Source organism: Tachypleus tridentatus, chromosome 2 (assembly GCF_004210375.1).
Source record: "Tachypleus tridentatus isolate NWPU-2018 chromosome 2, ASM421037v1, whole genome shotgun sequence".
Taxonomy (NCBI): Eukaryota; Metazoa; Arthropoda; class Merostomata; order Xiphosura; family Limulidae; genus Tachypleus; species Tachypleus tridentatus.
The window spans coordinates 84,750,547-84,822,635 of NC_134826.1; positions in this window are offsets into that span (position 1 = coordinate 84,750,547).

A 72,089-nucleotide genomic window follows, 5' to 3' on the forward strand; every position below is an offset into this window, starting at 1 on the left:
TTTATGAAAACTAATGAAAAAAGGTCTACACAGATTTTAACGAAATAATAAACGATTTTGAACTTCATTGGATTTACTTTACTTTATTGCTAATCTTGTATCACTAATTGATTTACACTACTATCTCATTGTAACTTTTCAAATAAATTAAACCCCAAAGTAAGATAAAAATATATAATAAGGTGATATCTATCAAATTACCACTGGAAGAGCGAGGGTTAATAATTTATAAATAGATTTAAAAAATAATTCTCAATATTTTATTTCAGTTAATTTGCCATTATTTGTAGTTCGCTATGGAAACGCATCGTTAAAGAACTGCATCACGTTACTAAGAAAAGCGATTGTAAGAGAGTTCTGTGGGTTTTCTGGCGTTTTTTGTGTTCAAATACTGAATTGTGAAATGTGCCAGCTCTAGCCTGTTTAGTAACATTATCTTCTATTCTATTGTTTCACTAAGAAGAATATTTTTAATCACCAGTGAATTTGCGTTTAGATTTACAAAAACAAAACAAAAACGACACCATTTACTTTCAATGTTTTATACCAAACTTAGCTTAACCTGTACCATTCTTTGCCATATTTTATTTTCGAAAATAAAACTACTGGATGTAAAACTTGTCTTATTTGAGAACAGTTGAAAATTAGAGAACTTATCAAATGAGTTCTAATGTTTACCAAATCATGAGAAGACGTGCGTCGAACTTTTCACCACTGTATACGGTATAGAGTAAAAACAGAAAATGAAACAAATATTTACAGCGAATATGCTTTTAGGTTGTAGCAAATATTGATTTTGGCTTTAAAGATAAAACACATTGATCGTTGGTGCTTTACAAGTAAACATAGTTAAATCGAAAACACTCAACAAACGTTTCCCAAACCCGACAAGATAGATCGATGGATCATTTGATACATAGATTGACAATTAGTGTTACGAGATGTTTTTATTGTGTAGCTAAATATGCTGTTTTAAGATATATTGACACCTTAAAAATACAGTATGAAGTTGTGCACTATGATTGATAAATTTGTATTTCTAAATGTTGGTTATTGATTTTTATAAACACGATTGCCGCTAGGCGGTTCCCACATAATCGTGTTGATCTAAGAAGAAAAATATGCAAAAGACATTATTTGTATACCCCTGTGGGAGGCTTTCACTAGTGTCCTCGTTAGGAGTCGTTTTGAACATCAATGTAAAATAACCGTCGGCTATTCGTATTTTTCCCCCGCCTTTAGCATAAATATTTCGTTATTCCAACAATAATGAAAGACAGTATATTTTATATTAGGCATAGGTAGTAACATGGATAAGTGTACAAATATTTAAGTTATGTATGGATATTCAGAATCATTCTGTCTTAGGGTTTACTTTACACCGAATATAAATGGTCATTTGTCTGTATTAGGTTTTATAGTAATCAAAACGTTTACCATGTCCCTCCTGGTAAAGCGATAAGTCTGTGTATTTACAATGTTAAAATCAGGGGGGTTCTATTCCCCTCGGTGGACTTAGCAGATAGCCTGCTGTGGTTTTGCTATAGTAAAACAAACAAACGTTTACGAAAGCAATTGTAATGAAATGTATAATACACGCACCTGTATATATTAGCTATGTTGGTAAGATCGGGTGGGCAGCGACCTCTAACCTATATAACATTTTAGAAAAAAAACAAGATCTATTAGAAATACGATAAGCTGAATATATGGTCACGTTTAAAATATATTAAACATCCAATGTTACACAGAAGTAATATACATTACATTTAAATGTGTTACGTAAAAGTGATATACATTACATTTAAATTTATTGGCCCGGCATGGCCAGGCGGTTAAGGCGCTCAACTTATAATCCGAGAATCGTGATTAAAATCCTCGTCACACCAAACATGCTCGCCGTTAGGGCGTTGTAATGTGACAGTCAATTCTACTATTCGTTGGTAAAAGAGCAGCCCAAGAGTTGGCGGTGGGAGGTGACGACTAGTTGCTTTCCCTCTAGTCTTACACTACTAATTCAGGGATAGATAGCCCTCGCGTAGCTTTGCGCAAAATTCAAAAACAAAATGTGTTACATATAAGTTAATATACATTACATTTGAATCTCTTTCGTGATTAACAATCTTCACAGTTGGAAAATAATTTGATATTTTTTTAAATCTATATTTTGTCTGTTACTTAATCTAAATATCAAACTGTTACAAAAACGAATTAATTACAGTATAAGAATGCTTGACGTGTTTGTTTGTCGTCCCTAATTTAGCAGTGTAAGACTAGAGGCAAGGCAGCTAGTCGTCACCACCCATCGCCAACTCTTGGGCTACTCTTTTACCAACGAATAGTGGGATTGACCGTCAAATTATAACGTCCCCACGGCTGGGAGGGCGAGTATGTTTGGCGCGACGGGGATGCAAACATGCGACCCTCAGATTACGAGTCGAACGCCTTAACACGCTTGGTCATGCCGGGCTGCTTAACGTGCAATATAAAATGGAAAATATTTGTGTCACGTTTTCGGAAACTTGTAAATGTTTCAATTTATAATACTGAGGAAGGTAGATATTTAAAAGAAACGCCCTCTTTAAATTTCTTCTTGATTTTGTTGTTAAATTAAGAAAAATAAATTAAATCTGTGGTTTTATGAAGAAAGTACCGAAGTTATTAAATCGTTTTCCCTCAAATTTACCATCTGCTGTAGTCCTACGGTTCGATACGATACGTCAAAAGTTGGTTATTTAGTTGTTTTTTCTTTTTTCTTTCACTGCGATATTGGCTCCGTTTTCTGTCTCAGATGTTGAAAGTAGAAAAACTCTGTCCTGTCTTGAACTGAATGACAAGAGACACAAGCAAAGAACATCACAGCAGCGTGGACGAGGTGTTGCTCCAGTGCACAAAAGAAAAGACGTCAAACAAAGACGTTTGAACGAAACGACAGTGTTTTGACGTCAAAAAGTATTTCTGTAGCTTATGTCAGCTAGTGCATTATAGAAATGTAGACTCCTTCTGTGATATACTTTCCATATAGATACATACATTCATATATATCTAGCTAGGCCAGTCTCGAGTTTCAAAAAGTAAAAAGAAAAAATAGCAACTTGAAATTTATAATACTAACCAATAGATGGCACTATTATTTTCTCACACAAGGCTGTCAGCAATTTACGCAATTATCAAAACCATATTTTTATGTGTGATTAGCATGTGGGGTTACAAAATGAATTGACCTAATGTTTATTTAATAGTGTTTATCAACGTGAAATTACTTTCAGCTTACAAATATCACTAGATTTACTTCCGCAGGTTCTACGAAAGTGTTCTGTACTGGTTCGAATCCTCGTTACACCAAACATACTCGTTCTTTCAGCCGTTGGGTGGTTATAAAGCAACAGTCAATCCCACTATTCGTTGGCAAAAGAGTAGCCCAAGGATTGGCGGTGGGTAGTGATGACTAGCTAGCTACTTTCCCTCTAGTCTTACATTGGTAATTTAAAGACAGCTAGCGTAGATAACCCTCGTGTAACTGAGAGCGAAATTCAAAATAAACCAAACCAATTTGGTTCAAAAGTAAATGAAACGAAAATTAAGAATAAGGAATATTTTTATTATATATTTCTAAATTTATATGTCTTGCTGTCTTGTAACCTAATGGCATGTGCACGTTTTACTGACGTCACGACAGTACAAACTGTAACGTTCAGCGTCCTTTAGGTGGCGTCACTTTAGTGTCTACTAACAGGCAGACGACACACTATTGTATATTGGTGCAATTGTTTAAAATAGAATTCTAACAAAATGCATATCAGGGACAAGTAAAAATTTATATAACTTATACGAATTCTACATGATTTATTTTAAGTTTAAAAATTCATTGAAATCATGTGAAATCAGGTACAATGACTAAGTTTAAACTTGGGCATATATAAAAAATTACATAATATTAGTTAATGTCAATGTATGAGAAAGAGACGTATAGATATGTAAATATCACTGTTTTGCCAATATTTTGCTGAACAATTCACTAATGCTAAGATGTTTATCTGTGGTTCATCACTTCTCGTGAATCTTTTAGTAATAGTTGTTGGGTTTTTGATAATCATATGTTAATCGTATTACTTTATACTATTCATGAAACCCGAAACATTTGTATTCCTTCACACGTGTCTTCTATCCTCATAACTAATTTATAATTACCTGATTTTTCGTAGTGTATCCGTTTGGCGAAAACACCACTTAAATTTGTTACTGCTATTTAAATCAGAAAAATACTGAGTACATATACATATATGTATATATATACAGTCATGTGAAAAAGTTAGGACGCCCTATGAAAACCTGTGTATTTTTGTAACATTTTTGGGTATATAGATATTTAATCTCAATTTTAACAATACTGAGAGATTATAGGAATATAACTAAACAATTAAAACTGAAGAAAAGACTTTTCAAGATCTTCTGTAAATGTAATTCTACAAAAATGCATATTCTAACTGAGGAAAAAGTTAGAACACTCCCACATTTATTTCCACTTAAAATGGGTCAACTCACACACAAGTGTATCACACCAGATACACATGATTAAAAGATCGTTACTCAGCATTTGGAATGAGACTTGCCCTATTTAAACTTCAGACATTTAGTTTGGTGTGCTCCTGACTGTTGAAGTGAGAGTGAGCCATGGTGAGAGCAAAAGAGCTGTCTGAGGCCTTCAAAAAAAAAAAAATTGTAGCAGCTTATGAGTCTGGTAAGGGATTTAAAAAGACCTCAAAAGTTTGTGAAATCAGCCATTCCACTGTCCGGAAAATAATCAACAAGTGGAGGGCTTTCAAAGCAACTGCCAACATGCCCAGGTTTGGTCGTCCAAACAAGTTCACCCCGAGAGCAGACCGCAAGATGCTAAAAGAGATCTCAGAACACCCTAACATGTCATCACGGGACCTACAGCAGGCTCTGGCTACTTTTGATGTGAAAGTGCATACCTCTACAATCAGAAAGAGACTGCACTAGTTTAACTTGCATGGGAGGTGTGCAAGGACAGATGGGTCCAAAATTGAATTATTTGGACATCAGAACAGAGGACATGTTTGGCGTAAATCAAATACAGCATTCCAGGAAAAGATCCTCATACCAACTGTGAAGCATGGAGGTGGAAGTGTCACGGTTTGGGGCTACTTTGCTGCAGCAGGACCTGGACAGCTCACAATCATAGAATCCACCATGAATTTTTCTGTGTATCAGAGAGTGCTTGAGGATCATGTGAGACCATCTGTACAAAAATTAAAGCTGAAGCAGAACTGAACTCTGCAACACGACAATGACCCAAAACATACCAGTTAATCCACTAAGAACTGGCTGAAAACTAAGAAATGGAGAGTCCTGGAATGATCAAGTCAAAGCCCAGATCTTAATCCCATTGAGATGCTGTGGGGTGACTTGAAACGGGCTGTACATGCAAGAAACCCCTCAAACATCTCACAGCTGAAAGAATTCTGCATTGAGGAGTGGGGCAAACTTTCTTCAGACCGATGTAAGAGACTGGTAGATGGCTACAAGAAGAGTCTCATTGCAGTTATATCAGCCAAAGGGGGTAATACTAGTTATTAGAGGGTAGGGTGTCCTAACTTTTTCCTTAGTTAGAATATGCATTTTTGTAGAATTACATTTACAGAAGATCTTGAAAAGTCTTTTCTTCAGTTATAATTGTTTATTTATATTCCTATAATCTCTCAGTATTGTTGAAATTGAGGTTAAATATCAATATATCCAAAAATGTTACACAAATACACAGGCTTTAATAGGGTGTCCTAAATTTTTCATATGATTGTATACTTGTGTGTGTGTGCGTCTTTTAGAAGCAGTGATTGTACTGTAAAGAGTATATCAAATTCGATGTCTAGGTAAGAGTTGTAAACAAATATTATGCTGTGCCATTTTTTAGTATTTTAAAATTCAAACCAAAACAACAATTTGCTGGTTTTTACGTTTGATGATATTTAAGTGAACACATGTCTTTAAACAGCTACACTCTACCTAATAAAATCTTTAATGTAATGAACTTGTATGTTTTTAGACACATCATCTTGCCTATGAAATTCTGGAGTGTGCAAATTCAAGTGCGTGTTAAACTGACGTTTAAGATCCTGTAATCAGGAACATAAACACCGTTTCAGTTCTTGCAACGTGTACTTGTGGAACACTATTCAACATTTGTGCATCTACTCTGTGGTCAATACATAAAATATTTTCTAATAACATCTCAACTTTGATGAACCTCTGTTGTTTTTTATGGTAGGAAATCTAGGTCAGTACCACGATGGCAACAGTTGACATTGTTGTTACGGATCTATGCCCACCTACTAACCATTCTGAATCAGTCTTATCTCAGTTGCCACAAGCTGGACGTTCTATTCTTCAACACTGAAATAGTTTTTAACCATATATTTCCACTCAATAATCACTTTGCAATACACTGCCATTGTTAAAATCACTTACTACATCTAGAACTTTAATTAGCTTTGTTACCGAATACAATAATCTCCACTTTATGTACCCCTTCTGAAGACATTTAGACAGTAACTTCGTTTCCTAGTGTTTTTTTTCCAGCTTGTTTGATGTCTTCAATCATTCGAAACAAAGCAAACCAACAACCATCTAGTAATATGCGTGTTACACTGTTTTTTGCCCAGAAAATACCAAGTTTTAGATGTGTTTCAATGCAAAGATCATTTGGCTTTGTTATCACTTACAGAAGTCTATAAGAAATAATTAAAACCTGCGATGAACTTGTGACATATCCGCTTTGTGTTTGCCACTTATACCAATGTCAAACTTTGAATAAAGCAACTCTGTCGAATATCGTAGGCATTTGTTAAATTTACTTACCTACAGCACCAATCCTCAATCATTAAATGAGATGATATTTAAGTCAGTATGTTACAAAACAGATGACACGAGTGCTGTTGTGAGTCTCAACTAGTAACTGTTTTAAAATGTATTGTTTAAATCTTATAAATATTGACAAAAAAGAGTAACAAAACTCTCATTCAGCTAATATAAAATATTTCAACGTTTTTGTTCTGTAACTTCATGACAAAATGTCAGATATTGTTGCTTATTCGTGCTTGTTCATTTGCAGTTAAGCACGGAGCTACAAAATGAGCTGTCTGTACTCTGCTCACCATTGATATCAAAACCTGGTTTCTACCATTGCAAATCCTCAGACATACTGCTGTGCCACTAGGGGGCGTTGGTTCTTTTAAACACAGTATCAAAACTAGAATACATATATATATTAAGCTTACTTCTTTCACGTGTATAAGATATTTTATACAAAAATCTCGACATAATAATGTGAGGGAAACCTGATCTCTACTCTATCCGTTCGTTTTCTATCAAATGTTCCTCTTTCTTTCGTCAGTCTATCTGGAAATAGAAAAAAAAACATTATTTTTCTTGTTTTGTGTCGTCTCCAGTGTTTTCAAACAGTGGACAACGTAGCTAACGTGTAGGTCAGTATTGTTAAAATCCATGTTAAGGCTAACAAGGACCTTCTTCTTGTAGGACGTTTGTCTGCTGTTTTTTGGGTTTTTTTTCTTCCCTTAGTTATCTGGCCTTATTTTGTTATTCTTAAGATTATTTTATTGTACACTTGGTGGAGACACATGAATGTACTTCTTCAGACTCCATGGAAAGTGTCCGCCCAAAACGTCACTATTGATTTGTTTTGCCTCTTTTGGCCGTGGATTTCTTTGTGTAAACATTTTAATAACGACTGTCATAAAAGGATATAATAACACTCGCCTTCTTCAATAAAAATTTCTTTTATTGGTTGTTATTTAGAATTAAGCACGAACCTACACAATAGGTTGTACATGTTCTGTCCATCAAGGGTATCAATACCTAGGCCCCCCCAGTGGCTCAGCGGTATGTCTGCGGACTTACAACGCTATAAACTGGGTTTCGATACCCGTGGTGGGCAGAGCACAGATAGCCCATTGTGTAGCTTTGTGCTTAATTCAAAACAACATCAATACCTAGATTTTAGCGTTGTTAGTCCACAGACATACCACTGTGTCACTGGAAAGGTTTTTTATTGGATAGTTTTCAAAATGAGAATGTTTGAAATCTTTGAGTATTAAGTTTGTTTTGGTTAAATTTTACTTTCAGAAATATTTCTTCAGAATAGGAGGTTTAAAATTTAACTTTTATAACTGTATAAAAATAACCATATTTATGTATACGATACACTGAAAATAAATAAAAACACTCACATAGAAATTATCCTTGTAAGACGAGTCTGTAGTCCTTTTTTGTCTCACAAATATTTATGCTGTCTTTGGTTTTCCATGTAATATTCTTTCTTCCATATTGAAATCTATTTTCCCTGAAATATATGGCTAAATGTTTACTGTTGAGGAAATACGATATCATAGTTGTAAATTTAACATATTTTGGTTTTTCGTTCGTTTCTTTCGAATTTCGCGCAAAGCTACACTATGGCTATCTGCGCTAGCCGTCCCTAATTTAACAGTGCAGGAAAGCAACTAGTCATCTCCACCCACCACCAACTCTTGGGCTACTCTTTTACCAACGAATAGTAGGATTGACCATACAATTTAACTTCCCTACGATTGAAAGTCGTATCTCAGATAAAGATATTTCGTCAAAAGCAGGTTGTAGAAGGATTGTTTGTTTTTATTAAGTTCAAAGCTAAAAAAAGGGCCATCTGTGCTCTGCTCGCCACGGCTATCGAAACCCGGTTTCCAGTGATATAACTTCACAGACATACACTTGTGCCAGTGGGAGGTTGCTGACCAACATGATAATGTGACAGTTGGAGTTTTTCGGACACGTTATGTTTGGTCGTAAGTGGAAAGACTAACTTACGAAGAGACAGTGGAAGATAGATATTGATTCATGTCAAGAGTCTATTTAAATGTATGAATGTATTTATATTGAAAATTATTTGTGCCTCAAGAAGAAGAGGTCAGTGGAGGACTGTGGTCACCAAAATCCAGTTTGGATGTGGTTCATAGAAAGAAGGAGATTCTTCCAAACAACAGTTATAGCACAAGAATTCCACTGTTATAATTAAAAGTTTAATATTTGTGTTTTTACTGATAATAAATTTATCGATCTGATGTCGATCTCTAACAAAGACCAACATCCATAAACTCTATAGATGATTTAATGTCGTCACTCTGCTTCATCCAAGGCTAGCGTGTTCCAAAAGTTTCCATCCATAGCTATCCAAACGGTTATTTGTACATAACGATCAATAATTTTCAAATTTATAAACAACTGTTCAACAGAGTCCACCGCCAACTTTTAAACCACTCTTATTTTACCTAATACCAAGCTTTACCTGCCTTTTTCGGTAACGGGTCACGAACCATGGATTCTCAGCCCAGCTTTTTATTGTACTTCTCGTAGAAAAGAGTGTAGAGAAATGTAATTAGGATTGTGAAACTAATCTTTTATGCCCTAAAACAGTGCTTTCAAAATCTTTCCATCTCGCGGCACACTTTTAATGTACCAAATGTTTTGCGGTAAATGTAAAAGTAGTTTGTTTTTTCCTTGTTTTTGGATTTTGCGCAAAGCTACACGAGGGCTATCTGCACTAGTCATCCCTAATTTAGCAGTGTAAGACTAGAGAGAAGGCAGTTAGCCATCACCACTCACAGTCAAATCTTGGATTACTCTTTTACCAACAAATAGTGGGATTAATCGTCCATTATAACGCCCTTATGGTAGAAAGGATGAGCATGTTTTGGTGTGGTGGGAATTCGAACCCATGACCCTTGGATTATGAGTTTAGCGCCTTAATCACCTGGCCTAGCATTTGTATTAAAAGTATAAGAATTTACGAAAAAAAAAACATAAAGACGCTTTGACTGAGAGAATATGCATATCGATATTCTGTGCCTTGTAATCGATTAGACTGAAATATATTTCACCTCAAGGATACTCTAAGGTCAGAAATAAGTCATTAACTGGATAGTCGTAGGTAACAATCATCGATACCTTTCAGTTTAACGTATCTTACTCTGTACGGTTATACATATACCTGAAACCATTTGCCAAGGTAAAACGAATCGTTTAGAGCAGTGGTTCCCAACTAGGGGTGCTCGCACCCCTTGGGGGTGCGAGATAGCGTTCCAGGGGTTGCGAGATAACATTTGTTTTGGCCACCTTCACCTTTATTCTTAAATATATAATTGCTGTGAGGGGTGCGAGAACATATTAAAATTTTTTAGGGGTGCGGAGCATAAAAAAGGTTGAGAACCACTGGTTTAGAGCCTCTATTGAAAAAAAAGAAAATGCCAGAAATAAGGTAATGTTTCGAATATAGTACGAATATCTTTTTTTCACCAAAATTATGTACCAGATAGGGCGCATATAACATGTAGCAACAAATGTAATGTAAAGTCGTCACTAAAACGTTTCGTTTCGATGGTATATCTTGTTAATTTTCATTATTTCTAAGGTACTAATGATAATTGTCCCTCGTTTTCATTCATTTTCAGTATCTCTAAATATGGTTTTTCAATTAATAATTATCAATTAACAAGTACTTGTAACGATTTATTTACATCCACATCTAATAATGTTTGCGTATACAAGACTAATTATCGCTACATTACATTTGATATTCAAAACCACATGTACATTTCAGTGAAACCTCCAAATTCTGACTCTAAGACACCGTCCTCGAATAGGTGCCGCAACTTTTCTACATAACAAGCTTTAAAGCGAACTCGTGTAGAGCGATTTCACGAATACTCTAATTTCTTCGCAATGTTTACCTGCCGGCTACGAGTTCATAGACAAAAATCACTACGGCGAATTCGCGATTAGCGGCTATAAAGACGTTCTAACTTCATTGTTTTAATAGAGTTACTTTGATCGCGGAACTGCAAATACCTGGGTGTGTAGTATCAAAACAAACAAACAAACAAACAATTCATACAACGTTTGATAGTATATGATATTCTCTCATTTGGGGCTTAATGTTTGTGTAAAGAATGTAATATTGATACTTCCTTTTACTTTACGGGCTTACAACGCTCGAAACCGGCTTTTGATACCCTTGGTGGGCAGAATACAGAGAGCCCATTGTGTAGCTTTGCGTAATATTTAAACAATCTTCCTTTTATAATGGAACACAAATCATTGTTATAACCGAAGGTTCTGATAAACACGATGTTCATTGTATTTGACAGAGAGTTTTTATTCTTTCGATTTTTTTAATTTTTCAAATATTGACGCACAGATACTCATGGACTATCTGCGATAGCCGTCACTAATTTTAAACTAACAGATTTAACGATGTTGTTGTTTTTTTAGAGCAAAGCTATATTGGACTATCTGCGGTATCTTTTGCAAAGTACTGAACCCGGGATTTTAACGTTGTAAGTTCCCAGACTTACCGTTGTCCCATGTGGGAGCAAATAAATCAAATGGAAGCAAGCCGATAAAAAATAAACCATACCAAGAACTCTTGGGGTATTCTTTCTGATTGAATAGCGAGACTTGACTGTCATTCCTATAGCGCTTCACGACCCCAAAGTGCGGCGCGCAATTCACTCTTTCTGTCATTAGTTTGTTTGGTTTTTGTTGTTACTTGAAGATGAGCAGGCAGGTCCATAGTTTAACCACTGGGACGCATGCAAACGAAAATGTTTCGTATTGTGATTTGTTATAAAACAGGCGTCTTTATGCATTGAAGTATCTTATTCTATAACATAGCATCAAATAACTCGTGGTCTGTTGTTATCCATGTAACTCGAGGAAATGTAGACGCACTTTTATCATTATATATCAACTAGTTTAGTGTTTCTTTTAAAATATTGTGATGGTTCAACTTTCTGAGAAGGATCTTCGCCATCTTTTGACCACACTTCTGTTGGAAATAGTAAAAAAAAATGCCATATTTCATACATCTTGCATTTTTGTAGTATAATAAAGGATTTTAGACACAAACCTGCTATTTCGCTATGTTGAAAGTTCTTAGAGTTAGGGTTAAGGGTTGGGAAGCGAAATCTACTTTTAAAACCTAAAAAAAAATAGAATAAAATATTGACTGCACTAAATTACAACTCTTTAAAGTACCTAATTTTCGCATAGCTCGTGATATATTACGAGACAATAAGTTTATTAGAGTAGACACTTTTATTCTGAGTTTTCAACAAAATGATTTACCTTCGGATTTACTTACCGATTAATTATCATTTTATTAAAAGTCACCGCTTTTACAGTAAGTAAAAAACAGATAGGACGTTTGGATCGCACCAGTGTTTGAAACGACGTACCTTTCTGAAAAAAAAAAAAATTCTTCCTTATCGCCAAAAACTGTAACTTGTAATAAAATAGTTTTTTATAAATCATTTCAGTAATGCTATGCTTAATTTTCGATTCTGTAACACACAGTGTTATTTTGTAATACATTATAAGTTACAATTATCATAACCCAGGACAACGAGAGCGAGTTAAATACAATAAAATGTTGTCTGTGTAAACATTCTGTTGTTATTTTTCTTATGTACACTCAATGTGTTTTTGTTGTTTTTTTTTAATTTCTCGCAAAGCTACACGAGGGCCATCTACGCTAGCCATCCCTAATTTAGCAGTGTAAGACTAGAGGAAAGGCAGCTAGTCATCACCACCCACCGCCAACTCTTGGGCTACTCTTTTATCAACAAATAGTGGGATTGACCATCACATTATAATAACGCTCCCACAGCTGAGAGGGCGAGCATGTTTGGGGCGACGGCGATTCGAACCCACGACCATTAGATTACGAGTCGAACGCCCTAACCCACCTGGCCATGCAGGGCCTTACTTAATGTGTAAATTGCTCTTATTATTGTGAGCAAATAGGTGAGAAGACATGTTTGCTTTTTATGAATTTCGTCCAAAGTTACGCAAGGATTATCTGCGTTAGTTGTCTCTAAATTTAGCAGTGTAAAACTAGAGGAAAGGCAGCTAATCGTCACCACCCACCGCCAACTCTTAGGGTATCCTTTTGTAACCAATGAATAATGAGGTTAACCGTCACTTTATAACGCCTCCACGATTGCAAAGGCGAGCATATTTTGGTGTGACAGGGATTCGAACTCGCGACTCTCAAATTGCGAGTTGAAGCGTCATAATCACGTGGACAAGAAGAAAAAAGTGAATCTTTGTTCGTTGCTTAGAATTTTGTCGGCCAAGGTAAATCGCTGCTTTCGTTTGTATTACTTTTCTCTTTAGTTATTGTGTGTGACATCACTGAATACCCTAATTTCACCAGTACTAAAGCCACACGCTGTCGTACATTTTATAGAATGTGTAGTTGTTTCCATTTACTCATTCATGAGTAAAAAAACCCAACAAAATCTATGATTCGTCGGTTTAATTACTGAAACATTCTTTCGAGACTTTACAAAAGTCACCATTGGTATGTTATGAAAGCATATCAATGATACGATTATAATGTCACAATTGGTATGTTATGAAAGCATATCTATGATACGATTATAATGTCACCATTGGTATGTTATGAAAGCATATCTATGATACAATTATAATGTCACCATTGGTACGTTATGAAAGCATATCTATGATACAACTATAAGTACCATTGGTATGTTATGAAAGCATATCTATGATACGATTATAATGTCACCATTGGTATGTTATGAAAGCATATCTATGATACAAGTATAAGTACCATTGGTATGTTATGAAAGCATATCTATGATACGATTATAATGTCACCATTGGTACGTTATGAAAGCATATCTATGATACGAGTATAAGTCACTATTGGTATGTTATGAAAGCATATCTATGATAAGATTATAATGTCACCATTGGTATGTTATGAAAGCATATCTATGATACAAGTATAAGTACCATTGGTATGTTATGAAAGCATATCTATGATACGATTATAATGTCACCATTGGTACGTTATGAAAGCATATCTATGATACGAGTATAAGTCACTATTGGTATGTTATGAAAGCATATCAATTATACGATTATAAAGTCACTATTGGTATGTTATGAAAGCATATCAAGTATAAGGGTTGCTGAACTGAAGATGTTAATATATCTCAAGTTATTATTATTATTATTGCGACTAAAGATATAAAAACAACTTGAACCAATTCGCTCAATAAATGTTGGTGTTTTATGTTTTATACAAAAACACTTCGTCTTCATTGTTTTCACATCTCAACTTTTGTCGAGTTTAAATATTTCATTTTATAGAATAGAATAAATTTATATAATCAGTCTGTTATGTCAAGTACTGGTCATAAATCTGGTTATGAAACTGAGGTTAAAAAAGCAATCGTGAGGTGATTTGAAATGAAACCAAAATTGTTTCTTGCGGTGTTCAAATTTATGCGGAGGTTATTTGTGTTAGTCGTCCTTAATTTAACAGGTATGGACAGACAAGAGAGAAGACCCGGCATGGCCAGATGGTTAAGGCACTTGACTCGTAATCCGAGTCACACCAAAAAATCTCGCCCTTTCAGCCATAGAGGCGTTATAGTGTGACGATCAATCCCACTATTCGTTGGTAAATGAGTAGCCGGAGAGTTGGAAGTGGGTGGTGATGATTATCTCCATTTCCTCTTGTTTTACACTACTAAATTAGGAACGGCTAGTGCAGATAGCCGTCGTGTAGCTATGCTCGAAATTCAAAACAAATCAAAGAAACCAGAGAGAAGATAGTCTTGGGCTACTCTTTAACCAACGAATAGTGGAATTGATTGTCACATTATAACGTTCCCTACGGTTGAAAGGACAACTTTATTCAATAACAGGGATTCGAAGCCGCAATCCTCAGATTGCAAATTGAGCGCCATACCAAGTTAAGCCGAAAGATATATCATGGATCAACATTTGGATTACACTGTGTACGAAAAAGAAAGCAGCAGATGTATACACACGCACGTATATGTTGATACAAAGTCAAAAGAGTTAACTTAGGAGCAGCACTAAATGAAAACTAAAAACTATCGCTCTGCTGTACTCAGTATTCCAAAAACAGAAAAATCTGCTATTTATTGAACTAATTAGACTATATGTTGGTGTGAATGTGTTCTCATAACGCACCTTTTAATTCTAGTTGTTCCTTATTCAATTAGCGCGTAGCTACACAAAGGGTTTTGTGTGCTCTGTCCACCAAGGGGAATTTAAACATTGTTTCCAATGTTATAAGTCCGCAGATATACTATTGTACCAGAAAGGATCGTGCTTTAATTTATATAAGACACTGGTTGCCTGTGATTAAACTCCGGTGAGTGACTCGGATTCGAATACGTGCAGGCACAAAATGTCCTTCGCTTTTTAAAATGTGAGCCGGTTCTAAGGGTATCGTGAACGGTGGGTGAGGTGCTGTTTACTGACTGCTTCTATCTTCTCCTATTATTTGATCAGACTTAGAGTTAACGACAAACAGCTTCAGTGGCTTTGCCATAAATACAAAACTATTATCATGCCTCTAAATTTAACTTTACTTAAAGAAAACTCAGTAAATCGTTATTACAAACTTGCAATAATAAAAAAATAACAACAGTTGGAACTCTTGCATAAGGGCTGCATTATTGTGATTTAGTGTTTAATAATCATCAATTTTTTTGTAGTTTGAAGATTTTGTTTTGAACGAACAGTTATGTTCTCTGTGAATCATAGAATGAAAAGAACATCACACAAGGCCCTATTTAAGGCTCTATTTATTCTTTGTTCCTCATTAGCAGAGGTATCTGTTTGTTAGGCCTAGCATAGCCAGGTGATTAAGCACTCGACTCGCAACCTGAGGTCGCGGGTTCGAAACTTCGTTATACCAAACATTTTCGCCCTTTCAGCCGAGAGGGCGTTATAATGTGACAGTCAGTCCCATTATTCGTTAGTAAAAGAGTAGCCTAAGAGTTGGCGGTGGGTGATGATAACTAGCTGCCTTCCCTCTAGTGTTACACTGCTAAATTAGGGACGACTAAAGTAGATAGCCCTCATGTAGCTCTGCGCGAAATTTAAAACCAAGCAAAGAAGCAATGTGTTTGATTTTAGTTTATCGTATCTGTTATTCCAAGTTTTTTGAAATTTAGTAACCTGTATTAAAAGACAGCTTTTTTTTTTTTTTTCCTGGTGGTTCAGCGATAAGTCTGAGGGCTTATAACGCTAAAAATCGGATTCCGATATTTACGTTGGGCACCTCTAAAGTAAGCTATTGTATACCTTGGTACTTAGCGACAAAAAAAGTCAATTTCTTGAAAATTCGAAACACCTAATCGTTCGAAGAAACAACATTTTTTTAAACATAAATTCTTATATCGTTATCTAAATAACTTATTTGTTTTCCCAACTCATCAAAACAACTTTCCTTCGTTGGTGGTTTTCTTTTTTTTCTTTTTTCATTTATTTTGTATTTAAAGAAGGAATGTGGTTATTCTAACTTATTAGTTTTCGGTTGAAATGTATTATAACTTTGCAAAATGAAAATAGGTGTATATAATATAATAAAGTAAAAATAAATATTATTTCGAATAGTAATTTAAATCATTCTCTCTGTACGCCAACGAAAATTATTTACAATATCCGAAGACTGAAAACACAAAAAGATATATTTAAATACAAATCGCCAGTTTCTGGCTAGAGAATAGTGTTGTAATAATACACTTGACCACACTGTATTTTTACTTAACTGTACAGAATGTTGAAACTCAAAGCTGTCTTTAATATTACGTTTGTTAGTCTCAAGAAAATGTAAGAGGAAAAACGTAATAATGTTTTATTGTAAGTTCCGATATTTCAAACTATCGTCCTTACCCTGACAGTTAATGACTTTTAAGGCAAATCATCCATTGTACCAATGTTAGAATTAACTGGTCCAATACGTTTGTATATACACTCAGATGTAATTAAATCTCTCTATAAATCTGGCATGTATCACAATAGTTTTCTTTGTCTTTTAAGGTCTGGATACTTGAATTGTTCTACAAGTTTTCTACTGCCATATAACACGTGTTGTTAACCTCGCTAAACTATCCACTGTATTTAAAATCACTGTTTCTTTTTTCTTTATCTGATTTTGTTATGATAACCACATGATATTTGTTTCATGAGTATATTATAACTTTATTTTAGGATTATGATTATAAAACAAAAAAAATCTGTTAAATATTTCTTATTATTTATTATCAGTGTTAATTAGAAAAGATTAACGCTTGAAAAAGCTACAAAACAAGATTAACATCCATGTGTTTTTAGAAAAATTCCAGAGTGCTAGAAATCAGTGTGCTAATGATAATATTTAGGAAAAATCTGAAGATTAGTCCATGTACTAATGCCAGTATTTAGGAAACAATCCAAATGATAATTCATATAGTAATGATAATATTTAGAAAATAATTCAAAGAATATTCCACATACTAATGTTAATATTTCAGGCCGTTGGTTATATAAGGAGACAAATCAGAAATAACTTTATCTTGTTTGTTTGAAAACAACTTATGATCCTATATCGAACGAAGACCGTTTGATTTGTATAGATTATCAGTCGTACCTTTTGATACTATATTATGAAATTTCTTATTTATTTGGTTGTTAGTATTTCAGTGGCAGGTTAAAAGTTTGATATTTTAGCTTTCAAAAAATAAATTTGAATTTTTATTAGACACTAAATTACGAATTCTATTTGAAGAGACTATGATATTAAAAACAACATGAAATGACGTATGAATTTAAAATTGACATTTTAGTCGTACTACCTTTAACAACCACGTTAGTAATACAATAAACTAAAAACTAAAAATTCACCTTCCCAATTTATAGATTGTGTTTCCTTAAATCAATTGTACTTTTAAAAAAGTTGTACGTTTAGGACTGAATCTAAAGCAGTCTATTTATGCTATCCAAGTACGTTTTGTTTTTGCATATTTTGTTTCGATAACTGTCTTAATATTTAATAATAAAACAATTAACTAATTATTATGACTTAAGCATTTTCCGAGACATTTACAACGGTCTTAATGAAGACTTTGGTATCTAACGTTGTAATTCCACTTTAGAATCCACCAAACGTTAGCTAACATTCCCTGACATTTTCAGTGACATTCAAGAGGTAATTACATGGAAACTAGTTATACAACTAAATGATATCGTAATATTACAACAGAACCTAAACGTTTACCTTTCAATGTTTTTTCTTCATCAGTTACTATTTTTGTCTAATTATGCAAAAGATAAGAACCCTTAACTTGACCTAGGAAAATATTGAAGAATTCCTCTTTAGCCATGGAAATAGAAAACGATATTATTGTGACTTTAACTAACTTTCCAGACTTTTATGTATCTAATTGTCACTTATACTAATTTACAGAGATGTTTGTATTTCTAACAGATGATGTAACTCTCAGTTATGATAATTTAAAGAGTTCCTTGTAACCTGACAGACTGATATAACTATCAGTTTTGATAGTTTAAAGAGGTGTTTGTATTTCTAACAGACATATATTACTGTCACTTATACTAATCTGAAGAGTTGATTTTACTTCTAACGCACTGTTGTAACTGTAAGTTGCACTAATTTAAATAGTTGCTTGTAAGTCTAACAGACTGATGTACCAATCAAGTATACTAATCTAAACAGTTGCTTGTAGTTACAACAGTGTGTTAGAACTTTTTAAATTAGCACAACTGACAGTTACATCAGACTATTAGAAATAAAAACTTCTTTTTAAATTAGTTTAACTCACAACTACATCAGTCTGTTAGAACTTCAAGCAACTTTTGATCATCATAACCGACAGTTACATTAGTCCATAAGAAATACAATTATCTCTTTAAATTAGTACAACTGACAGTCACATCAGTCTGTTAGAACTAGAAACAACTCTATAAATTACTATAACTGACAGTTGTATCAGTCTGTTAGAAATGCAAGCATCTTTTTAAATTGGTACAGTAATTGTCAGTTCTACTAATTTAAAGAATTGCTCGTACGCCTAATAGACTGATGTACCTATCAGGTATACTAATTTAAAGAGTTGCTTGTAGTTCTAACAGACTGATATAACTGCCAGTTATTGTAATTTAAAGAGTTGCTTATACATCTAAAGGACAGATGTAGCTGTCAGTTATAACAACTAGAAGAGTTGCTTATAGTTCCAACACACTGATGTAATTGTCAGTTGTATTAATTTAAACAGATTTTTGTACTTCTAACAGACTGATGTAGCTGTCAGTTTTACTAATTTGAAGATATGCCTATATTTCTAACGGTCTTAGTAATTGTCGGTTCTACTAATTTAAAGAATTGCTTGTAGTTCTAACAGACTGATGTAACTGTCATTTGTAGCAATTTAAATAGTTGCTTGTATTTCTAACAGACTGTAAGTTTTACTAATTTAAAGAGATGCTTGAATTTCTAGGACTAAAGTAATTGTCAGTTATGATAACTTAAAAGTATCTTGTAGTTCTAACAGATAATTGTCAGTTATATTAATTTAAACAGCTATTAATTTTCCAAATACAAAGATATTTGTTTTAAAACCAAACAATAAATACACTACTTGTTTACTAATTGAAAAAAACAAACACACATAAAAAGCTGAGATACTTATCAGTGTACTCTTGCAGAACATATTGCTTTTATTCAAGGTACAAATAACTTGAGATGAGAAATTATGTTACTTAAGCATTACCAGAGAAATCTTTCCAAAAGTCCAGTTTCGGTGCCTGCAAAGTGTTAAGGTTTCAAGAACTTTTGGCATCTCTGCTGTTACGAACTTTAACTTTAATTTCCTTTATGTTTTTCGTGATTATATAGGTTTCTGTTTATACTTGTAGCGTATTAAACTTTTAAAGGTTTGTAAACATACACATGTATATTTAAGTTATGGACAATAAGAGACCTGTTGGTCAATTTAAGCTATACCATTTATTATAATAAACCACGCATGACCAGGTGGTTAAGGCACTCTACTCCTAATCCAAGGATCGCGGGTTCAAATCTCTGTCACACCAAACATGTTTGTCCTTTCAGCTGTGGGGGTGTCATAATGTGACGCTCAATCCAACTATTCGTTAGTAAAACAGTATCCCAAGAGTTGGTGGTGAGTGGTGCTGACTAGCTACCTTCCTCCAGTCTTACACTGCTAAATTAGCCCTCGTGTAGGTTTGAGCGAAGTTCAAAATAAACAAACAATTAGCTCCTATTATTCAAATATTTATAAGGATTTTTCTTTACTCACTTAAACGTATTGCCTTCAGAAATCCAAAAGCATTTCATTTCAAAATTAAACCACCCTGTTAGAAAAATAAAATCTTCTTAGGTAAATATGATCACTTTCCCTTCCAGGTATCATCTTAGTAGCCTTTCACTGAACATTTTCTAACAATTCATTATCATTTCTAAAATAAAAACGTCAAGACTGGAAAGAATATTTGAAATGTGGACTGACTAACTGTCCATACAGTTTAAAAACCAGTAAGGTAATTCCCATCAAGTAATCATAATTGAAATTGCGAGATTCCAAATCTAGCATCTAGCATATATTAAAATAATAAAAAAAAAAGTCTACCATTTATTCGCCTCACTCACCACTAAACCAAATAAATCCTTTTGTAAAGCAACATCACCATTCTCACAATCTGTGTTGTGTTGTAGAAAACCCACATCGGGCTATCTGCTAAAACTACAGGGGAAATTGAACCCTTGATTTTAACTTTGTAAATCCGTAGACTTATCGCTGTACCAGCAAGGACCACCATCCTCACAACCAGAAGTACTAAATATCTTAACATCAGTCTCTGTCATTGAAACAGATCAAGAATGAGCCCTGAGGTGCCGCATTAGGTAGACCACTAGTGACATTTTTCCAATTTGATTAAACGTTATTTATAATAACTCTTTGTTTTTTACCCATCTAGCCACTCTTTTATCCAATAAGCTAACGTAAACACTACATCCATACAAGGTTTTTATGTAGCACTCGTCAAATGTTTTCTAAAAATCCGGATACGGCAGATCCACACTCTTATCTTAGCACTAAACTTCTTCGACGCATGTCAGAAGATTGTTAAGGCAAGATTTCTGTCCCCTAGTTGACTATCCAACAAAAGTTACACTTCGTTCAAGGCTTGCAAAGCACTTTTATCACATTTAAAATTTGTACTACCATTTAGGTAAGACTGGAAGTTATATTACGTCTTTGGTACCTTTCCAGTGTTTAAAGTCTTAGAAAAAATTGTAGTAAGTGACTCACATATGTAATCCTTTAACTCCTTCAATTCCTTTAAGGAAATATTACGTTTATGATTTTTTAACCTTTTCCGTTTTTTCTTGACATATTCGTAGTAATATCACCTTTTCCAATATTCTCATCACCTAGCAACTACTCGTGATAAGAAATAATGCTTAAATATTATTAGCAAACATTAAAAAGAATATTACGAGGATTTACTAATCCATTCATCCCATAATCATGAGATATTAGTATATCAATATATTGTCCATCAAAATCTCTACTCTCGTCCTAACATTTTACTTATCCTCAAAGTATTTAGAAAATTCGTGACCATTAATTTTCACATTTTCAGGCAATATGTTTTATAGTTTTTTTTATTTCCCAATTTCTTTTTTCTCAAACTCTTTTCAGTTTCTATAATCTTTCAAATCTCAGACATTGCAGTCAATTTAGTTTCATTACCTTTTATTCTAAATGAAAACTGCATTCACAATTAATTCATTTGCCCATCTCACAGTAGATAGTTTTTATTTCATCACTTCAAAATTTTCTCTTTTAAATTCTGGAACCAAAAATCTGATTATTTCTTATTTCCACACACAGCAAAAGTTAAACGTAATTTAGCATTGATTGTTTGTTTCTTTGTTTTTGAATTTGACGCAAGGCTACACGAGGGATATCTGCACTAACCGTCCCTGATTTTGCAGTGTAGGACTAGATGGAGGGCAGCTAGTCATCACCACCCACCGCCAAATCTTAGGCTACCCATGGCTAAAAGGGTGAGCATGTTTGGTGTGACGGAGATTAGCAATGATCACTGGGATCCAGATGTTTCCCAACTTTTATCCTATAAACTATTTTCTTTATATCAGAGTTAATAACAACCGAAAACCGCAGTAGGTTTCCTTACCGATTGATGAAGAAAAACATCCTAAATAGTTTGTAAAAGAAAACAAAAAATAAAACCTGCTCCCTCGGGATATGAATTTAAAATTCCCCAATTTTTATGCCTAAAATTAAAATATCCCATAATTATAAACTCATTAGCAGTTGAATAATTAATATTAATATAGAGTTCCTCACTTATTTCATCAACGTTATGGCCCAGCATGATCAGGTGGTTATGGCACTCGACTCGTAATCCGAGGGTCATGGGTTCGAATCCCTGTCACACCAAACGTGCTCGCCCTTTCAGCCGTCACCGTTATAATATGACGGTCAATTCCCCTATTCGTTGGAAGAATAGCCCAAGAGTTGGCTGTGGGTAATGATGACTAGCTGCCTTTTATCTAGTCTCACACTGCTAAATTAGGGACAGTTAGCGCAGATAGCCCTCGTGTAGCTTTGCGCGAAATTCAAAACAAACCAAATCAAACACATCACGTCCAAGTTCTCTGTCCAAATCAGTGCTCCAAAGTCGTTTATTAGTTTGTTGTATTTGTACAATCTAAATAATAACAGTTTATTTAGCTCGCCATTAAAATTACTTCTAGTGTGTTTCTACACTGTACTTTTGTTTACATCTAATGTTTTTTCATTATTCTGACCCTTATCGTTGCCTAGTCCTAGTTTAAAACTACCCTAACAGTTGAGTTAATAATACATTATTATCTGAACTGTAGAAAATATATCAGTTATTTGTGCCACACCTTCTAAGAGTCACAAAATTTAACATAATCGAAGAATGCATGTGTTAAAAACTAGAGAAGAAGGTTTAAATATTATATATTTAATTTACTTGTAATTTATTATATTGATATATTATTTATACATAAACTAAAATGCTACTCTTTGTACGTTCCCCGTCAAGAAAAATATATTATAAATTAATCATTTCCTAAACGCCTGAAATTGTCTAACGATACCCAAGTTCAATCACTTAATATGGAATGTTCGACTGTATGTGCACATTGAATCTGGTTTTTAGATAGAGCTTTCTCTGCAGGCAGTCTTATTAGTAGCCAATAAAATTGGGCGATTTTGCTACGTAAATATGAATGACGAAAAACAGATCGGATTAACGTCAACAAAGGATTAATCTTTGACACTGCTTAATTATTGAACTTCTTTTCAGGTAACAAATTTCTTATAATGACTTCCTGCTTGGAGTTCGTTCGTTTTAAAGGGTGAGTCGATATCACAGTAATGAGTTTTTGATAAAAGGTTTTTGTTTCAGATTCAGCGTCCCTTCAACAAGGGGTGGATAGGTTACTTAATTTTATCATTTGGGTGAAAAATTGTGTAGAAATTTCATTTCTTCTTAGATTTGCATGGATTTCGTGTGTTATTGTTAATTTTTAATGTATAAAAACAAAGACATGAAAAAAAATTCTTTTTTATCGAAATAAAAATTGGTTATTTTGTAGAACTAAACCTTATTATAGCGAATTAATAACTTGTGTGTGTTTTTCATATAGCAAAGCCACATCTCGCTATCTGCTGAGTCTTGTAAATTCGTAGGCTTACCGCTGCACCAGCAGGTGACTTAAATAATTTGAAAATAATAAGTATTTAATAATACATAATAAATATTGTATCGCTTGAAAGGCGAAAATAAAAGATTATGTAATTAATTGACAAATAAATGAATAAAGTTTCTTATTTGAGTAATCAATGTATCGTTATTTTATTAAAGAGTAACCAACTGTATATAACCTATAAAATATTAGAAAGTTACCCAACTGGGACCTTCTGGGAATGTCAGCCTGTTAGAGATTTCATCATAAACATAACTGTCATTCATATCCTTGTAACTGTTATATTAACATCATACTAACAAAAGTTATGAGCTGCTTTTCCAATGTTCATAACACGCAACACAGATTAGAAACATCACATTTCGGAATTACTTAGGGACTTTCTTTTTCTCTCGAAAATACCGCACACAGACTGATTAAAGTCACATAGCTTCTTAGATAATCTTAGCGAATAGCTTCTTCCTTATGCCCTAGGGAAGTTGCAGGTTTTTCCTATAACAGAAAATTAAAAGTTCCGCGTGGTACAAGAAGGGGGGGGGAAAGAGAAATGAATGAAAATCTCTAACTATGATATTACGCACTGTTAATGCCTGTGTTCTCTTACAGTTAATCACAACGTTCTGTTTCTTTCGTAAAGTTCTCTGCTTAATCCATTCTATATGATATAGACACACGTACGAAGGAAGCAAACATGGAGAATTTCTCGTGACAAGAATGCAACACAAGCGGAAACCTTTTCCATCGTTTTACTATTTATTCTGGTCGGTATTAGAAGAAAGACAAAACCCAATAATTACGAGTTTTTGGTTTTTTTGTTCGCTAACTAGTTTCGTTGCCTGTGGTTGTCAAGGCGTCAAGTTGGGCACTAAACACTTAGAAGAGCCAAACTACAATTTATACCCGCTGGTAAAATGAATATATAATTTATATCGTGGTATGTGTTTGTCTTCTGCGTGTCTATTCAACCAGAAGATTTATCATGGTAAAAAAAGAATACCAATATGAGATTTTAAAATATTCTTTTCATTTCCATTGAGATAAGCCTTAAAACTATTGTTTGTTGTCTGTTGTTTACAGTTAATAGAATAATATATTAAGTGAACAAGTTACGTTTCTTATCCAGTCTATGAGAATGTAGTTATTGTTTTAATTCTTAGAAAAATGTCTTATCGGCAGAGTCGATATTGTCTCTGTTGATTCGAAATGTGTAGTTTTCACAAAATTATGAAATAAAATATGAGGAATTCCAAGTGAAGATCTCTGATACAATGTCCCATAATTTAATTTTCGTCGCATGACTGGAAATATAACATTCTGAAAGTAAAAAACGAGATCTAAATTTCTATATTAGTCGAAGTATTAATCTGGAAACGTGAAAGTTCTTGTTTGGTTTGTCTGAACAGAACCGTTGTTTTTTGTTTGTTTTTTGAGTTTCGCGCAAAGCTACTCGAGGGCTATCTGCGCTAGGCGTCCCTAATTTAGCAGTATAAGACTAGAGGGAAGACAGCTAGTCATTACGACCCACCGCCAACTTTTGGGTTACTCTTTTATTAACGAATAGTGGGATTGACCGTCACATTATAATGCCCCCACGGCTGAAAGGGCGAGCACGTTTGGTGCGACGGGGATTCGAACCCGCGACCCTCGGATTACGAGTGGAACGCCTTAACCCACTTGGCCTGAACAGAACTACAAAAGCGTTACCTGTGCTCTGCCCATTAAAGGTGCCGAAATCCGGTTTCCTCAGACATGACGATGTGGTTCTAGGAGGCATTTACTTCGATACTGTGTCAGAAAAATGTGTGTGTGTTTTATTATAGTAAAGTTACGTCGACGGGAATCGAGCCCCTGATTTTGGCGTTGTGAATCTGAAGATTTTCCACTGTCCTAGCCGGGAGGGCCTGGAATGGCCAGGTGCTTAAGGCACTCGACTCGTAATCCGAGGGTCACGGGTTCGAATTTCTGTCACACCAAACATGATCGCCCTTTCAGCCGTGGGGACGTTATAATGTGACAGTCAATCCCACTATTCGTTGTTAAAAGAGTAACCCAAGAGTTGGCGGTGGGTGATGATGACTAGCTGCCTTCCCTCTGGTGTTACATTGCTAAATTGGGGTAGGACGTTTAACGCAGATAGCCCTCGTAAGCTATGGGCAAAATTCAAAACAAACTAAATATATAGTTGTTAGTGCCAAAAGTGAACACGATGCTTCATAACGATCAGTTGCTATAAGTTAAACAATAAGTCATTTGCTTAACAACATTTGGGAAAAATTTACATTGTAGAAGAGACAGGAAGCCAATAAGACGCTGATGCTTTGAAACATTGGGCGTTTTACGGTGTTTGTAACATCTAAAGGCTATTATTTAGGAAAACTTATTAGTTAGAAACGACCAATAATCTTTTAACTAGGCAATTATTCCATCTGTATGTAGTTGTAAAACTAAATGAAAGAGTGGCTGGTATGGTGTGACACGTGAATCTTTTTTTCTGAGCATGATCAGTGCAGTCGGGTCAACTGTTGAGACACCTAGACGTGTTTTGAGATATAATTTATCATTGCCACAATGTTGCAAGGAAAGAAACCATCAGTCGTTCAGTACATATGAAGTATTTTCTGCAACATATTATTTCAAACAAAAAAGTGTTGCGGTGTTAATCAGAAACAGTAAATATATTCCATATATCTCAGGCCCCGTGTTTTGGGTATTACTTCTTTAAAACCAAATGTTAGATGTGCTTTTAACGTTGTATTAATATATATTAAGAGCTCATAAATACCACGAAATCTAATACACGGACATTGCAAACACGTGAAATGGCATTTGTGATATCTTTTGAAATATGGAATTATAATTGAAAGAAAGCCGAAGGCGGTCTTGAGGGACGCTTGTTTGAACCTCTCTCATCGATATACAATAGTATGTTGTCTGTCGATCAGTCAGTAGATACTGAAATAACGTTACATAAGGGAAGTTTAACGTTGCAATTTGTACTATCGTAACGTCAAGTAAACATGCGCATGTCATGAATCACATGAATAATTATGCACTCTGTAGGCTACAACACAGCGTGTTACATGAGCGTCAAATAAATAAATAAAAATATATATTACTCTTAATTTTGGTTTTATTTGCACTCGAAACAAAACATTTGCGGGGACCCTTTGGAAATACATTTTGCAATAGTATAGAATCAAAACAACTTCGTATAACAACCGTTTACAACGCTATTACACATATGTCACGCAACGGTTGAACTGTTTGCTTGTTTGAAGTTATGCCCCACCTCAAGTATCGAAAATCGGTTTTCGCGAATAAGCCCACAAACGTACCTCTGTGCCACTGCAGGGTCAGCTCAAACTGACATATAGTTTATTATACATATGATACATTAGTGCTAGTGACATCTTTCGCTTAATCACTTTGTCGAAAGTTAGGCAATAAAATAGTCTAATATTTAAACCTAATTAAATAGATAGTATTTTACTACCAACGTTTATTACTCTTTTAGTTAATATGTGCCCAGGAAAAATGTAATGTCTTTAACCTTAAAATACGATCCTGTGTTGATTCTGTGGTTATGAGTCACAAAACTCGAGGTCTTCTGAACAGAAAATAAACTGTCAAGCAATTCTTTTGCAGGAAAAGAAACATTCATTAAAGTTCGTTAAGTTAGTTATTACCTTTTAATGGCTTACAAATAATAGAATAATTAAATAAAACAGAACTGTCATTCTAAGCCTCAACTCTTTACTTGGCTTCTTGATACACGTTAATTACAATGTTTAAGGAAGATCAATAGTTAATATATTGCGAGAAAGAAAATAATCCAAGGTCTCATATATGTTTGATGTTTTATCGTCTTCAGAAAAAAAGATATATATATATACATAAAAAAAAGGAAACTTGCGAATATTACAATATTTTTAAATTGTTTGACATCATCGACTTCTAAAATTCACTCTTTTCAAACTATGTGAGATAAAAAATAATACTCCAGTGAGTCCAATAGCTATAAATTTATAAATTGAATTTGTTCACGGACAAGTTGTTTATGCGCATGACAGAAATTTAATACTTTCCACAATTTGAAAAACAATTCCAACAAGACCCCAGCAATCGATAGTTAGGCCCAGCAGTTTCATGCTGTTGTGTTTTGTTTTTAATTACTTCATCTTAGCGTTTCTGTTATAATTTTATTCTGAGGGGAATTTTGCGGGGGTACATCTTAAATATGTTTTGCAAAATTTTATGTCGTCATTTTTTACCCTTGTAATGGCCGGAACGCCCCGGGAGGAAAACGTTACAGATGTAAAGACGTGCGTAAATTTGTTAATTCGATCGATATATACTTGTGTGATATAGCATATTTATATACATTCACGTTGACACTGATGCATGGGTAGATGAAGCGAAACTCAGGGGATTATTGATTCAATCACTTAAAAAAAACAACCTGGGATCGTCTTTCCTACCGCAGATTGATAATCTTGCTTCTCAGATCTTTGATTGCGTGTCTTATTTTATATACCTAGCAGTATAACGACGAATAAGTAAACAGGGAAATATATCTCCAGCCTATAAACTGGCTTATAACAATATATTACGTATTTCATTACAACAAAGCAGACGTCAACAAAGGAAGTAAGCTGCATTAGTGTTAACCGCATCTTGAAAATATATTAACACAAACTTGCGGTTTGGAAATATGGGTATGTCGTGGCACGTGAAATAGTGCAATATAAATCTTATTTGATAAAGCAAATAGTTCATGATCATGTACACACATGTTTACACACGTCAAAAATGAAGGAAATTTTGTACCCACACTAAAAAAATATATTGTTTAGTCATAGTCCCCTTAATGTATGCTTTCAAAATATTTCATGTCGACAATATAAACAGCGTTTTCAGCTAATTAATTAATTGAGATATGTTCTTATGACACAAATACAATACAACACCAAAATTAGAGGTTCGATTTCCCTCAGTGGACTCAGCAGATACCTCGATGTGGTTTTGCTACAAGAAAAAAACACACCAATACTTCAATAATTATGTTTAACCTTCTCTTGTGAAATAGAAATATTAGCTCTTAAAATATAAAAAAATTAAACTAGAACAAATTCACAAGGTTATATGATTCGATTTGATTAAAAGAGAATCACATACATTTTACAAGTGTCTTAATTGAAATTTATCCAAAACCCTAGCATGTGTTTCAATAACTAAAAACCAAACTCTGCCGCAGAAAATACGATAAAAATTCAGATTCCTACTTTTGTCACTGTTAATCAAATATAGTATTTCAGAAAGCCCATGAATAAGAAATGTTTATTCATATAAATCGCTAATTCTAATACTATAAAACATTATTAATTCTAATACTATAAGACACATTACTAATTCTAACACTATCAGACACATTACTAATTCTGAAACTATAAGACACATTACTAATTCTGACACTATAAGACACATTACTATTTCTGTCACTATAAGACACATTACTAATTCTGATACTATAACACACATTACTAATTCTGAAACTATAAGAAAAATTACTAATTCTGATACTATAACACACATTACTAATTCTGAAACTATAAGAAAAATTACTAATTCTGATACTATAACACACTTTACTAAATCTGAAACTAAAAGACACATTACTAATTCTGAAACTAAAAGACACATTACAAAATCTGATACTATAAGACACATTACTAATTCTGATACTATAAGACACATTACTAATTCTGATACTATAAAACATATTCCTATTTCTGACACTATAAGACACATTACTATTTCTGATACTATAAGACACATTACTAATTCTAATTATATAAGACTCATTACTAATTCTAATACTATAACACATATTACTAATTCTGATACTATAAGACATTACTAATTCTAATACTATAAGACACATTACAAATTCTTATACTGTAAGTAACATTACAAATTCTTATACTGTAAGTAACATTACTAATTCTAATACTATAACACACATTACTAATTCTGATACTTTAATACACTTTAGTAATTATGATACTATAAGACACAATACTAATTCTGGTACTATAACAGACACTACTAATTCTAATACTATAAGAAACATTACTAATTCTAATCATATAAAACAGATTACAATTCTAATACTATAAAACACATTACTAATTATGATACTATAAAACACATGACTAATTCTAATACTATAAGAAACATGACTAATTCTAATACTATAAGACACATTACTAATTCTAATACTATAAGACACATTACTAATTCTAATACTATAAGACACATTACTAATTCTAATACTATAAGACACATTACTAATTCTAATACTATAAGAAAAATTACTAATTCTAATAGTATAAAACAAATTACTAATTCTAATACTATAAAACACATTACTAATTCTGATACTTTAAGACACAATACTAATTCTAATACTATAAGACACATTACTAATTCTAATACTATAAGACAAATTACTAATTCTAATAGTATAAAACAAATTACTAATTCTAATACTATAAAACACATTACTAATTCTGATACTTTAAGACACAATACTAATTCTGATACTTTAAGACACAATACTAATTCTGATTCTTTAAGACACAATACTAATTCTAATACTATAAGACACATGACTAATTCTGAAACTATAACACACATTACTAATTCTGAAACTATAACACACATTACTAATTCTAATACTATAAAACACATTACTAATTCTAATACTATAAAACACATTACTAATTCTGATACTTTAAGACACAATACTAATTCTGATACTTTAAGACACAATACTAATTCTGATTCTTTAAGACACAATACTAATTCTGATTCTTTAAGACACAATAGTAATTCAAATACTATAATACACATTACTAATTCTTATACTATAACAAACATTACTAATCCTAATAGTATAAAACACATTACTAATTCTGATACTATAAAACACATGACTAATTCTAATACTATAAGAAACATTACTAATTCTAATACTATAAGACACATTACTAATTCTAATACTATAAGACACATTACTAATTCTAATACTATAAGACACATTACTAATTCCAATAGTATAAAACAAATTACTAATTCTAATACTATAACACACATTACTAATTCAAATACTATAATACACATTACTAATTCTTATACTATAACAAACATTACTAATCCTAATAGTATAAAACACATTACTAATTCTAATACTATGACACACATTACTAATTCTGATACTATAACAGACATTACTAATTCTAATACTATAAGAAACATTACTAATTCTAATAATATAAGACAGATTACAATTCTAATACTATAAAACACATTACTAATTCTGATACTATAAAACACATGACTAATTCTGATACTATAAGACACATGACTAATTCTAATACTATAAGACACATGACTAATTCTAATACTATAAGACATATCACTAATTCAAATGCTATAAGAAACATTACTAATTCTTATACTATAAGAAACATTACTAATTCTAATACTATAAGACACATTACTAATTCTAATACTATAAGACACATTACAAATTCCAATAGTATAAAAAAATTACTAATTCTAATACTAAAACACATTACTAATTCAAATACTATAATACACATTACTAATTCTTATACTATAACAAACATTACTAATCCTAATAGTATAAAACACATTACTAATTCTAATACTATAACACACATTACTAATTCTGATACTATAACACACATTACTAATTCTGATACTTTAATACACTTTAGTAATTATGATACTATAAGACACAATACTAATTCTGGTACTATAACAGACACTACTAATTCTAATACTATAAGAAACATTACTAATTCTAATCATATAAAACAGATTACAATTCTAATACTATTAAACACATTACTAATTATGATACTACAAAACACATGACTAATTCTAATACTATAAGAAACATGACTAATTCTAATACTATAAGACACATTACTAATTCTAATACTATTAAACACATTACTAATTCTGATACTTTAAGACACAATACTAATTCTGATACTTTAAGACACAATACTAATTCTGATTCTTTAAGACACAATAGTAATTCAAATACTATAATACACATTACTAATTCTTATACTATAACAAACATTACTAATCCTAATAGTATAAAACTCATTACTAATTCTGATACTATAAAACACATGACTAACTCTAATACAAAAAGACACATGACTAATTCTAATACTATAAGACATATCACTAATTCTAATACTATAAGAAACATTACTAATTCTTATACTATAAGAAACATTACTAATTCTAATAGTATAAAACAAATTACTAATTCTAATACTATAAAACACATTACTAATTCTAATACTATAAAACACATTACTAATTCTAATACTATAAGACACATTACTAATTCTAATACTATAAGACACAATACTAATTCTGATAATTCTAATGGTATAAGACACAATACTAATTCTGATTCTTTAAGACACAATACTAATTCTAATACTATAAGACACATTACTAATTCTGAAACTATAACACACATTACTAATTCTGAAACTATAACACACATTACTAATTCTGAAACTATAACACACATTACTAATTCTAATACTATAAAACACATTACTAATTCTAATACTATAAAACACATTACTAATTCTGATACTTTAAGACACAATACTAATTCTGATACTTTAAGACACAATACTAATTCTGATTCTTTAAGACACAATACTAATTCTGATTCTTTAAGACACAATACTAATTCTAATACTATAAGACACATTACTAATTCTGAAACTATAACACACATTACTAATTCTAATACTATAAAACACATTACTAATTCTAATACTATAAAACACATTACTAATTCTGATACTTTAAGACACAATACTAATTCTGATACTTTAAGACACAATACTAATTCTGATTCTTTAAGACACAATACTAATTCTGATTCTTTAAGACACAATAGTAATTCAAAAACTATAATACACATTACTAATTCTTATACTATAACAAACATTACTAATCCTAATAGTATAAAACACATTACTAATTCTGATACTATAAAACACATGACTAATTCTAATACAAAAAGACACATGACTAATTCTAATACTATAAGACATATAACTAATTCTAATACTATAAGAAACATTACTAATTCTTATACTATAAGAAACATTACTAATTCTAATACTATAAGACACATTACTAATTCCAATAGTATAAAACAAATTACTAATTCTAATACTATAACACACATTACTAATTCAAATACTATAATACACATTACTAATTCTTATACCATAACAAACATTACTAATCCTAATAGTATAAAACACATTACTAATTCTAATACTATGACACACATTACTAATTCTGATACTATAACACACATTACTAATTCTGATACTATAACAGACATTACTAATTCTAATACTATAAGAAACATTACTAATTCTAATAATATAAGACAGATTACAATTCTGATACTATAAAACACATGACTAATTCTAATACTATAAGACACATGACTAATTCTAATACTATAAGACACATGACTAATTCTAATACTATAAGACACATTACTAATTCTAATACTATAAGAAACATTACTAATTCTTATACTATAAGAAACATTACTAATTCTAATACTATAAGACACATTACTAATTCCAATAGTATAAAAAAATTACTAATTCTAATACTAAAACACATTACTAATTCAAATACTATAATACACATTACTAATTCTTATACTATAACAAACATTACTAATCCTAATAGTATAAAACACATTACTAATTCTAATACTATAACACACATTACTAATTCTGATACTATAACACACATTACTAATTCTGATACTTTAATACACATTACTAATTCTGATACTATAAGACACATTACTAATTCTGGTACTATAACAGACATTACTAATTCTAATACTATAAGAAACATTACTAATTCTAATCATATAAAGACACATTACTAATTCTAATACTATTAAACACATTACTAATTCTGATACTATAAAACACATTACTAATTCTAATACTATAAGAACACATTACTAATTCTAATACTATAAGACACATTACTAATTCTGAAACTATAACACACATTACTAATTCTAATACTATAAAACACATTACTAATTCTAATACTATAAAACACATTACTAATTCTGATACTATAAGACACAATACTAATTCTGATACTTTAAGACACATTACTAATTCTGATACTTTAAGACACATTACTAATTCTGATTCTTTAAGACACAATACTAATTCTGATTCTTTAAGACACAATAGTAATTCTATACTATAATACACATTACTAATTCTTATACTATAACAAACATTACTAATTCTAATAGTATAAAAAACACATTACTAATTCTGATACTATAAAACACATTACTAATTCTAATACAAAAAGACACATTACTAATTCTAATACTATAAGACATATTACTAATTCTAATACTATAAGAAACATTACTAATTCTAATACTATAAGAAACATTACTAATTCTAATACTATAAAACACATTACTAATTCTGATACTATAAGACACATTACTAATTCTAATACTATAAGACACATTACTAATTCTAATACTATAAGACACATTACTAATTCTAATACTATAAAACACATTACTAATTCTAATACTATAAAACACATTACTAATTCTAATACTATAAAACACATTACTAATTCTGATACTATTAAGACACAATTACTAATTCTGATACTTTAAGACACATTACGAATTCTGATACTTTAAGACACATTACTAATTCTGATTCTATAAGACACATTACTAATTCTAATACTATAAGACACATTACTAATTCTGATACTATAACAGACATTACTAATTCTAATACTATAAAACACATTACTAATTCTGATACTATAAAACACATTACTAATTCTAATACTATAAGACACATTACTAATTCTAATACTATAAGACATATTACTAATTCTAATACTATAAGACACATTACTAATTCTTATACTATAAGAAACATTACTAATTCTAATACTATAAGACACATTACTAATTCTAATACTATAAGACACATTACTAATTCTAATACTATAACACACATTACTAATTCTAATACTATAAGACACATTACTAATTCTTATACTATAACACACATTACTAATTCTAATACTATAACACACATTACTAATTCTAATACTATAACACACATTACTAATTCTGATACTATAACACACATTACTAATTCTGATACTATAAGACACATTACTAATTCTAATACTATAAGATACATTACTAATTCTAATACTATAAGACACATTACTAATTCTGATACTATAAAACACATTACTAATTCTAATACTATAAGACACATTACTAATTCTAATAATACTATAACTTGTGCTTTACATTACTATAAGACATAAGGCACACATTACTAATTCTAATACTATAAGACACATTACTAATTCTAATACTATAAGAACATTACTAATTCTAATTACTAATTCTAATACTATAAGACACATTACTAATTCTAATACTATAAGACACATTACTAATTCTAATACTATAAAGGTGCTTACTAATTCTAATACTATAAAAACACATTACTAATTCTAATACTATAAGACACATTACTAATTCTAATACTATAACACACATTACTAATTCTAATACTATAAGACACATTACTAATTCTAATACTATAAACACATTACTAATTCTAATACTATAAGACACATTACTAATTCTAATACTATAAGACACATTACTAATTCTAATACTATAAGACACATTACTAATTCTAATACTATAAGACACATTACTAATTCTAATACTATAAAACACATTACTAATTCTAATACTATAAGACACATTACTAATTCTAATACTATAAAGACACATTACTAATTCTAATACTATAACAAACATTACTAATTCTAATACTATAAAACACATTACTAATTCTAATACTATAAGACACATTACTAATTCTGATACTATAAGACACATTACTAATTCTGATACTATAAACACACATTACTAATTCTAATACTATAAGAAACACATTACTAATTCTAATACTATAAGACACATTACTAATTCTGATACTATAAAACACATTACTAATTCTAATACTATAAGACACATTACTAATTCTAATACTATAAGACACATTACTAATTCTAATAGTATAAGACACATTACTAATTCTAATACTATAAGACACATTACTAATTCTAATACTATAAGACACATTACTAATTCTAATACTATAAGACACATTACTAATTCTAATACTATAAGACACATTACTAATTCTAATACTATAAAAACACATTACTAATTCTAATACTAAAGACACATTACTAATTCTAATACTATAAGACACATTACTAATTCTAATACTATAAGACACATTACTAATTCTAATACTATAAAACACATTACTAATTCTAATACTATAAGACACATTACTAATTCTGATACTATAACACACATTACTAATTCTAATACTTTAAGACACATTACTAATTCTAATACTATAAGACACATTACTAATTCTAATACTATAACAGACACTACTAATTCTAATACTATAAGAAACATTACTAATTCTAATACTATAAGACACATTACTAATTCTAATACTATAAAACACATTACTAATTCTGATACTATAAAACACATTACTAATTCTAATACTATAAGACACATTACTAATTCTAATACTATAAGACACATTACTAATTCTAATACTATAACACACATTACTAATTCTGATACTATAAGAATACATTACTAATTCTTACTAATACTATAAGACACATTACTAATTCTAATACTATAAAACACATTACTAATTCTGATACTATAAGACACATTACTAATTCTGATACTATAAGACACATTACTAATTCTGATACTATAAGACACATTACTAATTCTGATACTATAACACACATTACTAATTCTAATACTATAAGACACATTACTAATTCTAATACTATAAGACACATTACTAATTCTAATACTATAAAACACATTACTAATTCTGATACTATAAAACACATTACTAATTCTAATACTATAAGACACATTACTAATTCTAATACTATAAGACATATTACTAATTCTAATACTATAAGAAATTACTAATTCTTATACTATAAAAACACATTACTAATTCTAATACTATAAAACACATTACTAATTCTAATACTATAAAACACATTACTAATTCTGATACTATAAGACACATTACTAATTCTAATACTATAAGACACATTACTAATTCTAATACTATAAGACACATTACTAATTCTAATACTATAAAACACATTACTAATTCTAATACTATAAAACACATTACTAATTCTGATACTATAAAGACACATTACTAATTCTGATACTATAAGACACATTACTAATTCTGATACTTTAAGACACAATACTAATTCTAATTCTGATACTTTAAGACACATTACTAATTCTAATACTATAAACACATTACTAATTCTAATACTATAACAAACATTACTAATTCTAATACTATAAGACACATTACTAATTCTGATACTATAAAACACATTACTAATTCTAATACTAAAAGACACATTACTAATTCTAATACTATAAGACACATTACTAATTCTAATACTATAAGACACATTACTAATTCTAATACTATAAGACACATTACTAATTCTAATACTATAAAACACATTACTAATTCTAATACTATAAAACACATTACTAATTCTAATACTATAAGACACATTACTAATTCTAATACTATAAGACACATTACTAATTCTAATACTATAAAATACTATAAAACACATTACTAATTCTAATACTATAAAACACATTACTAATTCTAATACTATAAAACACATTACTAATTCTGATACTATAAGACACATTACTAATTCTGATACTTTAAAACACATTACTAATTCTGATACTTTAAGACACATTACTAATTCTAATACTATAAGACACATTACTAATTCTAATACTATAAATTATACATTACTAATTCTATATAACACACATAATTAATTCTAATACTATAAGACACATTACTAATTCTAATACTATAAAACACATTACTAATTCTAATACTATAAGACACATTACTAATTCTAATACTATAAGACACATTACTAATTCTAATACTATAAGACACATTACTAATTCTAATACTATAAGACACATTACTAATTCTAATACTATAAGACACATTACTAATTCTAATACTATAAGACACATTACTAATTCTAAACTATAAGACACATTACTAATTCTAATACTATAAAACACATTACTAATTCTAATACTATAAAACACATTACTAATTCTGATACTATAAGACACATTACTAATTCTGATACTATAAAACACATTACTAATTCTGATACTAAAAGACACAATACTAATTATGATACTGTAAGACACATTAATTATTTTAATACTATAAGATACATTACTAATTCTGATACTATAAAACACATTACTAATTCTGAGAATATAAATCACATAATAATTCTGATACTATAAAACACATTACTAATTCTAACACTAAGACAAATTACTAATTCTAATATTATAAGACACATTAGTAATTATAATAGTATAAGACATTACTAATTGTAATAGCATAAAACATTACTCATTGTAATAGTTTAAGACACATTACTAATTCTAATACTATAACACAAATTACTAATGCTAATACTATTAGACACATTACTAATTCTAATACTATAAGTAACATTACTAATTCTAATAGTATAACACACATTACTAATTCTGATACTATAAGACACATTACTAATTCTAATACTATAACACACATTACTAATCCTAATAGTATAAAACACATTACTAATTCTGATACTATAAGACACATTACTAATTCTAATAGTATAAGACACATTACTAATTCTAATACTATAAGACACATTACTAATTCTAATACTATAAGACACATTACTAATTCTAATACTATAAGACATATTACTAATTCTAATACTATAAGACATACCACTAATTCTAATACTATAAGACACTTTACAAATTCCAATAGTATAAAACACATTACTAATTCTAATACTATAAGACACATTACTAATTCTAATACTATAAGACACATTACTAATTCTAATACTATAAAACACATTACTAATTCTGATACTATAAAACACATTACTAATTCTGATACTTTAAGACACATTACTAATTCTGATACTTTAAGACACATTACTAATTCTGATACTATAAGACACATTACTAATTCTAATACTATAAGACACATTACTAATTCTAATACTATAAGACACATTACTAATTCTAATACTATAAGACACATTAATTCTAATAAGACACATCTAATACTATAAGACACATTACTAATTCTAATACTATAAGTATCATTACTAATTCTAATACTATAACACACATTACTAATTCTGATACTTTAAGACACTTTAGTAATTCTAATACTATCACACACATTACTAATCCTAATAGTACAAAACACATTACTAATTCTAATACTATAAGACACATTACTAATTCTGATACTATAAGACACATTACTAATTCTAATAGTATAAGACACATTACTAATTCTTATACTATAACACATTTTACTAATTCTAATACTATAACACAAATTACTAATTCTAATAATATAAGACACATTAGTAATTCTAATAATATAAGACACATTACTAGTTTTGAAACTATAAGACACATTACTAATTCTGATACTATAATACACATTACTAATTCTGATACTATAAAACACATTACTAATTCTAATAATATAAGACACATTACTAGTTTTGAAACTATAAGACACATTACTAATTCTGATACTATAATACACATTACTAATTCTGATATTAAAAAAACACATTACTAATTCTAATAGTATAAGACACATTAATAATTCTAATAGTATAAAACACATTACTAATTCTGATACTATAAGACATTACTAATTGTAATAGTATAAAACACATTACAAAATATAATATAAGACACATTACTAATTCTGATACTTTTAGACACATTTCTGATTCTAATACTATAAGACACATTTGTGATTCTAATACTATAAGACATTATGATTCTAATACTATAAGACACATTACTAATTCTATTACTATAACACACATTACTAATAATAATACTATAAGACACATAACTAATTATAATACTAAAAGACACATAACTAATTCTAATAATATAAAACACATTACTGATTCTAATACTGTAAAACAAATCATCATTTTTGGTACCATAAGACATATTAATAATTCTGATACAATAAAACAAATTACTAATTCTAATAATATAAGACACGTTACTAATAATAATACCATAAGAGAGATTAGTAATTTTAATACTATAAATCACATTACTAATTATGATTCTTTAAGACACTTTAGTAATTCTAATACTATCACACATATTACTAATCCTAATAGTACAAAACACATTACTAATTCTAATACTATAAGACACATTACTAATTCTGATAGTATAAGACACATTACTAATTCTAATGGTATAAGACACATTACTAATTCTTATACTATAACACAAATTAATAATTCTAATAATATAAGACACGTTACTAATTCTTATACTATAAGAAACATTACTAATTCTTATACTATAAGAATCATTACTAATTTTATACTATAACACACATTTATAATTCTGATACTTTAATACACTTTAGTAATTATGATACTTTAAAATACAATACTAATTCTAATACTATAACACACATTACTAATTCTGATACTATAACAGACATTACTAATTCTAATACTATAAGAAATATTACTAATTCTAATAATATAATACAGATTACAATTCTAATACTATAAAACACATTACTAATTCTAATACTATAAAACACATTACTAATTCTAATACTATAAGACACATTACTAATTCTAATACTATAAGACATATTACTAATTCTAATACTATAAGAAACATTACTAATTCTTATACTATAAGACACATTACTAATTCTAATACTATAAGACACATTACTAATTCTAATACTATAAGACACATTACTAATTCTAATACTATAAGACACATTACTAATTCTAATACTATAAGACACATTACTAATTCTAATACTATAAGACACATTACTAATTCTAATAGTATAAAACACATTACTAATTCTAATACTATAAGACACATTACTAATTCTAATACTATAAGACACATTACTAATTCTAATACTATAAGACACATTACTAATTCTAATAATATAAGACACATTACTAATTCTGAAACTATAAGACACATTACTAATTCTGAAACTATAACACACATTACTAATTCTAATACTATAACACACATTACTAATTCTGATACTATAACAGACATTACTAATTCTAATACTATAAGAAACATTAATAATTCTAATACTATAAAACACATTAGGAATTCTGATACTTTAAGACATTACTAATTCTAATACTGTATGATACATTAATAATTCTAATACTATAAGAAACATTAATAATTCTAATACTATAAAACACATTACGAATTCTGATACTTTAGACACATTACTAATTCTAATACTAAAAGACATATTACTAATTCTAATACTATAAGAAACATTATTAATTCTTATACTATGAGAATCATTACTAATTATAATACTAAACGACACATAACTAATTTTAATACTATAAAACACATTACTGATTCTAATACTGTAAAACACAATACCATTTCTGATATCATAAAACACATTACTAATTCTGATACTATAAAACACATTACTAATTCTGATACAAAAAGAGACTTTACTAATTATGATATTGTAAGACACATTATTTATTTTAATACTATAAGACACATTACTAATTCTGATACTATAAAACACATTACTAATTCTGAGAATATAACACACATTACTAATTCTGATACTTTTAGAAACATTAATAATTCTAATACTATAAAACATATTACGAATTCTGATTCAATAAGACATTACTAATTCTAATACTATAAGACATTACTAATTCTAATACTATAAGACACATTACTAATTCTAATACTATAAGACACATTACTAATTCCAATAATATAAGACACATTACTAATTCCAATAATATAAGACACATTACTAATTCCAATATTAAAAGACATATTACTATTTCTAATACTATAAGAAACATTACTAATTCTAATACTATGAGACACATTACTAACTCTAATAGTATAAGACATTACTAATTCTAATAGTATAAGACACATTACTAATTCTAATAGTATAAGACACATTACTAATTCTAATACGATAATAAACATTACTCATTCTAATACGATAAGAAACATTACTAATTCTGATACTTTAAGACACATTACTAATTCTGATACTTTAAGACACATTACTAATTCTGATACTGTAAGACACATTACTAATTCTGATACTATAAGACACATTACTAATTCTAATACTATAAGACACATTACTAATTCTAATACTATAAGACACATTACTAATTCTATAAGACACATTACTAATTCTAATACTATAAGACACATTACTAATTCTAATACTATAAACACATTACTAATTCTAATACTATAAGACACATTACTAATTCTAATACTATAAGACACATTACTAATTCTAATACTATAAGACACATTACTAATTCTAATACTATAAGACACATTACTAATTCTAATACTATAAGACACATTACTAATTCTAATACTATAAGACACATTACTAATTCTAATACTATAAGACACATTACTAATTCTAATACTATAAGACACATTACTAATTCTAATACTATAAGACACATTACTAATTCTAATACTATAAGACACATTACTAATTCTAATACTATAAGACACATTACTAATTCTAATACTATAAGACACATTACTAATTCTGATACTATAAGACACATTACTAATTCTGATACTATAAAAACACATTACTAATTCTAATACTATAAGACACATTACTAATTCTAATAATATAAGACACATTACTAGTTTTGAAACTATAAGACACATTACAAATTATGATTCTATAACACACATTACTAACTCTAATAGTATAAGACATTACTAATTCTAATAGTATAAGACACATTAATAATTCTAATAGTATAAGACACATTACTAATTCTGATACTATAAGACATTACTAATTCTAATAGTATAAAACACATTACAAAATATAATATAAGACACATTACTAATTCTGATACTTTTAGACACATTTGTGATTCTAATACTATAAGAAACATTACTATTTCTTATACTATAAGAATCACATCTAATTCTAATACTATAACACACATTACTAATTTTCATACTATAACACACATTACTAATTCAAATACTATAATACACATTACTAATTCTTATACTATAACAAACATTACTAATCCTAATAGTATAAAACACATTACTAATTCTAATACTATAACACACATTACTAATTCTGATACTATAAGACACATTACTAATTCTAATACTATAAAACACATTACTAATTCTAATACTATAAGACACATTACTAATTCTAATACTGTAAGACACATTACTAATTCTAATACTATAAGACACATTACTAATTCTGAAACTATAAGACATTACTAATTCTGAAACTATAAACACACATTACTAATTCTGAAACTATAAACACACATTACTAATTCATATACTATAAGACCCATTACTAATTCTAATAGTATAAGACACATTACTAATTCTGATAGTATAAGACACATTACTAATTCTGATACTATAACACACATTACTAATTCTAATACTATAACACAAATTACTAATTCTAATACTATAACACAAATTACTAATTCTAATACTATAAGACACATTACTAATTCTAATAATATAAGACACATTACTAATTCTGAAACTATAAGACACATTACTAATTCTGAAACTATAACACACATTACTAATTCTAATACTATAACACACATTACTAATTCTAATACTATAAGAAACATTAATAATTCTAATACTATAAAACACATTACGAATTCTGATACTTTAAGACATTACTAATTCTAATACTATAAGACACATTACTAATTCTAATACTATAAGAAACATTAATAATTCTAATACTATAAAACACATTACGAATTCTGATACTTTAGACACATTACTAATTCTAATACTAAAAGACATATTACTAATTCTAATACTATAAGAAACATTATTAATTCTTATACTATAAGAATCATTACTAATTCTAATACTATAACACACATTACTAATTCTAATACTATAAGAAACATTACTAATTTTTATACTATAAGAATCATTACTAATTCTAATACTATAACACACATTACTAATTCTGATACTATAACAGACATTACTAATTCTAATACTATAAGAAACATTACTAATTCTAATAATACAAGACAGATTACAATTCTAATACTATAAAAAAACATTACTAATTTTGATATTAAAAAACACATGACTAATTCTAATACTATAAGACACATTACTAATTCTAATAGTATAAAACACATTAGAAATTGTAATATAAGACACATTACTAATTCTAATTGTATAAAACACATTAGAAATTGTAATATAAGACACATCACTAATTCTATTACTATAACACATTACTAATAATAATACTATAAGACACATTACTAATTATAATACTAAACGACACATAACTAATTTTAATACTATAAAACACATTACTGATTCTAATACTGTAAAACACAATACCATTTCTGATACCATAAAACACATTAATAATTCTGATACAATAAAACACATTACTAATTCTGATACAAAAAGAGACTTTACTAATTATGATACTGTAAAACACATTACTTATTTTAATACTATAAGACACATTACTAATTCTGATACTATAAAACACATTACTAATTCTGAGAATATAACACACATTACTAATTCTGATACTATAAAACACATTACTAATTCTGAGAATATAACACACATTACTAATTCTGATACTATAAAACACATTACTAATTCTAATACTATAAGAAACATTAATAATTCTAATACTATAAAACATATTACGAATTCTGATACTTTAAGACATTACTAATTCTAATACTTTAAGACACATTACTAATTCTAATACTATAAAACACATTACTTATTCTAATTCAATAAGACATTACTAATTCTAATAATATAAGACACTTTACTAATTCTAATACTATAATACACATTACTTATTCTAATACTATAATACACATTACTTATTCTAATACTGTAAGACACATTACTAATTCTAATACTATAAGAAACATTAATAATTCTAATAATATAAAACACATTACGAATTCTGATACTTTAAGACACATTACTAATTCTAATAATATAAGACACATTACTAATTCTAATACTATAAGAAACATTATTAATTCTTATACTATAAGAATCATTACTAATTCTAATACTATAACACACATTACTAATTCTAATACTATAAGAAACATTACTAATTCTTATACTATAATAATCATTACTAATTCTAATACTATAACACACATTACTAATTCTGATACTATAACAGACATTACTAATTCTAATACTATAAGAAACATTACTAATTCTAATAATACAAGACAGATTACAATTCTAATACTATAAAAAAACATTACTAATTTTGATACTATAAAACACATGACTAATTCTAATACTATAAGACACATTACTAATTCTAATAGTATAAAACACATTAGAAATTGTAATATAAGACACATTACTAATTCTAATACTATAAAACACATTACTAATTGTAATATAAGACATTACTAATTCTAATACTATAAAACACATTACTAATTGTAATATGAGACACATTACTAATTCTAATAGTATAAAACACATTAGAAATTGTAATATAAGACACATTACTAATTCTAATAGTATAAAACACATTAGAAATTGTAATATAAGACATTACTAATTCTAATAGTATAAAACACATTAGAAATTGTAATATGAGACACATTACTAATTCTAATAGTATAAAACACATTAGAAATTGTAATATAAGACACATCACTAATTCTATTACTATAACACATTACTAATAATAATACTATAAGACACATTACTAATTATAATACTAAACGACACATAACTAATTTTAATACTATAAAATCACATTACTGATTCTAATACTGTAAAACACAATACCATTTCTGATACCATAAGACACATTAATAATTCTGATACAATAAAACACATTACTAATTCTGATACAAAAAGAGACTTTACTAATTATGATACTGTAAGACACATTACTTATTTTAATACTATAAGACACATTACTAATTCTGATACTATAAAACACATTACTAATTCTGTGAATATAAGTCACATAATAATTCTGATACTATAAAACACATTACTAATTCTAATACTGTAAGACACATTACTAATTCTAATACTATAAGACACATTACTAATTCTAATATTATAAGACACATTACTAATTCTAATACTATAAGACACATTACTAATTCTAATAGTATAAAACATTACTAATTGTAATACTATAAGACACATTACTAATTCTAATACTATAAGACACATTACTAATTCTAATACTATAAGACACATTACTAATTCTAATACTATAAGACACATTACTAATTCTAATACTATAAGACACATTACTAATTCTGAAACTATAACACACATTACTAATTCTGAAACTATAACACACATTACTAATTCTGATACTAAAAGACACATTACTAATCCTAATAGTATAAAACAAATTACTAATTCTAATACGATAAGAAACATTACTAATTCTAATACTATAAAACACATTACTAATTCTGATACTTTAAGACACATTACTAATTCTGATACTATAAGACACATTACTAATTCTGATACTGTAAGACACATTACTAATTCTGATACTGTAAGACACATTACTAATTCTAATACTATAAGACACATTACTAATTCTAATACTATAAGTATAATTACTAATTCTAATACTATAAGTATCATTACTAATTCTAATACTATAACACATATTACTAATTCTGATACTTTAAGACACATTACTAATTCTAATACTATAAGACACATTACTAATTCTAATACTATAAAACACATTACTAATTCTAATACTATAAGACACATTACTAATTCTGATACTATAAGACACATTACTAATTCTTATACTATAAGAATCATTACTAACTCTTATACTATAAGAATCATTACAATTCTAATACTATAAAAAACATTACTAATTCTAAAACTATAAAACACATGAGTAATTCTAATACTATAAGACATATCACTAATTCTAATACTATAAGACAAATCACTATTTCTAATACTATAAGAAACATTACTAATTCTTATACTTAAGACACATTACTAATTCTAATACTATAACACATATTACTAATTCTGATACTTTAAGACACATTAGTAATTCTAATACTATAACACACATTACTAATTCTAATACTATAAGACACATTACTAATTATAATACTAAAAGACACATTACTAATTCTTATACTATAAAACACATTACTAATTCTAATACTATAAAACACATTACCATTTCTGATACCATAAGACACATTAATAATTCTGATACTATAAAACAAATTACTAATTCTAATAATATAAGACACATTACTAATTCTAATAATATAAGACACATTGCTAATTCCAATACTAAAAGACATATTACTAATTCTAATACTATAAGAAACATTACTAATTCTTATACTATAAGAATCATTACTAATTCTAATACTATAACACACATTTATAATTCTGATACTTTAATACACTTTAGTAATTATGATACTTTAAGATACAATACTAATTCTAATACTATAACACACATTACTAATTCTGATACTATAACACACATTTATAATTCTGATTTTTTAATACACTTTAGTAATTATGATACTTTAAGATACAATACTAATTCTAATACTATAACACACATTACTAATTCTGATACTATAACAGACATTACTAATTCTAATACTATAAGAAACATTACTAATTCTAATACTATAAGACACATTACTAATTCTAATACTATAAAACACATTACTAATTCTAATACTATAAGACATATTACTAATTCTAATACTATAAGACACATTACTAATTCTAATACTATAAGACACATTACTAATTCTAATACTATAAGACACATTACTAATTCTAATACTAAAAGACACATTACTAATTCTAATACTATAAGAAACATTACTAATTCTAATACTATAAGACACATTACTAATTCTAATACTATAAGACACATTACTAATTCTAATACTATAAGAAACATTACTAATTCTTATACTATAAGAATCATTACTAATTCTAATACTATAACACACATTACTAATTCTAATACTATAAGAAACATTACTAATTCTTATACTATAAGAATCATTACTAATTCTAATACTATAAGACACATTACTAACTCTAATAGTATATAAGACATTACTAATTCTAATAGTATAAGACACATTACTAATTCTAATAGTATAAGACACATTATTAATTCTAATACTATAAGACACATTACTAATTCTGATACTATAAGACATTACTAATTCTAATAGTATAAAACACATTACAAATTATAATATAAGAAACATTACTAATTCTGATACTTTTAGACACATTTCTGATTCTAATACTATAAGACATTTTGATTCTAATACTATAAGACACATTACTAATTCTATTACTATAACACACATTACTAATTCTATTACTATAACACACATTACTAATAATAATACTATAAGACACATTACTAATTATAATACTAAAAAACACATAACTATTTCTAATACTATAAAACACATTACTGATTCTAATACTGTAAAACACATTACCATTTCTGATACCATAAGACACATTAATAATTCTGATACAATAAAACAAATTACTAATTCTAATAATATAAGACACGTTACTAATAATAATACCATAAGACAAATTAGTAATTCTAATACTATAACACACATTACTAATTCTAATACTATAACACAAATTACTAATTTTAATACTATAACACAAATTACTAATTCTAATACTATAAGACACATTACTAATTCTGATACTATAAACTACATTACTAATTCTAAAACTGTAAGACACATTACTATTTCTAATACTATAAGACACATTACTAATTCTAATACTATAAGACACATTACTAATTCTAATACTATAAGACACATTACTAATTCTAATACTATAAGACACATTACGAATTCTGAAACTATAAAAACATTACTAATTCTGATACTAGAAGACACATTACTAATTCTAATACTATAAGAAACATTACTAATTCTAATACTATAACACACATTACTAATCCTAATAGTATAAAACACATTACTAATTCTAAAACTATAAGACACATTATTAATTGTGATACTATAAGACACATTATTAATTGTGATACTATAACACACATTATTAATTATTATACTAAAACACATTACTAATTCTGATTTTATAAGACACATTATTAATTTTAATAGTATAAAACACATTACTAATTCTAATACTATAAGACATATTACTAATTCTAATACTATAAGACACATTACTAATTCTAATACTATAAGACACATTACTAATTCTAATACTATAAGACACATTACTAATTCTAATACTATAAGACACATTACTAATTCTAATACTATAAGACACATTACTAATTCTAATACTATAAGACACATTACTAATTCTAATACTATAACACACATTACTAATTCTAATACTATAACACACATTACTAATTCTGATACTATATAAACATTATTAATTCTGATGATATAACACATTACTAATCCTAATAGTATAAAACAAATTACTAATTCTTATACGATAAGAAACATTACTAATTCTAATACTATAAAACACATAACTAATTACTATACTTTAAGGCACAATACTAATTCTAATACTATAAGAGACATCACTAATTCTGACACTTTAAGACACATTACGAATTTTGATACTTTAAGACACATTAGTAATTCTAATACTATAAAAAACATTACTAATTCTAATACAAAAAGACACTTTACTAATTATCATACTGTAAGACACATTACTAACTCTGATACTATAAATCACATTACTAATTCCAATACTGAAAGACACATTACTAGTTCTAATACTATAAGACACATTACTAATTCTGAAACTATAAGACACATTACTAATTCTGATACTAAAAGACACATTACTAATCCTAATAGTATAAAACAAATTACTAATTCTAATACGATAAGAAACATTACTAATTCTAATACTATAAAACACATTACTAATTCTGATACTATAAAACACATTACTAATTCTGATACTTTAAGACACATTACTAATTCTGATACTTTAAGACACATTACTAATTCTGATACTGTAAGACACATTACTAATTCTGATACTATAAAACACATTACTAATTCTAATACTATAAGACACATTACTAATTCTAATACTATAAGACACATTACTAATTCTAATACTATAAGTATCATTACTAATTCTAATACTATAACACACATTACTAATTCTGATACTTTAAGACACTTTAGTAATTCTAATACTATCACACACATTACTAATACTAATAGTACAAAACACATTACTAATTCTAATACTATAAGACACATTACTAATTCTGATACTATAAGACACATTACTAATTCTAATACTATAAGAATCATTACTAATTCTAATACTATAAGAATCATTACTAATTCTAATACTATAAAAAACATTACTAATTCTAAAACTATAAAACACATGAGTAATTCTAATACTATAAGACAAATCACTATTTCTAATACTATAAGAAACATTACTAATTCTTATACTTCAGACACATTACTAATTCTAATACTATAAGACACATTATTAATTCTAATAATATAAGACACATTACTAATTCTAATACTATAAGACACATTACTAATTCTGATACTGTAAGACACATTACTAATACTAATAATATAAGACACATTACTAATTCTAATACTATAAGAAACATTACTAATTCTAATACTATAAAACACATTACTAATTCTAATACTATAAGTATCATTACTAATTCTAATACTATAAGTATCATTACTAATTCTAATACTATAACACATATTACTAATTCTGATACTTTAAGACACTTTAGTAATTCTAATACTATAACACACATTACTAATAATAATACTATAAGACACATAACTAATTATAATACTAAAAGACACATAACTAATTCTAATAATATAAAACACAACTACTGATTCTAATACTGTAAAACAAATCACCATTTTTGGTACCATAAGACATATTAATAATTCTGATACAATAAAACAAATTACTAATTCTAATAATATAAGACACGTTACTAATAATAATACTATAAGACAGATTAGTAATTCTAATACTATAAAACACATTACTAATTATGATACAAAAAGACACATTAGTAATTCTAATACTATCACACATATTACTAATCCTAATAGTACAAAACACATTACTAATTCTAATACTATAAGACATTACTAATTCTGATAGTATAAGATACATTACTAATTCTAATGGTATAAAACACATTACTAATTCTTATACTATAACACAAATTACTAATTCTAATAATATAAGACACGTTACTAATTCTAATAATATAAGACACATTGCTAATTCCAATACTAAAAGACATATTACTAATTCTAATACTATAAGAAACATTACTAATTCTAATACTATAACACACATTACTAATTCTGATACTATAACACACATTACTAATTCTGATACTATAAGACACATTACTAATTCTGATACTATAAGACACATTACTAATTCTAATACTATAACACACATTACTAATTCTAATACTATAAGAAACACATTACTAATTCTAATAATATAATACAGATTACAATTCTAATACTATAAGACACATTACTAATTCTAAAACTATAAAACACATGAGTAATTCTAATACTATAAGACACATTACTAATTCTAATACTATAAGACACATTACTAATTCTAATACTATAAGACACATTACTAATTCTAATACTATAAGACACATTACTAATTCTAATACTATAAGACACATTACTAATTCTAATACTATAAGACACATTACTAATTCTAATACTATAAGACACATTACTAATTCTAATACTATAAGACACATTACTAATTCTAATACTATAAGACACATTACTAATTCTAATACTATAAGACACATTACTAATTCTAATACTATAAGTAACATTACTAATTCTTATTTTATAAGAATCATTACTAATTCTAATACTATAACACACATTACTAATTCTAATACTATAACACACATTACTAATTCTAATACTATAAGAAACATTACTAATTCTTATACTATAAGAATCATAACCAATTCTAATACTATAAGACACATTACTAACTCTAATAGTATAAGACATTACTAATTCTAATAGTATAAGACACATTACTAATTCTAATAGTATAAGACACATTATTAATTCTAGTAGTATAAGACACATTATTAATTCTAATAGTATAAGACACATTACTAATTCTGATACTATAAGACATTACTAATTCTAATAGTATAAAACACATTACAAATTATAATATAAGAAACATTACTAATTCTGATACTATAAGACACATTTCTGATTCTAATACTATAAGACACATTACTAATTCTAATACTATAAGACACATTACTAATTCTAATACTATAAGACACATTACTAATTCTATTACTATAACACACATTACTAATTCTATTACTATAAAACACATTACTAATTCTAATACTAAAAAACACATTACTAATTCTAATACTATAAAACACATTACTAATTCTAATACTATAAAACACATTACTAATTTCTGATACTATAAGACACATTACTAATTCTGATACTATAAAACACATTACTAATTCTAATACTATAAGACACATTACTAATAATAATACTATAAGACAAATTACTAATTCTAATACTATAAAGACACATTACTAATTCTAATACTATAACACACATTACTAATTCTAATACTATAAACACACATTACTAATTCTAATACTATAAGACACATTACTAATTCTGATACTATAAATTACATTACTAATTCTAAAACTGTAAGACACATTACTATTTATAAAACTATAAGACACATTACTAATTCCAATACTATAAGACACATTACTAATTCTAATAATATAAGACACATTACTAATTCTAATACTATAAAACACATTACTAATTCTAATATTATAAGACACATTACGAATTCTGAAACTATAAAAACATTACTAATTCTGATACTACAAGACACATTACTAATTCTAATACTATAAGAAACATTACTAATTCTAATACTATAAGACACATTACTAATCCTAATAGTATAAAACACATTACTAATTCTAAAACTATAAGACACATTATTAATTGTGATACTATAAGACACATTATTAATTGTGATACTATAACACACATTATTAATTATTATACTAAAACACATTACTAATTCTGATTTATAAGACAATAATACTATAAGACACATTATTAATTTTAATAGTATAAAACACATTACTAATTCTAATACTATCAGACACATTACTAATTCTAATACTATAAGACACATTACTAATTCTAATACTATAAGACACATTACTAATTCTAATACTATAAGACACATTACTAATTCTAATACTATAAGACACATTACTAATTCTAATACTATAAAACACATTACTAATTCTAATACTATAAGACACATTACTAATTCTAATACTATAAGACACATTACTAATTCTAATACTATAAGATTCTGATACTATAAAACACATTACTAATTCTAATACTATAAGACACATTACTAATTCTAATACTATAAGACACATTACTAATTCTAATACTATAAGACACATTACTAATTCTAATACTATCAGACATATTACTAATTCTAATACTATCAGACACATTACTAATTCTAATACTATAAGACACATTACTAATTCTAATACTATAAGACACATTACTAATTCTGATACTATAAGACACATTACTAATTCTAATACTATAAGACACATTACTAATTCTAATACTATAAGACACATTACTAATTCTAATACTATAAGACACATTACTAATTCTAATACTATAAGACACATTACTAATTCTAATACTATAAGACACATTACTAATTCTAATACTATAAGACACATTACTAATTCTGGTACTATAAGACACATTTCTGATTCTAATAATATAAGACACATTTTTTATTCTAATACTATAATACACATTACTGATTCTAATACTATAAGACACATTACTAATTCTAATACTATAAGACACATTACTAATTCTAATACTATAAGACACATTACTAATTCTAATACTATAAGACACATTACTAATTCTAATACTATAAAACACATTACTAATTCTAATACTATAAGACACATTACTAATTCTAATACTATAAGACACATTACTAATTCTAATACTATAAGACACATTACTAATTCTAATACTATAAGACACATTACTAATTCTAATACTATAAGACACATTACTAATTCTAATACTATAAACAATTCTAATACTATAAGACACATTACTAATTCTAATACTATAAGACACATTACTAATTCTGATACTATAACACACATTACTAATTCTAACATAAGACACATTACTAATTCTAATACTATAAGACACATTACTAATTCTAATACTATAAGACACATTACTAATTCTAATACTATAAGACACATTACTAATTCTAATACTATAAGACACATTACTAATTCTAATACTATAAGACACATTACTAATTCTATATTCTAATACTATAATACACATTACTAATTCTAATACTATAAGACACATTACTAATTCTAATACTATAAGACACATTACTAATTCTAATACTATAAGACACATTACTAATTCTAATACTATAAGACACATTAATTCTAATACTTAAAGACACATTACTAATTCTACTATAAAACACATTACTAATTCTAATACTATAAGACACATTACTAATTCTAATACTATAAGACACATTACTAATTCTAATACTATAAGACACATTACTAATTCTAATACTATAAGACACATTACTAATTCTAATACTATAAGACACATTACTAATTCTAATACTATAAACACATTACTAATTCTAATACTATAAAACACATTACTAATTCTAATACTATAAGACACATTACTAATTCTAATACTATAAGACACATTACTAATTCTCTATAAAACACATTACTAATTCTAATACTATAAGACACATTACTAATTCTAATACTATAAGACACATTACTAATTCTAATACTATAAGACACATTACTAATTCTAATACTATAAGACACATTACTAATTCTAATACTATAAGACACATTACTAATTCTAATACTATAAGACACATTACTAATTCTAATACTATAAAACACATTACTAATTCTAATACTATAAGACACATTACTAATTCTAATACTATAAGACACATTACTAATTCTAATACTATAAAACACATTACTAATTCTAATACTATAAGACACATTACTAATTCTAATACTATAAGACACATTACTAATTCTAATACTATAAGACACATTACTAATTCTAATACTATAAGACACATTACTAATTCTAATACTATAAGACACATTACTAATTCTAATACTATAAGACACATTACTAATTCTAATACTATAAAACACATTACTAATTCTAATACTATAAAACACATTACTAATTCTAATACTATAAAACATTACTAATTCTAATACTATAAAACACATTACTAATTCTAATACTATAAAACACATTACTAATTCTAATACTATAAGACACATTACTAATTCTAATACTATAAAACACATTACTAATTCTAATACTATAAGACACATTACTAATTCTAATACTATAAGACACATTACTAATTCTAATACTATAAGACACATTACTAATTCTAATACTATAAGACACATTACTAATTCTAATACTATAAGACACATTACTAATTCTAATACTATAAGACACATTACTAATTCTAATACTATAAGACACATTACTAATTCTAATACTATAAGACACATTACTAATTCTAATACTATAAGACACATTACTAATTCTAATACTATAAGACACATTACTAATTCTAATACTATAAGACACATTACTAATTCTAATACTATAAAACACATTACTAATTCTAATACTATAAGAACACATTACTAATTCTGATACTATAAGACACATTACTAATTCTAATACTATAAGACACATTACTAATTCTAATACTATAAGACACATTACTAATTCTAATAGTATAAAACACATTACTAATTCTAATACTATAAGACACATTACTAATTCTAATACTATAAGACACATTACTAATTCTAATACTATAAGACACATTACTAATTCTAATACTATAAGACACATTACTAATTCTAATACTATAAGACACATTACTAATTCTAATACTATAAGACACATTACTAATTCTAATACTATAAGACACATTACTAATTCTAATACTATAAGACACATTACTAATTCTAATACTATAAGACACATTACTAATTCTAATACTATAAGACACATTACTAATTCTAATACTATAAGACACATTACTAATTCTAATACTATAAGACACATTACTAATTCTAATACTATAAGACACATTACTAATTCTAATACTATAAGACACATTACTAATTCTAATACTATAAGACACATTACTAATTCTAATAGTATAAAACACATTACTAATTCTAATACTATAAGACACATTACTAATTCTGATACTGTAAGACACATTACTAATTCTGATACTGTAAGACACATTACTAATTCTAATAGTATAAAACAAATTACTAATTCTAATACTATAAAACACATTACTAATTCTAATACTATAAGACACATTACTAATTCTAATACTATAAAACACATTACTAATTCTGATACTTTAAGACACAATACTAATTCTAATACTATAACAGACATTACTAATTCTAATACTATAAGAAACATTACTAATTCTGATACTTTAAGACACATTACTAATTCTGATACTGTAAGACACATTACTAATTCTGATACTGTAAGACACATTACTAATTCTGATACTGTAAGACACATTACTAATTCTGATACTGTAAGACATATTACTAATTCTAATACTATAAGTATCATTACTAATTCTAATACTATAAGTATCATTACTAATTCTAATACTATAAGACACATTACTAATTCTAATACTATAAGACACATTACTAATTCTAATACTATAAGACACATTACTAATTCTAATACTATAAGACACATTACTAATTCTGAAACTATAAGACACATTACTAATTCTAATACTATAAAACACATTACTAATTCTAATACTATAAAACACATTACTAATTCTGATACTATAAGACACATTACTAATTCTAATACTATAAGACACATTACTAATTCTTATACTATAAGACACATTACTAATTCTAATACTATAAGACATATTACTAATTCTAATACTATAAGACACATTACTAATTCTAATACTATAAGACACATTACTAATTCTAATACTATAAGACACATTACTAATTCTAATACTATAAGACACATTACTAATTCTAATACTATAAACACACATTACTAATTCTAATACTATAAAACACATTACTAATTCTAATACTAAAAGACACATTACTAATTCTAATACTATAAAACACATTACTAATTCTAATACTATAAAACACATTACTAATTCTAATACTATAAGACACATTACTAATTCTAATACTATAACACACATTACTAATTCTAATACTATAAGACACATTACTAATTCTAATACTATAAGTATCAATACTAATTCTAATACTATAAGTATCATTACTAATTCTAATACTATAACACATATTACTAATTCTGATACTATAACACAAATTACTAATTCTAATAATATAAGACACATTACTAATTCTAATAATATAAGACACATTACTAATTCTAATAATATAAGACACATTACTAATTCTAATACTATAAGACACATTACTAATTCTAATACTATAAAACACATTACTAATTCTAATACTATAAGACACATTACTAATTCTAATACTATAACACACATTACTAATTCTAATACTATAAAACACATTACTAATTCTAATACTATAAAAACATTACTAATTCTGATACTATAACAGACATTACTAATTCTAATACTGTAAGAAACATTACTAATCCTAATAGTATAAAAGACATTACTAATTCTAATACTATAAGACACATTATTAATTCTGATACTATAACACACATTACTAATTCTAATAATATAAGACACATTACTAATTCTAATAATATAAGACATTACTAATTTTGAAACTATAAGACACATTACTAATTCTCAAACTATAAGACACATTACTAATTCTGAAACTATAACACACATTACTAATTCTAATACTATAAAACACATTACTAATTCTGATACTATAAAAACATTACTAATTCTGATACTATAACAGACATTACTAATTCTAATACTCTAAGAAACATTACTAATCCTAATAGTATAAAAGACATTACTAATTCTAATACTATAAAACACATTATTAATTCTGATACTATAACACACATTACTAATTCTAATACTATAAGACACATTACTAATTCTAATACTATAAGACACATTACTAATTCTAATACTATAAGACACATTACTAATTCTAATACTATAAGACACATTACTAATTCTAATACTATAAGACACATTACCAATTCTAATACTATAAGACACATTACTAATTCTAATACTCTAAGAAACATTACTAATTCTTATAATATAAGAATCATTACTAATTCTAATATTATAACACACATTATTATTTCTAATACTATAAGACACATTATTAATTCTGATACTATAACACACATTACTAATTCTAATACTATAAGACACATTACTAATTCTAATACTATAAGACACATTACTAATTCTAATACTATAAGACACATTACTAATTCTAATACTATAAGACACATTACTAATTCTGATACTATAAGACACATTACTAATTCTAATACTATAAGACAATTCTACTAAAGACATTACTCTAATTCTAATACTATAAGACACATTACTAATTCTAATACTATAAGACACATTACTAATTCTAATACTATAAGACACATTACTAATTCTAATACTATAAGACACATTACTAATTCTAATACTATAAGACACATTACTAATTCTGATATAAGACACATTAAAAACTATAACACACATTACTAATTCTGATACTATAAAAACACATTACTAATTCTAATACTATAAAACATTAGTAATTCTGATACTATAAAAACATTACTAATTCTGATATAATAACAGACATTACTAATTCTAATACTATAAGAAACATTACTAATTCTAATAGTATAAAACACATTACTAATTCTAATACTATAAGACACATTACTAATTCTGATACTATAAGACACATTACTAATTCTAATACTATAAGACACATTACTAATTCTAATACTATAAGACACATTACTAATTTTGAAACTATAAGAAACATTACTAATTCTCAAACTATAACACACATTACTAATTCTGAAACTATAACACATATTACTAATTCTAATACTATAAAACATTACTAATTCTGATACTATAAAAACATTACTAATTCTGATACTATAACAGACATTACTAATTCTAATACTCTAAGAAACATTACTAATTCTAATAATATAAGAAACATTACTAATTCTAATATTATAACACACATTATTAATTCTAATACTATAAGACACATTACTAATTCTAATACTATAAGACACACATTACTAATTCTAATACTATAAAACACATTACTAATTCTAATACTATAAGACACATTACTAATTCTAGTACTATAAGACACATTTCTGATTCTAATAATATAAAACACATTTTTTATTATAATACTATAAGACACATTACCAACTCTAACACTATAATACATTACTAATTCTATTACTATAACACACATTACTAATTCTATTACTATAACACACATTACTAATTCTATTACTATAACACACATTACTAATTCTAATACTATAAGACACATTACTAATTATAATACTAAAAGACACATAACTAATTCTCCTACTATAAAACACATTACTAATTCTAATACTATAAAACACATTACTAATTCTAATACTATAAGACACATTACTAATTCTGATACTATAAAACACATTACTAATTCTAATAATATAAGACACGTTACTAATAATAATACCATAAGACAGATTAGTAATTCTAATACTATAAAACACATTACTAATCCTAATACTATAAAACACATTATCAATTCTAATACTATAAAACACATTACTTATTCTAGTACTATAAAACACATTACTAATTTTGATACTATAAGACACATTGCTAATTCTGACACTATAAGTCACATTAGTAATAATAATACTATAAGACACATTACTAATTCTAATACTATAAAACACATTACTAATTCTAATACTATAAGACACATTACTAATTCTAATAGTATAACACGCATTACTAATTCTAATACTATAACACGCATTGCTAATTCTAATACTATAAAACACATTACTAATTCTAATACTATAAGACATTACTAATTCTAATACTATAAGACACATTACTAATTCTAATACTATAAGTAACTTACTAATTCTAATACTATAACACACATTATTATTCTGATACTATCAACACATTACTAATTCTAATACTATAACACACATTACTAATCCTAATAGTATAAAACACATTACTAATTCTGATACTATAAGACACATTACTAATTCTAATAGTATAAGACATTAATAATTCTAATACTATAAAACACATTACTAATTCTAATACTATAAGACACATTACTAATTCTAATACTATAAAACACATTACTAATTCTGATACTATAAGACACATTACTAATTCTAATAGTATAAAACACATTACTAATTCTAATACGATAAGAAACATTACTAATTCTAATACTATAAAACACATTACTAATTCTGATACTTTAAGACACATTACTAATTCTAATACTATAAGACACATTACTAATTCTAATACTATAAAACACATTACTAATTCTAATACTATAAGAAACATTACTAATTCTAATACTATAAGAAACATTACTAATTCTAATACTATAACACACATTCCTAATTCTAATACTATAAGACATATCACTAATTCTAATACTATAAGACATACCACTAATTCTAATACTATAAGACACATTACTAATTCTAATACTATAAGACACATTACTAATTCTAATACTATAAAACACATTACTAATTCTAATACTATAAGACACATTACTAATTCTAATACTATAAGAAACATTACTAATTCTAATACTATAAAACACATTACTAATTCTGATACTTTAAGACACACTACTAATTCTAATACTATAACAAACATTACTAATTCTGATACCATAACAGACATTACTAACTCTAATACTATAAAACGCATTACTAATTCTGATACTATAAGACACATTACTAATTCTAATACTATAAGACACATTACTAATTCTAATACTATAAGACACATTAGTAATTCTAATACTATAAGACACTTTACTAATTCTATTACCATAAGACATATTACTAATCCTAATAGTATAAAACACATTACTAATTCTAATACTATAAGACACATTACTAATTCTAATACTATAAGACACATTACTAATTCTAATACTATAAGACACATTACTAATTCTATTACTATAAGACATATTACTAATTCTTATACTATAAGACACATTACTAATTCTAATACTATAAGACACATTACTAATTCTAATACTATAAGACACATTACTAATTCTAATACTATAAAAATACACACATTACTAATTCTAATACTATAAAACACATTACTAATTCTGATACTATAAGACACATTACTAATCCTAATAGTATAAAACACATTACTAATTCTAATACTATAAGACACATTACTAATTCTGATACTATAAAAACATTACTAATTCTGATACTAAAAGACACATTACTAACCTTAATAGTATAAAACAAATTACTAATTTAAATACGATAAGAAACATTACTAATTCTAATACTATAAACAAATTACTAATTCTGATACTTTAAGACACAATACTAATTCTAATACTATAACAGACATTACTAATTCTAATACTATAAGAAACATTACTAATTCTGATACTTTAAGACACATTACTAATTCTCATACTGTAAGACACATTACTAATTCTGATACTGTAAGACACATTACTAATTCTGATTCTGTAAGACATATTACTAATTCTAATACTATAAGTATCATTACTAATTCTAATACTATAAGTATCATTACTATTTCTAATACTATAACAAACATTACTAATTCTGATACTTTAAAACATTACTAATCCTAATAGTATAAAACAAATTACTAATTCTAATACGATAAGACACAATACTAATTCTAATACTATAAGACACATTACTAATTCTAATACTTTAAGACACATTACGAATTCTGATACTTTAAGACACATTACTAATTCTGATACTATAAGACACATTACTAATTCTAATACTATAAGAAACATTACTAATTCTAATACTATAAGAAACATTACTAATTCTAATACTATAACACACATTACTAATTCTGATACTATAAGACACATTCCTAATTCTAATACTATAAGACATATCACTAAATCTAATACTATAAGACATACCACTAATTCTAATACTATAAGACACATTACAAATTCCAATAGTATAAAACAAAATACTAATTCTAATACTATAAGAAACATTACTAATTCTAATACTATAAAACGCATTACTAATGCTGATACTTTTAGACACATACTAATTCTGATATATAACAGACATTACTAATTCTAATACTATAAGACACATTACTAATTCTAATACCATAATACACATTACTAATCCTAATAGTATAAAACACATTACTAATTCTAATACTATAAGCCACATTACTAATTCTAATACTATAAGACACATTACTAATTCTAATACTATAAGACACATTACTAATTCTATTACTATAAGACATATTACTAATTCTTATACTATAAGACATATTACGAATTCTTATACTATAAGTAACATTACTAATTCTAATACTATAACACATATTACTAATTCTGATACTTTAAGACACATTACTAATTTAATATTATAAGACACATTACTAATTCTGATACTATAAGACACATTACTAATTCTGATACTATAACACACATTACTAATTCTAATACTATAAAACACATTACTAATTCTGATACTATAAGACACATTACTAATTCTAATACTATAAAACACATTACTAATTCTAATACTATAAGAAACATTACTAATTCTAATACTATAAAACACATTACTAATTCTGATACTATAAGACACATTACTAATTCTAATACTATAAGACACATTACTAATTCTAATACTATAAGACACATTACTAATTCTAATACTATAAGACACATTACTAATTCTAATACTATAAGACACATTACTAATTCTAATACTATAAGACACATTACTAATTCTAATACTATAACACACATTACTAATTCTGATACTATAACACACATTACTAATTCTAATACTATAAAAACACATTACTAATTCTAATACTATAAGACACATTACTAATTCTAATACTATAAAACACATTACTAATTCTAATACTATAAGACACATTACTAATCTTAATAGTATAAAACAAATTACTAATTTAAATACGATAAGAAACATTACTAATTCTAATACTATAAAACACATTACTAATTCTGATACTATAAGACACATTACTAATTCTAATACTATAAGACACATTACTAATTCTAATACTATAAGACACATTACTAATTCTAATACTATAAGACACATTACTAATTCTAATACTATAAGACACATTACTAATTCTGATACTATAAGACACATTACTAATTCTAATACTATAAGACACATTACTAATTCTAATACTATAAGTATCATTACTAATTCTAATACTATAAGTATCATTACTAATTCTAATACTATAACACACATTACTAATTCTGATACTATAAGACACATTACTAATCCTAATAGTATAAAACACATTACTAATTCTAATACTATAAGACACATTACTAATTCTAATACTATAAGACACATTACTAATTCTGATACTATAAGACACATTACTAATTCTGATACTATAAGACACATTACTAATTCTAATACTATAAGAAACATTACTAATTCTAATACTATAAGAAACATTACTAATTCTAATACTATAACACACATTACTAATTCTGATACTATAAGACACATTACTAATTCTAATACTATAAGACATATTACTAATTCTAATACTATAAGACATACCACTAATTCTAATACTATAAGACACATTACAAATTCCAATAGTATAAAATAAAATACTAATTCTAATACTATAAGAAACATTACTAATTTATATACGATAAGAAACGTTACTAATTCTAATACTATAAAACACATTACTAATTCTGATACTTTAAGACACAATACTAATTCTGATATATAACAGACATTACTAATTCTAATACTATAAGACACATTACTAATTCTAATACCATAATACACATTACTAATCCTAATAGTATAAAACACATTACTAATTCTAATACTATAAGACACATTACTAGTTCTAATACTATAAGACACATTACTAATTCTAATACTATAAGACACATTACTAATTCTATTACTATAAGACATATTACTAATTCTTATACTATAAGACATATTACTAATTCTTATACTATAAGTAACATTACTAATTCTAATACTATAAGACACATTACTAATTCTGATACTATAAGACACATTACTAATTCTGATACTATAACACACATTACTAATTCTAATACTATAAAACACATTACTAATTCTGATACTATAAGACACATTACTAATTCTAATACTATAAAACACATTACTAATTCTAATACTATAAGAAACATTACTAATTCTAATACTATAAAAGACATTACTAATTCTGATACTATAAGAAACATTACTAATTCTAATACTATAAGACACATTACTAATTCTGATACTTTAAGACACATTACTAATTCTGATACTATAAGACACATTACTAATTCTGATACTATAAGACACATTACTAATTCTGATACTATAAGACACATTACTAATTCTAATACTATAAGACACATTACTAATTCTAATACTATAAGACACATTACTAATTCTAATACTATAAGACATTACTAATTCTAATACTATAAGACACATTACTAATTCTAATACTATAAAACACACATTACTAATTCTAATACTATAAGACACATTACTAAATCTAATACTATAAGACACATTACTAATTCTGATACTATAAGACACATTACTAATTGTGAAATTATAACACACATTACTAAATCTAATACTATAAGACACATTACTATATCTCATACTATAAGACACATTACTATTTCTTATATACTATAAGACACATTACTAATTCTGATACTATAAGACACATTACTAATTCTAATACTATAAGACACATTACTAATTCTAATACTATAAGACACATTACTAATTCTAATACTATAAGACACATTACTATATCTTAATACTATAAGACACATTACTATATCTGATACTATAAGACACATTACTATATCTGATACTATAAGACACATTACTTTTACTACTACTATAAAACACATTACTTATACTACTACTATAAAACACATTACTAATTCTAATACTATAAAACACATTATTAATTCTGATACTATAAGACACATTACTAATAATAATACTATAAGACCCATTACTAATTCTAATACTATAAAACACATTACTTATTCTAGTACTATAGAACACATTACTAATTCTAATACTATAAGACACATTATTAATTCTGATACTATAAGACACATTACTAATAATAATACTATAAGACCCATTACTAATTCTAATACTATAAAACACATTACTAATTCTAATACTATAAGACACATTACTAATTCTAATACTATAAGAAACATTACTAATTTTGATACTATAAAACACATTACTAATTCTGATACAATAACACATTACTAATTCTAATACTATGAGACATATAACTAATTCTAATTCTATAAGACATATAATTAATTCTTATTCTATTAAAAACATTACTAATTCTTATACTGTCAGAAACATTACTAATTTTTATACTACAAAACACATTACTAATTCTAATACCATAACACACATTACTAATTCTAATACTATAAGACATACTACTAATTCTAATACTATAAGACACATTACTAATTCTAATACTATAAAACACATTACTAATTCTAATACTATAAGACACATTACTAATTCTAATACTATAAGACACATTACTAATTCTAATACTATAAAACACATTACTAATTCTAATACTATAAGACACATTACTAATTCTAATACTATAAGACACAGTACTAATTCTAATACTATGAGACACATTACTAATTCTAATACTATAAGACACATTTCTAATTCTAATACCATAATACACATTACTAATTCTAATACTATAAAACACATTACTAATTCTAATACTATAAGACACATTACTAATTCTAATACTATAAGACACATTACTAATTCTAATACTATAAGACACATTACTAATTCTAATACTATAAGACACATTACTAATTCTAATACTATAAGACATATTACTAATTCTTATACTATAAGTAACATTACTAATTCTAATACTATAACACACATTACTAATTCTGATACTATAAGACACATAACTAATTCTAATACTATAAGACACATTACTAATTCTAATACTATAAAACACATTACTAATTCTAATACTATAAGACACATTACTAATTCTAATACTATAAGACACATTACTAATTCTAATACTATAAGACATATTACTAATTCTAATACTATAAAACACATTACTTATACTACTACTATAAGACAAATTACTAATAAAAATACTATAAGACACATTACTAATTCTAGTACTATAAACACATTACTAATTCTGATACTATAAGACACATTACTAATTCTGAAATTATAACACACATTACTAAATCTAATACTATAAGACACATTACTATATCTCATACTATAAGACACATTACTATTTCTTATACTATTAGACACATTACTAATTCTGAAACTATAACACACATTCATAATTCTGAAACTATAACACACATTACTAAATCTAATACTATAAGACACATTACTATATCTGATACTATAAGACACATTACTATATCTTATACTATAAGACACATTACTATTTCTAATACTATAAAACACATTACTAATTCTAATACTACTATAAAAACACATTACTAATTCTAATACTATAAGACACATTACTAATTCTGATACTATAAGACACATTACTAATAATAATACTATAAGACCCATTACTAATTCTAATACTATAAAACACATTACTTATTCTAGTACTATAGAACACATTAGTAATTCTGATACTATAAGACACATTATTAATTCTGATACTATCAGACACATTACTAATAATAATACTCTAAGACACATTACTAATAATAATACTATAAGACAAATTACTAATAATAATTCTATAAGACACATTACTAATTCTAATACTGTAAGAAACATTACTAATTTTGATACTATAAAACACATTACTAATTCTGATACAATAACACATTACTAATTCTAATACTATGAGACATATAACTAATTCTAATACTATAAGACACATTACTAATTCTATTCTATAAAACACATTACTAATTCTTAAACTATAAGAAACATTACTAATTTTTATACTACAAAAACACATTACTAATTCTAATACCATAACACACATTACTAATTCTAATACTATAAGACATACCACTAATTCTAATACTATAAGACACATTACAAATTCCAATAGTATAAAATAAAATACTAATTCTAATACTATAAGAAATATTACTAATTTATATACGATAAGAAACGTTACTAATTCTAATACTATAAAACACATTACTAATTCTGATACTTTAAGACACATTACTAATTCTAATACTATAAGACACATTACTAATTCTAATACTATAAGACACATTACTAATTCTAATACTATAAGACACATTACTAATTCTAATACTATAAGACACATTACTAATTCTAATACTATAAGACACATTACTAATTCTAATACTATAAGACACATTACTAATTCTATATAAGACACATATAATTCTTATACTATAAGACACATTACTAATTCTAATACTATAAAACACATTACTAATAATAATACTATAAGACACATTACTAATAATAATACCATAAGACACATTACTAATAATAATACTATAAGACACATTACTAATAATAATACTATAAGACACATTACTAATACTATAAGACACATTACTAATTCTAATACTATAAGACACATTACTAATTCTAATACTATAAGACACATTACTAATTCTAATACTATAAGACACATTACTAATTCTAATACTATAAAACACATTACTAATTCTAATACTATAAGACACATTACTAATTCTAATACTATAACACACATTACTAATTCTAATACTATAAGACACATTACTAATTCTAATACTATAAGACACATTACTAATTCTAATACTATAAGACACATTACTAATTCTAATACTATAAGACACATTACTAATTCTGATACTATAAACACATTACTAATTCTAATACTATAAACACACATTACTAATTCTAATACTATAAGATACATTACTAATTCTAATACTATAAGACACATTACTAATTCTAATACTATAAACACATTACTATTTCTTATACTATAAGAAACATTACTAATTCTAATACTATAAAAACACATTACTAATTCTAATACTATAAGACACATTACTAATTCTAATACTATAACACACATTACTAATTCTAATACTATAAGACACATTACTAATTCTAATACTATAAGACACATTACTAATTCTGATACTATAAGACACATTACTAATTCTGATACTATAAGACACATTACTAATTCTGATACTATAAGACACATTACTAATTCTAATACTATAAAACACATTACTAAATTCTGATACTATAAGACACATTACTAATTCTGATACTGTAAGACACATTACTAATTCTGATACTATAAGACACATTACTAATTCTAATACTATAAGACACATTACTAATTCTAATACTATAAGACACATTACTAATTCTAATACTATAAGACACATTACTAATTCTAATACTATAAGACACATTACTAATTCTAATACTATAAGTATCATTACTAATTCTAATACTATAAGTATCTTATAATTCTAATACTATAAGACATTTACTAATTCTGATACTAAAACACTTTAGTAATTCTAATACTATAACACACATTACTAATAATAATACTATAAGACACATAACTAATTCTAATACTAAAAGACACATAACTATAATAATATAAAACACATTACTAATTCTAATACTGTAAAACAAAAATCAATTTTGGTACCATAAGACATATTAATAATTCTGATACTATAAAACACATTACTAATTCTAATACTATAAGACACATTACTAATAATAATACTATAAGACACATTACTAATTCTAATACTATAAAACACATTACTAATTATGATAGAAAAGACACATTACTAATTCTAATACTATCACACATTACTAATTCTAATACTATAAAACACATTACTAATTCTAATACTATAAGACATTACTAATTCTGATAGTATAAGACACATTACTAATTCTAATAGTATAAGACACATTACTAATTCTTATACTATAACACACATTACTAATTCTAATACTATAACACAAATTACTAATTCTAATAATATAAGACACATTATTAATTCTAATACTATAAGACACATTACTAATTCTAATACTATAAGACACATTACTAATTCTAATACTATAAGAACATTACTAATTCTAATACTATAACACACATTACTATAATTCTGATACAATACATTACTAATTCTGATACTATAAGACACATTACTAATTCTAATACTATAAGACACATTACTAATTCTAATACTATAACACACATTATAATTCTAATTCTAGTAATTATGATACTATAAGATAATTACTAATTCACTATAAGAACATACTAATTCTAATACTATAAACACACATTACTAATTCTAATACTATAAGAAACATTACTAATTCTAATACTATAAGACACATTACTAATTCTAATACTATAAGACACATTACTAATTCTAATACTATAAGACACATTACTAATTCTAATACTATAAGAACATTACTAATTCTAATACTATAAGACACATTACTAATTCTAATACTATAAGACACATTACTAATTCTAATACTATAAGACACATTACTAATTCTAATACTATAAGACACATTACTAATTCTGATACTATAAGACACATTACTAATTCTGATACTATAAGACACATTACTAATTCTAATACTATAAGACATAACTAATTCTAATACTATAAGACACATTATTAATTATAATACTATAAGAACACATTACTAATTCTAATACTATAAGACACATTACTAATTCTAATACTATAAGACACATTACTAATTCTAATACTATAACACACATTACTAATTCTAATACTATAAAACACATTACTAATTCTAATACTATAAGACACATTACTAATTCTGATACTATAAGACACATTACTAATTCTAATACTATAAGACACATTACTAATTCTGATACTATAAGACACATTACTAATTCTAATACTATAAGACACATTACTAATTCTAATACTATAAGACACATTACTAATTCTAATACTATAAGACACATTACTAATTCTAATACTATAAGACACATTACTAATTCTAATACTATAAAACACATTACTAATTCTAATACTATAAGACACATTACTAATTCTAATACTATAAAACACATTACTAATTCTAATACTATAATTCTGACACATTAGAAACATTACTAATTCTAATACTATAAGACACATTACTAATTCTAATACTATAAGACACATTACTAATTCTGATACTATAAGACACATTACTAATTCTAATACTATAAGACACATTACTAATTCTAATACTATAAGACACATTCTACTAATTCTAATACTATAAGACACATTACTAATTCTAATACTATAAGACACATTACTAATTCTAATACTATAAAACACATTACTAATTCTAATACTATAAAACACATTACTAATTCTAATACTATAAGACACATTACTAATTCTAATACTATAAAACACATTACTAATTCTAATACTATAAACACACATTACTAATTCTAATACTATAAGACACATTACTAATTCTAATACTATAAGACACATTACTAATTCTAATACTATAAGACACATTACTAATTCTAATACTATAAGACACATTACTAATTCTAATACTATAAGACACACTATTACTAATTCTAATACTATAAGACACATTACTAATTCTAATACTATAAAACACACATTACTAATTCTAATACTATAAAACACATTACTAATTCTAATACTATAAGAACACATTACTAATTCTAATACTATAAGACACATTACTAATTCTAATACTATAAGACACATTACTAATTCTGATACTATAAGACACATTACTAATTCTAATACTATAAGACACATTACTAATTCTAATACTATAAAACACATTACTAATTCTGATACTATAAGACACATTACTAATTCTAATACTATAAGTATAAAACACATTACTAATTCTAATACTATAAGACAACATTACTAATTCTAATACTATAAAAGACACATTACTAATTCTGATACTATAAAGACACATTAATCTAATACTAATTCTAATACTATAAGACACATTACTAATTCTAATACTATAAGACACATTACTAATTCTAATACTATAAGACACATTACTAATTCTGATACTATAACACACATTACTAATTCTAATACTATAA